Source organism: Corvus cornix, chromosome 5 (assembly GCF_000738735.6).
Source record: "Corvus cornix cornix isolate S_Up_H32 chromosome 5, ASM73873v5, whole genome shotgun sequence".
Taxonomy (NCBI): Eukaryota; Metazoa; Chordata; class Aves; order Passeriformes; family Corvidae; genus Corvus; species Corvus cornix.
Genome location: NC_046335.1, coordinates 31,359,548 through 31,431,636, shown reverse-complemented (window position 1 = coordinate 31,431,636; position 72,089 = coordinate 31,359,548). Strand labels below are relative to the sequence as shown.

The 72,089-nt window shown below is 38.5% G+C and overlaps 2 protein-coding genes across 5 annotated transcripts; one reads left to right on the top strand and one right to left on the bottom strand.

Moving 5' to 3' along the window:
• Positions 1 to 13,047: 13,047 nt before the first annotated feature.
• Positions 13,048 to 53,575, top strand: RASGRP1 (RAS guanyl releasing protein 1). Of its 4 annotated transcripts, XM_039552153.1 has the most exons (18): positions 13,048 to 13,455; positions 14,315 to 14,442; positions 15,729 to 15,898; positions 29,232 to 29,337; positions 31,394 to 31,456; positions 33,250 to 33,381; positions 34,440 to 34,593; positions 37,740 to 37,913; positions 38,666 to 38,782; positions 40,487 to 40,762; positions 41,959 to 42,039; positions 42,679 to 42,783; positions 43,799 to 43,908; positions 44,542 to 44,686; positions 45,407 to 45,443; positions 46,022 to 46,168; positions 48,730 to 49,103; positions 50,491 to 50,625. In XM_039552153.1, the coding sequence occupies exons 3-18, from the start codon at positions 15,823 to 15,825 to the stop codon at positions 50,623 to 50,625; spliced, it is 2,232 nt and encodes a 743-aa protein (XP_039408087.1). In that variant the 5' UTR covers positions 13,048 to 13,455; positions 14,315 to 14,442; positions 15,729 to 15,822. The 4 variants fall into 4 exon arrangements, with proteins under 4 accessions (XP_039408087.1, XP_039408086.1, XP_039408089.1 ...); XM_039552152.1 differs by lacking the exon at positions 14,315 to 14,442 and having other exon boundaries at positions 50,491 to 53,575; XM_039552155.1 differs by lacking the exons at positions 13,048 to 13,455; positions 14,315 to 14,442; positions 15,729 to 15,898; positions 29,232 to 29,337; positions 31,394 to 31,456 and adding exons at positions 29,352 to 29,368; positions 29,906 to 29,979 and having other exon boundaries at positions 50,491 to 53,575.
• A 932-nt stretch (positions 53,576 to 54,507) lies between these two features.
• FAM98B (family with sequence similarity 98 member B) lies at positions 54,508 to 71,714 on the bottom strand. The gene is made up of 8 exons (XM_039552156.1): positions 71,588 to 71,714; positions 70,691 to 70,839; positions 69,785 to 69,919; positions 68,899 to 69,077; positions 62,187 to 62,267; positions 61,689 to 61,805; positions 59,178 to 59,345; positions 54,508 to 57,733 (listed from the first exon to the last, which is right to left on the bottom strand). The coding sequence occupies exons 1-8, from the start codon at positions 71,650 to 71,652 to the stop codon at positions 57,374 to 57,376; spliced, it is 1,254 nt and encodes a 417-aa protein (XP_039408090.1). The 5' UTR covers positions 71,653 to 71,714; the 3' UTR covers positions 54,508 to 57,373.
• Between the last annotated feature and the right edge of the window lie 375 nt (positions 71,715 to 72,089).

The window sequence follows — 72,089 nt, the reverse complement described above, 5'->3', positions numbered from 1 at the left end:
TCTTTCTTGACCTTGGATGCCTAGAGCTATTGTAGATGAGATAGCTCCTGCCCATCAAATAACACAGCTGCTTTCCAACACTACTGCAGCCATCGTCACCTGGTACACCTGACCCTCCCACAGCCATATCACACCAGTGACTCATAAATCATTCTGTGATCAAACACTGTGTCCCCACCACAGCTGTTTCCAGTCAGTAAGCTCACAAATTAACAAACTCTCAGTAGTCCTGAAGAATACTTGTACTTGATACGAATTCATTTTGTCCCTTGTATATGATTCCAGTTCTTACAGTCACGCAGGTCTTCCTAGACATTGCAGCCACCTTCTGTGTTAGTGAGAGATGTGTTTTGCTGTCAGCAAGCTCCATTATCACACTCCCTAAGCTTTTTAATGAAATGACAAAACAAGTATTGTTTGAAGACCGACCCTCTAAGAGCTCCAGTAATAACACCACGTAACAGCACTTTCCATTTCAATGCCACTTTCCCCCCTCACAATATTGTGCTCTCAGTAATTAGTGAGCACTGATTATCATGTGCACTGAAGGTACAGTCATCATGAAGGAGTCCTGCAGAAATAATATGTTCTTATTAAGGTACACACTGTCTATTGATGCATGTTTACCTACAGACCAAAATAAGCATTTATATAAATCTAGGGGGGGGTTATTAATTAAAAATATCTTTTTCTACTGTACTAACACGAGTTGAATCTGAAAACGCTAAGAGGCAGAAGAATTAAAACCTCTTTTTTTGCTATTATTAGGGCAAAATATTTTGTTTCATAAATAATGAAATATTTTTTGAAGTTTCATTTTGAAAAATCAAGCTGGAACTAAATTTAAAAAAAATTGAAAAGACCAAATGTTTCCAATGCTACATGGAATAAATGAATAAAATCACAATGAGGTATTTTTTGTGAATCCAAACTAAGAAAATATACTTTGGCTAAAAAAAAAAAAAGTATTTTGCATTGACATAAAATGAATGTACTTTCTGATTGTTTTGATTTTGCAACAGAACTGAAAAAGATAATTCATTTAACCAACCTCTGGTTTTGAGAAAACATGAATTCTGGTGGTCTCATATACCAACCCCATAACTTTGCAGATTTGGTGTTCTTTTACCACAGGTTTTTCAGGACACAAATTAAAATTAAATAGTAGTGTGGCCAAGATAGCTCTGGTCCCACAGCTCAGATGTTGTCATGAGCATAAATTCTGGAGAAGGCTGGACTAACGGAGGAGTGACAGCACCAGGAAATCTCCCCAGTCTCTGCCAGGAAGCAGTTAATGCAGGAACAAACTCAGTGCCATGTGCATAAACAAGCCCGTAGCTCTGAGATGAAGACATAGAAGCACGTATCAAAACCCATATGCATATTGCGGTGATTTTTTTCACTGGTCCTCAGAAAAAGCTAGGAGGAGCTTGAAACAAATATAAAAACCAATTAGAGACAAGCAACAATGTTGACAGAGTTGGACAGTGGGGGAAAAATACAAGCCAAGGAAAATCACCCAGGAAACTACTGTTTCACATGTATATGGAAGAAATAAAAAGTTGTTTACTGAAATGGAAAAAAAAAGTCATGTGTCTGTTCGACATCGTGTGCAACACTACTAAATATTTATTTAAAGGCATAAAATGTCATGCTGTTTTGCATAATTAACTACTGCCAGAAATACTTCTTGAATAAAAATTCTACAGATTTGATCATTATATACTTAAAAAATCCATTTCTAACAGATACTTTATATGTCAGAGTGATCACATGTACCCTAGCAACCACGATGTTATTGAAATTCTACATACAAGTGGAGGAGTCATTTTTAGTTACAAAGTAAGTCTAAGATGAATGTTTAATAAATGGCAGAATCAGTAAGCTATGAGCTAGATTTTATAAATGTGCAAAGCTTGGTAAATTACACTTGTTCATAAACTTGCTGATAAGAAAGGATAAATATCTGTGCTTTTTTTTTTCAAAAGAATGTTAAGTAATACTTTCTGTGTTTTCAGGTTCTTTCCCATATTTATCATCTGAAGATTTTGACACATCAGCTTCACTTATCTCAGGTGTAAGGATTTGTCCTAAAAACATACATCATATCTCTCCTATCCTGCCCAAGACCTGAGAAAGAGTCTTCTCTGCTTCATGTTCAGATTTGTGGGTACAAGTGTCATGTATCTAAGTGACAGAAAACATCTGTGTGGGGTATTTTATATGCCTTTCCTGACACCAGTTGCCTGGTACTTCAGCTCTTTGGTATAGAGGCATTATCCATTTTTTAAGAACAAACTCTTCTGTAGTTAGTGCACAAAATTCGCACAATGTGCTGCTTCGAAGGTCACAAAACACTTGAAAAGAAAAAAAAAGTGGAAATAGAATTAAGCCCCAAAGTGATTATTTTTCCATTTAGGAGATCAAAAGTTTCATGATAGTACTGTTGCATTCATCACAAGGTTGGACTCCAGCTTCTTGGGATTCTTTCCTAAGCAGCAGTCTAAGTACAAAATAGCCTATAATAAAACCTTCAAGTACTTATGATGAAAATACAAGATTTGAGGTTGAAAGGAAAGAGCATTGATGCATTCTAGAATGCCAGTTCTCACATTCCTAGCACATACAACATATTTGCTTCTCATTATTCCAGGCCTTAATCCTCAGTTTAACCGTATTTGTTGCTACTCTCTTTCGTGCTGATTTGCATGCAGCATCAGTTAATGCTGGCTTAGAAGAATTGTTTAGTAATTGGCTGTTAATTCATGTGGTGTATGCTAGTCGTATCTCGCAGTCAAAGCTTTTTTCCTTAATTCCGATTATGAATCAGAAACAAATTTTGATTAGCTATCAATCAGATAGGAAAAATTATCAGAAGTTTTTGAACATTGGAAGTTCCTAAAATAGTGCATGAAAGAGAAATAGACCTTTGTAAACCCTGTATGGAAGAAAGAGACCTTAAAGTAATTGGAGGAAGAAGGTGGCTCTGTCAATATAAAACTTGTTGCTGGTTTAACATGAACTGAAAATGATGGACATCTAATCCAAACTAAGATAAAGTTTCACTGACTGTCCCTCATAACTTGCACAGCTTTGTGGGATCACTGCTGTATTAGTCCAAAGCACAGTGCACATTTTTCATGCAAAATGAGACTACATCAATTATGGTGAAACCAAGAACGGTTTCTTAATAGTTCAGAACCCTTATTTATGGATGTTAAACCTAAGGCACAAATCCATAGTTTTAGTCTGTGCTGAAGGAAAAGCAGAAGTAAACAGCATGTCAGAGAAGCAGTGTGAATGAAAACCTGTCCCTTTTTCTGACATAACTGGGTGTAGGGTGTGGGGTACCCTCACTACTTTATCATAGAACCCATCCCTTGATCTGCTTATAGTAAGGTACTGAGTAAGATAGGCTTATATAGTTCTTCTGAACTTAAAAAATTCTACTTCAGTTACCAGCCCTTGCACCACCAGCAACCAGACAGAATTTCTAAATGCAGTTTTTATCTCAAATTAGAAAAAAAAAAAAAAGTACTTCCTTCCAAGGATCCTTGCAATTTTTAAATAGTCAAATAAATGATTGCTTAAGAAAAGAATCCTTAGGAAGGGTGCTTAAGAGCAGAAGAAACTAGTAATTTAGATTAATTCTTCATAAGAAGAAGCTTATTTAATTTTTTTTTCATTTAAATGATCCAGAAAAAGTGGTACCAGTTTAAATTTGGCCAGTCAATAAACAAATCCCCTCTAATCTGTAGGAATATTTCAAAAAGTTAACTGTGAACAGCTCTGGTTTTTGGTGTTTTGGTGACTGAAGTCCTCAGATGTTGTTTCTGTTTTGATTAATTATACAATAATGAACAAAAGGAATGTTGCTGTATTAATTGGTTTTTGGAGTGTTTCACGGGCATCAGCATGCTAAGCACTGTCAAGACATGGACAAAGTGCTTGTTCCTCCTTGACCATACTGTTTCTAAACAGGCAAAAGGGGAAATGAGTTGAGGGAGAAGAGAATTTGACCAAAATTACCCAACTCACAAATAGCAAACGAAGGATTTCCTGCATTTAAGCCCGATAAGCAGTGAACGAAGCTGTTTTTACATGTAGGACTTACAGGGGAAAGGAAATACTCCATTTTTTTTTTTTTTTCCACTTGCTAGAATGTGGATATTGTATTGGATTAGGAGAAACAGTTTTGAGTTCTCTGGTTTTGTATCTTGTTTTCAGTCTGGTTTGCTAAGGAAATGAAACTCGTGCAATCACAGTGGGTGTGTATGGGTAGGTGCACACATGTCCTGGTAGCAGCTTTTGAATGCGTTGGCAAACTGTAGCAAGTTGGACACAAAGTATTGGTCTCACAGATAACGTAATTCAAAAGTCTTGGTCTCAAAGGTAATGTAATACAAATGTTGTGAAAACAGGGGGACAGTTGTAGGTGCCAGGCTGTAGCCTGATAACATGAAATTCATGTGATAGAAATCATACTACTTTAGTTTTGATGTTAACAGAACCATGCACCTTCTTCAGTCATGTTTTAGAGGTATCCTCTGTATTAAGAAATTAATTAATTAAAAACCCAACAACAAAATGAAACCTCATAAAACAATGCAAAATTAGGAACTGAGGCTTAAAGGAAGAAAGACAAATAGTCTTATTCATAATAAAATAATGAACTAGAATAATGCTCATGGATGGATGGTACCAGATTTCCAAATTTTCCTTCAGAGAGTAGAGCTGGTGGCAGCAGAAAGCTCCGCTGCTGTACTTAAAGGAAGAAGGAGGAAACAGAGATGAAAACAGGGATGAAGCTATGTTCATGATGGAGAATATTTATCTTAGTGATCTCAGATGTCATAATGAGGCAAGATCTAACCAAAAATATCAGCATAGACAAGGCCTTGCTTGGGGCTCAAGGAAGGCAATGATTCAAGTTCTAGCACTAGAATATGCCGTTTGAGCATGTGTCTCATGTTAGAACTTCCTTGCTTCTTCACAAGCACTGCTCCCTGTCCTGCTGGTGAGATACCCTGCCAAGAGGGTGTGATGGAAGCTGGAGAGCAGGTACATATATTTATTTGAGTACTCCTGAGCAAGTCAGAAATTTTATTTCCCCTTTTAAAACAAGTGTTCCAGTATAATTCAGTTCCCCCTGCCTCACCAATGTGAGCAGACTTCAACCAAACCAAGGCACACAATTTCCATTGTGTCATTCACATTCATTTACCATAAGAATAAAATGCAGTGAGAGAAGCTAAGACCTTTTTACATGGGATGGACTAGGGAACATTTTTATTCTTGTTGCTATAGTAATGACTACAGCTAATTGTGCAATCACTGCGATTACACATTTAAAAAGGATGGTACTTTCAAACAGTAGCAATACAACTGCAATGTGAAAAAGTGATGTAATCAAGGAAAGATGGAAGCATAAGTCAACAGAATGCTTAAGACATGCTTATTGGATTATGATGAAATATTTAAAGGAAGTCTGACTTAGTTAAGATCTATCATCAGCTTCTTACATTTAAAATCAGCATTTTGCTCTTCCACAGCTTTCTTTTGTGACCTTAACCATGAAACACTGAGTTGACTAACAGCTACGAGCCATTTTAGGGGCTTGGCCATGGAACAGAATCCAAAACCTAAAGTTACTCAGATTGACCACAGACTGCATTCTGAGCTGAGAGCAAATGAACATAGTTACTGGTCATTCTTTCTGATAGATTATATCATAAAACATCATTTGAGGTGTGGAAGAGGTCTTCGTTGAAAGGAGGCACTTCCTTTAATTTGAGATTACAGAATTTGTTCTGAAGACAGATTCCCTTCAAAGGGAAAGGAAGTTAACAGTCTGGTTTTGTAATGTTTTTAAATTCAAGGGCTCAGGTACTAGGACCCCTAAGAGAGATGCTCTCACTCATAATGTTCTGACACTCATGATTCTATTATTATATGCTACTGAACATTGACAGTGGTATATTAACCATTACATTTTGTTCAGTACTGCTACAGCTACTCTCCCTGATTAAAACTGAAGCCAGCTATAGATAGGGCTTCTAATCCAGAAAAGTGACAGTAATACTTGACAAAATTGCTATTCTGAGTGGTCCTTAAAACAGGAAACAATACACATTGCTTTAAAGTTGAAAAGGTAAGGAGATATAAAACTGGGGAAAGGAAAGGATCTTAGGAGTTCAGGAAAATTTACATAATTTTAGGTCTAAGTAATTGACATTGCCCTCTATTCATTTTGCATCTAGCTACAATGGACCACCAATGTCCACTTGCTCTCTGCTTACTTAAAATTTTCTTTATTGCATCAATTTTCCTGATTGTGTTTCTAACAGCATTTATTTCAAGGTATCTATTAAATCTAAGGAACTGAGGAGCGGGTTTTACATTCCCTTCCTCTAAGTCTCATGGTATCAGCAGAGGAGTGTTAAGTATTCTCCTTCAAAGGGTCTGAGAACAGTTTTGCTCCCTCCTCAAGGTATGTTCACCATTCACCCATCATAACCGTAAGGCCTATAGAGACTGACCAACGTATCCTGATGATATTCTTCAGGGACAAAGTAGAAGTTCAACAAAGTACTGTGATGTGTAAAAAATTTTGTAAAAAGCTTTGAAAAAAAACCAGGATTTTTTCTAATTAGCTGCAAATATATGATGAAATATCACTTCTCTTCAGCTGAAAAGGAATCAATTAAATTACTCAGTCTACCGCCCTTCCTCCTGGACAAGTGGAACAAAGAGCCTTCAGGTCTAGCCATACACAGACAGACTAACTGAGAACAAAAGAGCACATGAGAGAAAAATGGAGTCATAGAGAGCTTAATCTTTCCCTTCATTCACACACATGGCTGGTAAATTTACCTTTTGCAGCCCACACAAAGACTATTTTTTTCCTTTTAAATAACGGTCAGCTCATTCTTGTACCAATAACAGCAGAAGAGAGGCAGCCCTTGGCAGCCACTATCACCTGTAGCCACACTTTCTTAGCCTGGTTCTGCTTCCTTCTGATGCTCCAGAACCATGGGCTCGATGAGTTGCTGGAATGGGTTTGAAGGAAGATGCTCTTCTTTCCCTATCCTCTACCTTTCTTCTCCATATGACTCACATAATGAGCATATCAGAGAAGCAGAAAGAACAGCAAGCAAAACCTCATGAGAAGAGCAAAGAACCTTTCCCTTAAAGCAATGGAGCAGGACAGTCCCTCAATATAGAAGAATGGGGCTTGTCTGTGTGGCATATCATGTCCACTTATATTTGCAGCCTTCAATTCAGTGATCAGTTCAAATCAGCACAACCTTGCATTTCAGGGTGAACTCCCCTTGGAAAAGGTTCCTGCCCTGCAGATGAGATCAGAAAGGGTAGAGAAACACCACTTACCACACCCACATTCTGTGAAACCCCTATGACTACTCCTCATTTCTTCTCACCCCACATTCAGCAGGAGCTGTCACTCCTACTTGTTCACACAATCCCTGCCACTGACTGTGTCACTGCAAATAACAAGGGCAAAATTATTATCTCTGACCTTGAACACTGCAGCAGCAAAATTAAATTTTGTCCACTCAGTTTGGAAATTTGAAGCAGCTCTGCCAGAAACAAAGCACATGGAAATCATGTCTGCATTTCCTTCCATCTTGAAGGAGCAGTGTAATTTTAGAAAAAAAATAAGTAAACATCACATTAAAAAAAACAAACCCCAACACTTCTGTGAGACCAACTTTCATCCTGTTATCCTTTCAAAGGGACTGTTATATCCACAGCAATTTAACTGTGAAACCAATTTTAAAATATTTAAACAATACACTTAGTATATTTCTAGAGAGTGATGTCTGGCCTCTTGCTGCTGACCAAGAGATATCCTGTAAAGGAAGTAGCTAATCACTGTCTCCTTGGAAAATGTTTACAAAGGGAGTTTGGGATGATGTTATCTACATCCTGTTTAAGTAGCTATTTTGTTCTTTTAAATCAGATGGTGAACCAAAAAGAAGCATTCTTAGCAGTATTGTTATGCTTTTCCTTTCTGTATCTTGAGTTTCTAGATAGTTATTTCAAGGGTACCAGCTGTTTTTCACCTTGTCTATCCATACTTTATACACACACGTTTTAAGAAATAAGGTGTTTTGTGCTATTCTTATCAAAATCAGTTGGTAAACTGTATGTACACGTAAGCAAGTGAATAAAAACTGATCAAATATGTTAATTCTGAAAGACCAAAAAGGAAAGAAAGCTACCTTGCTATGGACTACTGGAGGGAAATAAAAGTTATGATGACAACACTGTTGTACTCAGTTATACTAAATAAAAAACTTGTCTTTCCCTCATATCAGAATTAAATGTGATTTTGGTTTCATTGATGCAGAATACAGATTTCAGTTTGCTATATCATGACCTTTCACTGCATATTGCCCCACTGTGTGCTGCTTTTGAAATTCATGAAGGAAATCATATCTTGTTTTATGGTCAAAGGCAATATTGACACCCACAGACATGAGACATGAATTTTGAAGTTCACAAATCTTCAAGGGACCTCTCTGCATGGTTACACTGTCATAACTGCAGTGGCTTAAAGACACAGTCAAGACAAGATTTTTAGGTATAGATAATTCCTTTTATTAGACCAGGTAGTATAATATAGGAAAAAGTACACAGATTTCCAGATGTTGCGGTTTTTAAAGTTTAGTAAATTTTAGCTTTCAACATGATTTCCTATAATACTACTGCATTCTGTTTGGGAGGTCTGGATGGATGGGCAGCTAGATACACACCTGGTGAAGAGCAGTTTGAATGGTCAGGCTCGTGGGGTAGATGTTGTACTGTAACTGGAGACCAGCAGTGAGTTGCACAGGGGTCTATGCTGTGACCTGTCCAGTTTAACAGTTACCAGCAGTGCTGGGGGAGCTGGTGCAGTGCTCTCCCCTCAAGCTGATGCAGGCAGCATCAAATTGGGATGACAATTCAATACACTCGAGGCCAGGGCAGCCACCCAGAGAGACCTAGACAGGCTGGAGAAATGGACTGATCAAGGACAAATGCACAGTTCTGCACCTAGGAAGGAAGAGACCTTTGCAACCAATATAGGCTGGGTACTGGTGAGCAGGGAAGCAGCACCGCTGGAAAGGAGGTGGAAGCAGGCAGAGGCTGCACACGAGCCAGCAGTGTGCCCTGACAGCAGAGAGGGCCAACAGCACCCCAGGCTGTGCTCACAGGCACAGAGCCAGCACACAGAGAGAAGTGATTACACCACCTCTAGATGGATCCAGTTATGGGTGCCCCAGCGCAAGAACGACATTGAGAAACTGGACTGCCTTCACCAGAGGGCTACTGAGATTGTTGGAGGCCAGAGCACTTGTCCTGAGAGGACAGGCTGAAGGAACTGGGCCTTTTCAGCTTGGAGAAGAGATGGCCTTCAGGAGAGATGCAAGAGCAGATTGACTACTTCTGAGAATACTATTGAGAGGGAGCCAGGTTTTTCACAGCAGCGCACAGCAGGAATATGAGAGACAACAAATAAAGCAAAACAAGCAAAGACAGTAATTAGATTTTTTTTTTTAATTTTCAAGGGTTTTTTTTAACCATGAGATCAGTCAGATATTCTAACAGGTTGGTCAGAGAAGCTGTGCAGCCTTCAGACTTGGAGGCTTTCAAGATCCAGCTAAATAAAGCCCTGAGCAACCAGGCTTCATCCCACAGCTGGCCATGCTTTGAGCAGAAGGCTGGGCCTGAGGTCCCTTCCAAACTCAGACATTGTGTGATTCTGAGATTCTCTACAGAAACCCTTAAGTCTACTCAAAATCTTGTAGCTTTTTAACTGTGCCAGTTGGTCTGATAAAAGTTACTGCCTTTACCCACAAGCTATGTCTTGCCTATAATTTCCAAGACTAAAACCCACAGATATTCCATAAAGTGGCAGCATGTTTACACTTACATGGGTCATTACTAGGACTGGACTCATTCAATCTATCCCACAGACCTTTGGCATTTGAAGTGGACAAACTTACTCACCGTAGCTGTAACAATCAGCCTGAGTGTTCACTGAGAATGGTGGTGAATCCATGGCTGGCAAGTAACCCAAAAAATGCTATGGCAAAATCAAAATCCAGCAAGTCCAAGTATCCAATGTTCTACTCTAGGTCCTGGCAGTTTTTCTAAGCTTATCCTTTTCTGCTTTCATGAATTCTAGTCGTGGCTCTCTTTCACCTTGTTTAACTAAAGGCTGACTGGGGGATGCTAATGTTTAACTGAAGCAACCCTTACAGAAGAAATGCAAGTATAGAGTAGCGAGAGAATTACTCGAGGTCTGATAACCTCAATGGGGTTATCAGACCAAAACCTTCACAAACTCTGCTACTTTCTAAAAATGAAAATGTCTGATAAATTGGTGAATGTACCCAAAGCCTAGATCATCCTGATCAAAAGGGATGACCCAGGCTTGGAAGAGACACAAGAACCTCTCCACTAGCTCTAACAGAAATCAACACACCAGCAAACTGTTTTAAGAGTTTTAAGGGCTACAAACTTCAATTATAACAGAGAAGTACATTTAGATGATACCTTAAATAGGGCTGACAATACGGGACAGAAAAACTTCAGATGAAGTTTTACATGTGCAATTGCTAGCAGGCTCTCACTGAGGACAATTTGTAAAATCCAATGACTCTGATTACTACCTCGTTTGCGTAAGATTTTGCAAAGGTGTTGACTTTTCATACAGTGACTCTTCTTAGGTTTCTATTTGCTATTCTTCTTCCCAATTATGTTAGCAAGCTTTTCTCCTTTTGTGGAATTGCTTCATATACTATATTACCTGGCTTGCCTCTCTAATGTTGTCGACTCACCCTGCCACATATCAGATGCTCTGTCAGTGCCAAGGAACCTCCTCATTCATGATCCCCCACCACAAGGACACAGAAAAGCTTTCAGAATGAGGCTGTGCTTTTACAATGATCTATGTTAAACAGATCTAAGTGAACGCTACTGGAAAAATGTGTGGTCTTGCTCTCTTGCCACTGTTTGGTTGTGGCAGCAGTTGAGCTAATGTGAGTGGGTGGTGAAATGAATTAAATAATTAGTACTGTATGGCAGAACAGGTACAATTTTTATTTAGGTTATGTGAGTTTATTTTTTTGCTTGGATTAATTTTTGTGTTCAACCCACTGTTTGGTAGTACATGCTCTACTAGTTGACCCATTGTAAGGAGCAGGTATGGACCCAGAAAAAATAGCAAATTGAATGAGCTTAAAATAAGATTTGAAAGCATAACTTTAAGAAAACTATTTTTACTCTGATTCAAGGCCAAGCCATGTTTGTGGACTTGCAGTAACTTGGAGGGAAAAACTTGTATCTTGAAGTACAGCTGAACTCCAAAGATCCAGCTTGACCTGAGGCAGTAAGTTGGTTCTTTCACTTGGTTCTAACGGTAAAATCCAATTTATAAGTTACTATTGTTGCAAAATCTTTCAGGAATCTGAGCACAAGTGTACAAAAATGCCTAGCTGGTCATGTTCCCTTGGGAGCACTATGGTCCATCCTAGCCATTGTCATCTTGCAACTGTTAGTGTGGCTCCTTTGGATCATAAGTTATACTTTACAGCAATTAACTACTGATTGAAGCTCTGAGAATAGAAGAAATGTCTTGCCTTTCCACAGAGCAAACCTCTGATCCTCTGAGAACACAAACCAAGCATGAATCTACACTAGGAGATCATTTCAACTGGAGAATGTCACATTCAAGGATCAATATGTCAGACTGCTGTCTGGGCATGTAATTTACAACTGAATATTTGTATGAGATTGTGTACTGTAAGATTTACTTATGGATTACCTTCAGGCCACAAAGCTGGAAAGCACTTGTTCTTTCAAACCTCCATTTATTTGTGTATGCATGCATGCATGTGAACTTCTCAAGGAAAAAGTGTTAAAGAAAAAGGCAAGATGGCTGGGATGTAGTTCTCTGAAGTACAATTCAGTCAGGAGATTGGCTTAACAATACGGCTGCCACAGAGCACAACATACGTGATCTTGGATATATATTACTGTATTTGTGTTTCTTAAACGACAGTGACCTTCAAGCTCTATGCTAGGAATGAGCTTACAACTCACTAAAAAGAATGTCACCTACTGAATGTGATTGCCAGGAATATGTAGGGTGTTTCCTTTTACCTGGAAGCAAAAGTCAGGTTGCCCCAGTCCCTGTTGTGATAATGGTATTTATCACTGCCTCTGAGAAAAGCCAGGGAGCAAAATTGATCATTTTGGAAACCTGAAGAGAAATGTGCCCTGGTTGTTGGCAGAAAATTACTTTGAATACCTGAACCTTGTCAGTTAGTCTTAAAGAATCAGTTCATGAAATCCGTGTGAATCTTGGTGTCAGGCACATTGGCATTATGATGACTAAGTAATGTTTAAAAACATAAACTGAGCTCTAAAACAAGATCTTGATAATGCAGCATCTCTGGGACCCTGTACTTTTGCACTGCTCCGTTGAGTGTATTTCTCAACAAAAGACTATTTGGGCAGTTACAAGATACAGGGTAACTTTTCCCCTTCAGATTTCTTGCCTGGCCATTTCTTCTCAGAAGTGGAAAAGTTGATAACATCGAGTTGGAAGAGCTCTCAGAAACTCCTAATCGTGATACAAGAACCATGAAAAACACTGGGGCCTCTTTCCTTGCTCTTCAATTAAACTAGAGGGACACTGTAAGGTTAAGCCTTTAAAATGGCAATCGTCAACGTGGGCATCTCAGTTTAGTGCCTCCACCTCAGCATCGCACAGAGGCTCACTTGGTGAGCCAGCCGCGTGTCCCACGGGGAGAATGACCCGGGACCGCCCCGTCAGCCGGGCCCCGCCAGGCCCCGCCGGGCTGGGTGCGGAGGGGCCGTGCCGGCCGCTCGCCCCACGCTGCAGCCGCGGCCGGGCGAGCTCCGCTGGCGCGCCTCAACCACGCGTGAGCCCCGGCAGCTCGGCCCGCCGTGGGGAAGGAGCTTGCTCGGAGGGGCGGAGAGGGGAGGAGAGGAGAGAGGAGGGGAGGGCAGGACCTGCCCTGCCGGGCCGAGGAGGTACCGTGGAAAAAAAGTTGCGGCAGCTTTAGAGCCGGGCGGCGAGAGTCGGGAGCGCATGTGGGTACCTGGTAAAGCCGGCGGCTTCAGAGAAGAGCAGCCCCAGCTGAGTACTTCCTCCTGCCGATAAGATCTTCGCCAGCGCTCGTCACGGGTGGCGGCCGCCGCCGCCGTCGCTGCCCTACTTGAATCGGTTGCAGACTCCTCCCGAGACGGGAGCGGGAGAGCGGTGAGGCGGGAAGGAGGAGGCGATGCGCGGGGCCGCGCCGCTCCACCCGGCCTCCTCCGCCGCGAGCCCCTCTCCCTGCGCTGCTGGCAGAGCCGGCCGGCCGGCGGAGCCGCGGCTGGAACCGGCATGGGGACCTTAGGCAAAAGGAGAGAAAACCAGTGAGTTTGCCGTGCTGCTTCATGTCCCCGTCGCCCCCCGTCCCGCGGCGGCGGGTACCGGGGTCGGTGTCACCCCACCGCGCCTGAGAGCGTGCGGTGCCCGGTGGGGCGGGCGCGGCTCTCCCCGCGGCGGGGCTGGCGGGGTTTCCGTGGGGCTCGGGGGTGGTACTGGGGGGGCCCCGGGACAGGGAGAGGAAAGAAGCGCGGGAGGGGGTGTGTGGGGGAGGATTTTGTTTCACCCTTCGGGATGGCAGGGTGCGCCGGGCAGGCGGGTCAGCGCGGGATGGAAGAGCCTCACGTTACGGTGTCGGCTGAGCGGGAGCGGGCTCGGTTACCTGCGGCACGGCCGGGGGCCGCCGGGCCAGGGGCCGGCAACGCGGCTTTCACCGCCCTGCCGGGGAAGCGGCACCTGCTCCGGGGTCAGTCCGCGAGAGGACGGTCACTTATTGGTGATGTCCTCCCCACCGCCACAAGCGTAAAGTGGAAATGCAGGGTGGATGCCCCCCCACTGCCCCTCATCCCGCTTTCGTCTGTTTGTCGTGTCGGGTGACTGCTGCGAGAGGACCTGTTCTAAGCAACAGCCAGAGGTGCCACCGGTTGAGCTTTGCCTGTCCAGTGTGGCCATGTCGGCCACAGTATTACTGTAAACTTTTTACGGGTGTGGAAACTTCAGGTTTTCTCCAGCCCGTTGCCAAAGCCTGAAATATCTTCGGCCTTAACTCCTGCTTTGTTACTACTTGTTAGGATCCTCTGTCCTGTGTTGAAGAGTCACTGGAATAAAGCTAGGAGAGGGGCTTAAGCTTGTAAAAAGAAAACACTGAAAGTTAATCAGGCCCTTTTTCTTTTTATATGAGAACAGGAAGTCAGATCACAAAGCTAAGAGGGAAATTGAGAGAAAGGGGGAAGGGAAGAGAACATTTGCGTGTCGGGCACCGTCAGCCTAACTACGGCGGAGCTCAGTGATGGTTACTGCCTCTGAAGGGTCAGGTGTGTATTTTCCTGAATTTGAAACTATGGAGGCCTGGGATCAGTGTTGGGTTGTAAATGACACAATGGTCAGTTTTGAGGCTTTTCCAGGATTCAAATGAGACAGAAAGGTAAGGATAAGGCTGTGCATTCACGGGGATGAGGTAGGGTCCAGATTGTCTTAATAAGGCATGCGTATGTTTAACTTCATGCAGGAGTGCCTGTTCGGGGATGTTTGTGAATTTACTTCTACTCTCTGTATGTAATACGCACACTGGATGAATTTCTGTGCCTTTTCTTCCCGGGGCTGTCAGCTGATTAATAGTCTTGCATAGTGTTCCAAGAAAAGTTGTGTGAAAGCTTAAGATAGCAGCTTAAGGATGCTGGAGTCACTTGTTTAGGAAGACTGTGGAGTGTCTGAAATAAACCCAAAGAATCCCTGAAATTTCGGGAGTCCCTGAAATAAACCCAGGTTTTATTGAAATGGCAGTACTTGTTGTTCTTTTGTGAACTGTATGGTTACACTCTCAAGTCAGATTTTGTAGTGGTTCCTGTTATTTGCAGGCAAATCTGTTTCATCACTTTTCATCAATACAATATTGTTCCTATTTACTATTTCATAGAGATATATGAACACGTATGCAAGCAACATGCATTTAATATTATCCATAAACAAACACACTCTTGAAATATAAGATATTATATGATCAAAACACAAGCCTAAAATTAGATATGTCCTTTATTTTGGTCTCATCTACGGTTGTTATTAAATATGTTTATTTGCTCATCTATACTATTTTAAAACAACTTAATAGGAAAGAGTAATACAGGATAGATGCAAATTAATGTATTTGTTTTGACTGTGAAATACTCCACTATGAGGTTGTGCTGATATTTTGTTTACTTAATAGTGATTTTCCAAATTAAATTAATAAAGCTAGTCTGGTGTTTTCTGATGTGTCTAAGAGTTACATTTTCTTCTCCTTTACTTTTGGTGGCCACACAAACAGATGGTGGTAGGTTATTGCATACTCTTTGACAAAGAGACAAGACTTCTGATAATCTTGACAGATCATTCAGGGAGCTCTATAACCATGTGCTCTGCAACTGACATTTAGCAGAAAATTAAAAAAAAGTCACTTACTGAGCAGTCCCTTTGGTGTACATATTAGGTGGGAGGGTTATGTCTTTCAGCACCCTAACTAGAAGGAGTTAATTGTCCTTTAAATCTCTCCTCCTTTCCCATGCAGTGTAAAATTTGCCACTCTATCTTCTTGTATTTATTTCACTATTGTGCTTTCTTTTAGACAACCTGCCCAAGCATGCAGCACTGCCCCTGAATCAGCACTGGAGCTGCAGCAAACCAGCCCCTGCCCCAGCCTCTCAAATCATACTCAGGTCATGATGGTGCCACTGGGGCACCTAGCCAAAGGAGCCACTTTGGAAGACCTTCTGGAAACCTGCATTCAGTCTTTTGGTGAGTGCCTGGAGGTTTTTAGAGTCATATTAATTTGTTTCTGTCCTGGCTATGTTTAAATCCCTTACTAGTGAATTAAAAGGATTTATTGGTGGAGAAGAAAGGCGTTAACTGAGAATTGTCTATGCTACAGGTGATTGTATTTTTGGTTGATGGATGTGTTTATGCATATGTGTGTAATATATGCTAAGAGATTAGTGTAACTACTGCTTTTTCTTGAGGCAAACAGACAAATTTCAATCATCTATACATCTGAGACTAGTTTTGTTGTTCCTTCAAGTACTAATTTTGTAAGTTTTAGAAAGTAATCATTATATTTTTGCATATTGAAATAACATTCTCGTAATGCGTGTAAGCAACATGTTCATATTAAACCTTTTTAAACGAGAAGGGCTGTTTTTAAACTAGGTGAGATAACACTGGATTGCTTTTTGCATTATCAGTATAGAGTTAAAGTTGCTTCTCTATAAAAGAGAAAGAATCCAAACAGAAATCACAACTGTATTTTTTTATTTGAGCCTATCGGTTATCCATTCATCTTTTTACAATAAGAATTGAAATATGGATAAACATAACCATTGCCTAAGCTATGTATCCCTAGTTTTCTTTTCCAACTTTTTCATTAGTAAACGTGTTTATTATTAAAATATGTTATTACCGAAGACTCTTAAAGTGATTCTGAATAATTTGCTTGTAAGTAGCACATCTGTTTGTTAATGCTGAGTCTTTCAGTGCTATGAGCTACTCCCAAAGTATATGTGGCAAAGTCTTAGTTTCAGAAGTAGTCCTTAGAAAATAAATGTACTTGAACACCCACTCAGCTGTAAAATAATTATCTATATAGTTAAATAGTAACACATCGTGCTGATCTACTGGTACAGCGCATAAATACTGTGTAAACAATGACTAATCTTTCACATTTGTTTGAAATGATTTTTTTTAAACTTTAAAGCCTTCTAATCAGAATGTGCAGAGAAATGCATGTCTGTGAAAAGCTGGTGAAACATGTAATCGTCAGTAATGTCTTGTTTCTTTTTTGCTTCTTTTCTTCCTCAATTCATTACTGTGAAGACACTGAACTGCCATAAAGCCCTAATTCCTTAACAAATGTTGATTGATATTTTTATGAATTTCAGTTCAATAGAAGGGGGATAAGATATCTAAAACATAAGACCTTTAGGCAGTTTTAATATTGTGACTACTTGACCAATATTAATGTTTCCACATTTTAATGAAAAAACAGTAATATAAATGTAACATTATAAAAATCTAGTAAAATTATTAAGGTGATTGTTTTTAAGTAGTGTAGGTGAAACCCTGGGTAGGAGATTATTTTTGGCTAACACTCTGTATAGCAATATAGACGTGCTTAGGTGTTCTCAGATTCCTGTGCATCAGTTTATTAAAAGGACTAAGGTAATGAAGAAAAGCAAGTGTACCTGTGCAGTTCAGCTACACATGCACGTGAATCTTTCTTAAGTGTTTCATACTTCAGCTAGAAAACTTACTGCAGTCCATTAGATAGGGTTTTCTTGACCTTTGACAAGCTGTACATAGGTTGAGCAAGGTTGTAGTGCGTCAGCAAACATCATTGTAACTCACTAAGGACTGCTAAAATCATGTTGTGTGCTGCAGAGCTTTAGACTCTTCATTGGGCAATCCATGATAGTGTCTGTATTTATGCATCTTCTGTGACATTATGGATGTTCTTATGCTATGTTGGAACTTCCCATTAAGGTATTCAAATAAAAATACAGCTTTTAAAACTCTGGATAACCTGCATAATGAAGTTCATTAAAGAAGGCTCTTGTAGCTTTGTATCAACAAAAACAGTGCAAAAATCATTCTCATTATTGTGCCAATAAATGAAGAGGTGAAAAAAACTTTAATTTGGCATTTTGAAGAGGAGTGGGGTTAGGGAGCAAAATGGGGAGAAAAAAGCATAGTTGCAGAATGATTACAAGCAATATGAATGGTTGAGCAAGTTTCTTCCCATGCATAGTGCTGAACTAAATCTTCTACCCTGTATGCTAATAGTTCTGCTTAGACTGAGATTATATCTTCAGTTTTGGATATGCTGACCTATAATATTTTGTATATTATTATATAAAGTCATTACTGTGATTCAAGCAAGTTTTATTTAAAAGTTTAAAGTACAGAATCTCCCCAAGACATTGTACATTTGAAGTTTACTTCCTGGGAAAAGCCCTTGATTCATTTGCTGTCTCATCTTAAGGAGGACAAGAGGCAGTAGATAGAGATGGTGATGTGTCATATTTCAGAATATATACCGCATGAGGTTAACATTATACTGCACTTGCTGCTGTTATGTGTACAAATACAATTTCTCTGTAATGGATGCAGCTGAGTTTATGTTCCTGGACTCAATTATACAGGCTTGGAAAAAGCAAATAGTGTGTAAGAGAGGCTGCTGTCAACAATGGTATGTGAGGAGAAGTTGGCAGTCTTTTGCCGTATAGGCGGAGAATATCACAAGAAGGTCTAGCAAAGAAGGTATTAAGAATTAATACACGCTTACAGCTGTGAAGAACACAAGCATAAATAGCTTGTCTTACAACATGGATTAGGAGAAGAAAGGAGGCAGGGGATATGCTAAATTGAAATTAAGAGTGAGACAACTAAACTTTGCTGCAGTATTGTAAACAGATTCCAAGATATTTCGTAGAAAGACTTTGTCCAGAGAGCCAAGTTAATCTAAAAGCTTAGTCAGTGCAGTTAACTTAAATTCCTACTTTGGGGTGATTAGTGTGTGCTCTTTCACCTCTCAAATTTGGTCTTCTTTAGCTTGGACTGCTGAAGGACAGTCCATGTGCCTTAGCGACAGAAACAGTGAGGGTCATATGAGGTAGTCTGAAGTCATGTAGGTGGTCACTACATCTGAGAGAGTAGCATTATACCAGTGTTTATTCAATAGCATGATGTGGAGATGCTAAAAGTAGAGGTTTCTTCAAGTCCCATGAAAGTTTGAATCAGAGTGACTGAGATGAATCATCCTGCAAATGAGTTGCCAAAAGTAAAGGCAACAAAAAAGCAAGGATGTAAGTGAAGGCAAGAGTATGGGGAAAAAAATAACGTGGTAAGAGTTTCAAGGTAGGAAGTGTCTTAGAAAGGAGTATTGGTCCTCTCTTAGGAGAAGATCTGTAGACACTTGAAACCAGTCTCATCAGTTTTAAGAGAAGAGATCTAGTTATACAGGACAGTGATTCAAAACACGTTCCATGTCTATTGGAAGGCCTCCCAACATTATAAGTAGCTAGAGGATGGTGTTAGTGCTGTGATCTGGATTGACAAGAAAAATTGTAGAGCACAAGTAAATGCATCCTGTGTGATTGCCTTAGAAAAGAAGGTGAAAAAAAGAGAAAGAAGGAAGGGAGAAAGAGCAGGAGGTAGGGTAAAATGATTAAAAAAACTAGAAAATACAGTAACTGCAAAAAGATTAGATTCAGTGCAACCTCTACATCAGAGATAATAACTCTGAACAAAACAGTCATAAATAGATAATTAGAAGTAGTTTTTCCATTGGCAACAAGAGGGCTGTAATTTCAGGGAAGCAGAGAAGTAGTTGAGAGATCTTGGCCTGGAATATGACAGCTTCAGGAGGGAGATAATTTATTCTGCAGGAAATCTTCATTAGTTACTGTGTTTCTGGAGTGGAATTTTACATAGGACAGTGACTTTAACCCCCTACATCCATTTTTTTCCATTATGTAGTACATAAAATGCCTGGAAAAAATGTACTTTTCACTGGCAGACAGTTCTCTGAAAGTTGATATGGCTTTGTTTCCTATTTTGTTGCTAGTTTTAAAGTCACTTCTCTATCAGCTTTGTTGTTGAAACCAGCATAATAGGGTCTTGTTTGCTTGCAGGTCAGTAGAATACAGGAAGCATATGCTTAGTAACACAGCCTTACTTTTATGCCTAGTTCTTAGAGTAATCTTTGTGAGACTGCATAAATGCATAGCATATATTTAGTTCAGAAAGTGTTACAGATCAGAGAGGAAAAATGTATTGGCAGTGTTCACTGGGTACCTTAATTTGTTAACTTTATATCTGCTAAATGTTCATCACGTTTATCACCCTAGAGCATCCTCATGCTACTGTGAACTTGAAGTTCTAATTGTGTGTTGTGAAGTCAGTTTCTGATCTAGACAAATTTTTTTTTGGTAACTTTGCAGTATGTTAGTGCATGGCAAGAGGCCCCTGTTTTCTTTCCTTTGACTGTCTGTTTTTATCTTATAAATGTACCTTTTATAATCTAGGGTAAGGTTTAAGGGTGCTTATTTTTTTAAACAAGCTTACCTTTCAAAGATCCACTGAGCTATTTTAACATGCATTCAAGCTTATAAACTGTGTAGGGTCAGGGGGCCTTTTCCTTGCCCATGCAAAATGTTTGTTTAAATTGTTTTTACAAGTGTTCAAAGACTCTTATGCAATCAGTACATGTGTCTTCAACATAGTGTCAATTTGATATCTCCTTGTTTTGTCTGCAGTAAAATCCTGAAATGTTACTTAGAATTACCTAACAAACAATTCCAAGAGTGCACTTGAAAGCCATTATTTATTCAAACACTAAAAAAATCTGAGGATCATTTAAAAGCTGAGAAGTCCCTAAGAGCTCAAAATATTATTGTTATGAAGGTATTTCTGTCCTTAACCTATGAGTGCAAGATCTTACTCTTTGCCTCTTACATTTGAGTGCTGGAAGTGTTTTCCGTAGCATATGGATGACCTATGCCTATCCTACTATTCAGACACTTTAGTTAAAAAGAAATCAAGAAATACAATCTTCAAATGCATGTCACATGCATTGTCCCCGTACAGTGTCCTCGTGTTTGGTTTCTTTAAAGAGATGTAAGTAAAGGGCTTTAGGAAAGCAACCAAAATATTTCTGAGACCATGTAGTGTAATTCCATGTGAAATCTCATCCACAATAAACTGTTCGCAGTGGAGCTAGTTGTTTATACATATATGTCAGTTTTAACCCATGGATGGCTTAAAGGAAGTTGGAAATTATAATTTCAAAAATTAGCAGTGTTCTTAATAGAATTTATGTGAAACTAATGCAATTTGCAACTTCTAATAGTTGCAATAGTCATAGACAGCTAGGTCTAAGAGCAGGTTGTGATGTTAAGTTGTTCTGCAGTGTTTGATCCATGCTAACTAGCCTGTTGTCTCAATGTGTGTAAAGTGAGATGTTTGTAAACAAACCTTAGAAACTCTGGAAGCTACATCCAGACTAATCTGGATGAAAGATGCCATGGAATTGTTTTCATCGAAATCAAAAATCTCACAAAGGTGCTGATGCTGGTGGCCTCTTATGTGTAATCTGCCTAAAATGATCCAAGTTAATCATAGTTCACATTTTCTGGTATAAAAAATAACTACATTATTGAGTTGTCTAGTTATGTGAACAGATAATGTTTTTATATTGCTCATGTCAATACCATGCAAAAACATATTGAGTCTTAGGAATTCTTTGAGAGCCAGCTACATATTGCATCCATCTCACAAACAACAACACAAGCAAGTTAGAGTTCACTCTTTAGGGCTGTAGACATCTTCTCCTCTAAATACAGAAAAAATGAAAACTATCCAGTTTTTCCCATTTCAGTTATCTGGAAAAACCCATTCTACTTGTAACATAAATACATTCTTCCAGTCTAGTTCAAACATACAATTAACTACTAAAACAATCACAGTTCAGTTAATGAGTTTATCCTTTTATCAAATTTACTATATAATGAATTCTAATACAGAATTCTTTTTCAAAGGCAATAAATTCTTTCAAGGCATATGCACACCCACAGAATGCGACTGTGACCATTTGCTTTATTTCCTCTTAGGTTTGCCTGAAAAATCATTTGTTTTTGTCTCATGCTGCACAGACTTGCAGGGTTCCATCCTTTGCTCTTGAAGCCTGGGCTGAATGTTGAGGTCTCCAATTCCCCCCCAGAGTAGTTAAATTTTATTCATGATGCTGTTCTGTATGAAAATGCTCTTGATCATTGTGTGTTAAGTAATCTGAGTGCTATTTGGTCAAATACAGTGCAGAAACCTTACTATTGCTTGGCAACAGAAACTATGTTAATGATCATTTAATGACATTGTGGGAACAGAGGAGTCATTACTGCTCTGTAGAATGTATGACATTGTGGGAACAGAAAAGTAGTTACTGCTCTGGAGAATTCTAAGTGCTGTTTAGCTAACTATTAAAGTTAATTGTGGTTGTACTAAAATGAATATGATTTCTTTTTTAACCTGATGTCTGTGAAAAAAATTTCCCAAAGAAAAGGAACTTTAGATATGTTTATATATATTTTTTAAAGTTCTCTTTAGCTAATTTGACTTCAGTTTTTTCAATATAATTTTCCAAAGCCAAGAAGTAAGTAAAAAAAACAAAATAAAACTTAGACTTTTTTCTTTATAAAGCAGTCTCCTATTTACTTATATTTACCACAGGGATACGACTGAAAATTCTATCTCCAGGCCTCTAAATATAACTTCAGGAAAAATCAGTATAACTTTTATTTAGCAATGCAAAATACTCTAATTGCCCATCACCAGCCAGCTGATACCCAGACAGTTCCCAAGCAACAGCAGCCCTGACAAACTTGCAGCCTGTTTTTAAATGCTAAGCATTACATGATATGACATGAAATATCCCATTGGTCAGTTGGGGTCAGCTGTTTTGGCTGTGTCTCTCCAGGCTCCTCACTGGTGGGGCAGTGTGAGAAGGCATCCCCAGCTGCTGGGTTAGGAGCTAATTTGCCATAGAGAGTAAACACCAGTTCCAGAAATACACCTACAAGTTAAAGCAAAGACTAGAAAGGTAAGTCAGGAATACTAGAACAGGATTAGAGCTGCAGCATGCACCAGTAATGAAAATCAAGGTCAGGAACTGGTACCCAAGCGATGTAAAACTTCTTCAAGCCCTTGAGAGGCAAGCAGCTTGGTGTCTACCAGTGTGTTCCAGTTTGAACCTTTGGATGGGACAGGCTTCATGCTTCCTTGGATGTGATGATCAGCTGCCCCTGGATCAATCACGCAGTTAGAGGGAAGCATGTTGTAAAACACTGTGGTTGTGGGATGTGAAGGGGTTAAGTACACATCTGGGTTCAATGGTCAGATAGTGACACTGCCCTCAGAAGTTTCTGGTTCTCTTCTGGGTGTCTGTTTGGTCCTATCCCTCAGTGCTTATGCTAGAACAGCTGTGTTGCCAAGCATTGCACTTGAATTATTCAAGAAGTTGTCTGCAGCTCAAAAAATGCACATGGCTCCAGTATCATGATTTAAAGCTTTGGAAAAAGTTTTGAATGCTCAAATTATGTTTTGTAGGCTTTGGAGAAAAGACTGATTAAAAAGTTTGCATCTAAATTTGCTAAAATCAATATTTTAAATATGCTGTAGAATGATGTGTGGTGTGCGTCCGTGTGTGCAAACTTTTTATCTTCTTACATGTACCTCATCTGAATATCCAAGGCTAATGGAATGCTTTCCACCCACATTGCATTTGGTTTCTCTTAAAGTACACTTTAGTTTCTGAAAATCATCCCATTTCCCTTTGACAAGAGCTTGTATCTCCTTGTTTTCATTTCAAAGAATTACCCACCTAGAGCTCTTTCTGCAAGATGTAGCTTTCCAAAAGAGGGTAATGGTAATGTAGCTTTCTGAGTGAGGGTAATGGTTTTCCCTGGAGACTTTTCTCCCCTAATGTTCCCTACCCTGACACAGAACAGTCTTAATTCTTTTTGGATGCATATTATGCTCTCTTTTGTCTTGGATATATCTGCATTGTTTATGAGTATTTGGAGGAGCAGGAGTGGGTTCCTCCTCCTCTATTCTGTACGGAGTTTAAAGGGAGTAGACTTGATGAAACACCAAGTTTAGGGGGTTTCTTCTAACATCTGTGTTTACTTGGCTTGTTTAGAGAGCTGTTGGTGCAGGATTAATCACAAAATAGTGCAGTTCTTTCCTCTCAGGAAAATACTGATTTCTTCTAAGCTTAGTTTTGGAGTTTTTCTTCCTAAGATCAATTACTTGTGTAAATAAATTATGTATAACTCAATGGTTGCAAGCATGTATGGACAATAATCCAATTTAAAAAGACACAAACAGACCAAACCAAAACTTTAGTGCAATTTGCTAAGTTTTTTGGTGCTGTCTGCTAAACATCATGTCACTCTTGTTGAGGGGGAGCACCATCATCCTGTACAGAACTAAATGTAAGCTGGAGAGCTCAAGATTCCACCTGCTTTCTGCTGCAGCTAAAACTAAAAAAAGTGTTCTATTACTTCATTACTGTGTCATCTTTTTAAGTTATTACTAATTATTATTAAGTTATATTCTTTCTGAAAGATATTAAGCACTTAAGATAATGATTTGAAATAAAGAAAAATTCGCTAAGGATGAGTACAAAGTTCTACTTAATCAGTTGTAAAAACAGTATGATAAAATCCTTAATATGCAGCATTTCTGCAGGAAAGGATCTCGTTGTGAAGATGGACTTTAAAGCTGGAAATGGTTTAATGATACCATATCACTGCAGAAACTCTTAAGTGCGTGCATAGATGGACGTGTGTGCTTTCCTATTTTCTGTATATGCATTGTATGTGTACATTTACTTACATTAAAATGTATGTGTATATAAAGGTATTATGTAAAGGATATAAAAAATAATATTCTAACTCTGGAGCTAAGATCTCCTCTGTAGTACTGTATTCAGGTTTGCTTCGTAATGGCGTGAGCTACAAAGGGTTCAGAAAACAACATCAAAGTTGACCAGAGAGCTAGAAAACCTGGCCTCTGAGGAATAAAAAAATCATAGATTTGGTGTTTCTTAGCTGAGAAAGTAGATGAGGAAAGCAGCCCTTAAACAGAGAAAATATACTGATAAGGGAAATTTTTTTTGTGTCTGCTGGAATCTGGGCTTTAGCAGCCCAGGTTGCCTGAAATATTTGATTGGACAGAAAGGAGCACTCTTAAATGATGAGGAAGCTCAAGTGTTGCAGTAAGTCACCTACAAAAGCTGTGAAGTCCTCATCACTGTAGAATTTTAAAACCAAATTAAACTGGTTCTGAAGCATGATTTTGAGAAAGCTGATCCTGCACTGGAGCAGCAAAATACAATATATTAGCTCCTAGCCCTGATTTCTGCCATCAACTGAGCTTTCAGCTGTCATTAAAAAATTAGTTTAAGTTAAATCTGCTTGCTGACCCTCCATAATGGTGTCATAACTGATAAGGAGAATGATGGCTTCTTACAAATCTGATTCTGACCAAATGTATTCAATTTAATGAAGAGAGTTAAATGACTAGCTCTGTTAGAGGATATCAAATACCAGAGCAAAAGTAATAAGCCTGGAGTAAGAAGGCTACTATGGGTTGCGTAAGTTTTAAGCTAAAGAGGAACAGTGTTTCCTGTCCGTAAAGGGAATTTCCGGAGAGTATCTACAAAATACTCATGAAATATTTTATTTAGTTTTGGTTGCTTCCAGCCATTTTTAAGTTATCTTGCAGTACTGCACCTTGCGTGTGGGGCAGATGCATTGACTTATGGCTGTTTCAGTTCAGTCACTAAACCCTACCATGTGCTCCCACATGTATCTGCATATTTCATACATGTCTGTGTGTTTCATCAAGGTCTTTGAGACCTTGAGATCTTAAGAACGTAAGTTCCCTCAATTTTCAGGTCACACGTTGATTTAATAATCTTTGCAGACATTTATAGCACCATCCCCGCACCATCTTCTTTAAACTACCAGAAAAAAAAAATTGCAGAAGTCTTGAAGAATTCTATGTAGCACATCAGAATAGCAAACCACGACTTTCAGCTTTGCACTGAACTTCTGGCAATTGCTTGATGCTTTCCTGCACTAGATTGTTTTTGGTGCCACTTTTTGATAACCACTGGAAGTCTTAAGGGAGTTTACAAGAAGTTGTTCGTGTTCTTAGTAGCTTAGTTACTGATCATGTGATGTCAGTGCTCTGTGATTCACTTCTGATTCATTTCAAATTGTACTCTAGGTGATACAGTTGGAACCTGCTTATGAAATACATACAGTGCTTATGAAATAAAGGCCTTTTAGACCTAGAAAAGCTAACTTCTCTTTCCTGCAAAATTCAGTTTGGTTAAGACATCCTTGGCATTATTAATTGCCTTATCAATTGCATTCGTGAGTGGGAGGGAAGGTCTCAGTACAGCGATCTTGTCTACTGAACATATTCTTTTTGTTAAGTATATTTACCACAGACTCTTGGCCACCGGGACCTGGTGAAAAGCAGATAGTTTGCTCTTAAGGCCCTACTTACTGACTTTTGAGTAATTTGTTACTCTAAAGCATTCAAGGAACAAGCAATATTTAAGCTGTTTCTAAATCATGGATTACGAGAAGTCACTCACTGGATCATGCAGTAGAGTGGCTGATGGGCCTAGATTAGAATGTTCTTACCCTTGTGTGTTCTGAGTCTCACATAAGAAATGGGACTTTTGTAATTGTAGTCTTTAGTGGCTTTGTGCTGCTATGTAGATCATAAAATACTTATCATTAACTGTCACTGTGCTTTCACTCACGGAATTAAATGCTGGAAAAGTTTATTCAACTTCTGCTTTCTTGTTTGTTTCAGAGTACATTTATTAAAAATCTCAGTACAATAAGGGAATTTACAGGAGAAAAGCATTCAACCAGTTGGTTGTTTGTATTTTGCTGCAGCGAGACAAAGCTAAGGCTTACAGAGTAATTTGCAGTTTTCTTTAATGTAAATTGACTTAACTGAAACACACCCATCCCACTTTGGTTAGTGTTCACTCAGTGGTTTTGCTCAGTAGGCTGTGTGGTTAGAAGCAGGTATACAAACGGAAATGAAAAGGAGTCTCAGAATTTTGAAACAAACTGCTGGGGGTTCAAGAGAATGCTGCAGAGGCATTCAGAGGCACGCTTGCAGCACAGTCAGGAAAGCCCTCTGCCTGGCTCCACCATTTGCACAAAGATGCTTTACCATAAAATTGTGTGCTGCTCCAGTTCCATGCAGTCTTGCTGTTCAGTGCTCAGCTGTACTGGGAACCTTTAGATTTCTTTTTGCAGAGTGTTTGTTTTGTTTTTTAAGCCATCATTAATACAATGTTTTCTTTGTGAAGGTGAACCTTTTAGTTAGATGAGAGAACAGATAGCCCAAAACCTAGTATTGCTTTAATGTGTGCAAAATAATTGCATGTCATTGTAATAAAGGGTATCTCAGTTGCAAGATAATTTGGTCTGGATGTGGTGAAGCATAAATACACTTTTATTATGAAGGAAAATACCATAAATGTGTTGACCTAATCACTAATAGTAGGCAGAACATACTGTTTTTCTCTGCACCTTTGTGACATGAAAAAGATAAAATGGAAGATAGACCTTCTAGACGACAAAAAGTCAGTTGGGAACCTGGGGCCAACCTCGGTACATGTGTTATGTCATAGCAGAGGATTTTGGAATACACACAATGAAAATGCTAAGAGAGAAAGAGTGTTATTTTTTGCCTTTGTCTGGAAATGATCTATATTGAGCATTTTTGAGAAGCTGTATATTCTTAATAGTATGTGTGCACATATCTATTGGGCTTCCAAATTAAGCATAAACTGAACTGCTTTCCTGCTTAAACAGGAGCTGGTGGATGGAGCTTCTGGCAGAACACCAAGTTTTGTCAAAGGATGAAAATTGATACAGGCCTCTGTGTGCAAGGCCTAAAATAATTTTACTCTTCCTGAAGACACTCAAAGAGTACAAAATGCCAGATACTAAAGGCCTGAATAAGTATTTATTCTTGATGTCCTAGCCTTCCTCTGCAAATTTCCCACTTCTCTAGCTGAATAACTTGCTGGTTTGCCCTCAGTGCTCATTCTGTAATACCTAGGCAGTTTATATCTCCAAAGGATTCTTTCACTAAAGGAGTGAAATTATGTGTGAATGCAAACAAGGAACACATAAACTTTGGTTCATGCTGTAAAACTGAGAACTTGTAACATAAGCCAAAAGGCAGATCAAGAACTTCCTGTTACTTGGGGTCTGTACTGCTCTCCTATATGGGGCTGTAGGACAGGCAGACTTTCCCCTTGCCCATATCACTGAAGGGGGATACATTTGATATCTTCCTGTATAAGGGCATGGAAATTCTCGCCTAGTAACTGCTGTGGGTTATCTTGTTTTGCAAATGGGCTAAGTTTAACGTTGGTGATGTGCAAGTTAAAGTGCCTTCTCCCTGCCTTCTCTAGCAATAAATGCCATTTCTTATGCTGCAAATCTCCTGTTTCACATCCCTCTTCCATTTTGCTGTATTGTGCTTTGCTTCTGTATCTTGTTCCTGCTATTGCTTTTTAAAGAGATAACTACATTTATCCCCTTAGAGGTTAATCTATTAAAAATTATTCAAAAAAGATACATTTTCTTTTGTGTTTGAAAGAGTGTCAAAGTCCAATTCAAGCTACGTAGGTTTTCTTATGACAGGCTGTGGGAGAACATCGTCAGTTAATATTTACAAACACTTTCACTACTGTTTGTTGCAGGAATGGAAGCTTTTTAAAGTGTTCTGCTACATTTCATTTCCTTGATCTTTTTGGAATATAGGAAAAAACCCCACAAGACCAAGAAGAGACATGTAGTCTAAAGACCTTCTTCAGCTGAAATCCTTGTAATGCATAGTTCAGGCCATTTAGGTCCACCACTGGGGGTATGCACAGATTAACCTCTGGGTTTCCAGCATATGTTGTGTCTCATTCCATGTGCATCTATGTATAAATGCTATCCTGTGTGTGTACTTTGGTGTTATATATGTCATCTGTACAAAAAGCCTCACAAACACTTGAGAATATTGCTTGAGAATACTGCTTGAGAATATTTAGTCATACCAGTAACTGCCTGACATGGCTCAGTAGCTGAATTCTTTTGCTTTGCAGTTCAGTGATTTGTTTCCAAGTTTATATTCGTATGCCTAAAGCATTTAAGTGCCTTGCTGGGCTTAGATCATTGTGTATAATTATCTGGGTATTCTGAGTGCTTTTGACACACAGTTGCTTTTTTGCTTTCCTTTTTCTTTTCTTTCCTTTTTTCTGTTTTAATTTTTTAAGGGTCTTCCAAACATGGTAGTGAAATATAGTAGTTGTTATATGGCTCTCACCAGAGAAATGATGCGCTTCCTAAATTAGTAAGTTACTGCTATCTTTGAAATAGCATACATGAACAGACCTGACTGGAATTAGGATTCTGAAAAAGCCTGTTTCAAATTGTTTATGAAGGTATAGCAAGATTTCAATATGAATAATCCTTTTTGTTTTCAGATTTAGAAGGAAATGCATGTCAAAACAACCAGCTGCTGAAAATAATTCTGGCCATGCATCAGTTTATCATCTCCTCTGCAGACATGCTTCAGAAACTCGTTGATCTATATCCTTTGTAATTTTCACCTGCTTTTAAGGTAACTTGACAAGTTTGAGATGGGTAAGTAGAGGATATTTAATCTATGGGTGTATTAGTATGCCACTAATTAAATTGTATACTTGTTCTTTACAGTTTTTTGGTTGTATGGTGTGCTTTTGTTTGGTTTAGGGTTGGAGTTTTTTGTTTGTCTGGTTTAGTTTGTTATACACAGAGCAAAAGATGACACTGCAGTTCAGGCTTTAATTAGGATCAATCACCCTCTGTTGGCTGTGGAGAGAATACCTATCAGGTGTCCACCATCAAGTCGAAGAGGAAAGAACAAAACTGTATCATTTGGATATGAAAATTTTCAACAAAAATTATTTCTCTCACACACACTCAAAATTGCTGAAATAAATCATAAGCTTTTCCTTTCTATTTGTTCCCATTTTGAGTTGTCTGCCTGGATTCATATATGTGTGTTTCTGGCTCATTAGATTTTTCGCAATGTAGCTACTAGATCATATTCACAGTACTAGCCTTTCTTTGCAATTTTTAATTGTGGAATATGTTACCTGTCTTCTTATCTTTACAGAATGCTTAGTCCTAATTAGATGAGCACAGTACAGGAAGGACACCGGTCATGCTGAGAATCTCCATCCAGTTTTGGTACAATTCAATTTAATAATCCTTTCTTTCCTCAAACTCTGTGTCTTACAGGCATTTACAAGCAGCATCCTTGACAACAGAGCTTTACTGCAGCTTTGACTGTCTGTCTGTAGCAGGACTGTCCATCCTGCTGCTTCTCTAATCACAGGTGTTGGATCAAATGTGCAAAGCTGCAGCTGTGGTGTAGTGTTGCATTTAACTTAGGCTTGTGGGCTCTTGGAAAATGAAGCAAAGTCAGTGCTTGCATCTTTCTGAGATGGAACATATTCTGCAATCAGAAAAGCAGTTCAAACTTTTATCAGACTTCCATATTTTGCAAGCTTGGTTTTTAACTCTGTGTATAGCTCCTTGTAAAGACATTGAAAGTTAAAGACAATTTTGAATGGATCAAGTAGTCTGAGCTCTTGTGTTTTGCAAAACCTTGCAAATTTTCCAGTTTCACCCTTTCCCATCCCCTAAATTACATGGGTGATTTTAGGTGGTTACAAGTTCTTTGTAAGTCATCTAATTTTTTAGACATTCAGAGAAGAGCCTTTAAAGATATTTGAGAACTTACTTAGACTTCACCAGTTCTATAGTCAGCCTAATGTTAAAGGGCAGATGGCTTGGGCCCTCAGCTGTGGTAGATTTAGGCTGCAGTTAGTTTCAGTCAGAGTTTGAGTGGATCCACAAGGTATTTTCATTAAATTATGTTTTTCAGGCCTGCAAATGTATGTGTCATCTCCATTACAGAATCAAGACATGCATAATACATTTTCAAAATAGGTTTTTCGTGTCTTCAACAGATAATGCAGTACTGCTGGGTCACTGCAACAAACAGACATTGGCTACAATATCAGAACATGTTTTAAAGAGCTAATAGACTAAGAATATGGGTGTTTCTTTCAGTTGTCAGAGCAAATCAAATGAAAACTGTTGCATAGCTAGGAAGGTGAGGTTACTATGGAGAGGCATGTTACATTTTGCTCTACCATTGTCTACAACTAGTTATGTTTAACAGAAAATAGAAGATAATAGCTTTTTTTTTTTTTTAAGCTCCAATGAATTAGCTGAAAAGGATTTCTTCATAAACGCAGTGATTGATAAATTTGGTATTACTATTTCAATGATCATGAGATGTGTCAGTGTGAGTTTTATGAGAGGCATGCTGTAAAGAAACATGTGAAAAACAGAATTGCTGCACTACTTAACACTGCTCAGTACTCTGGCAACTGCATCAATGTTGCTCATGGTCATAGCTGCAATAAACTTCGGTAACAACCTTGGGGTATACTTTGTATATACTTATGTAAACCTTAATCTGATATAATATTTGCCATCAGCAGGATGATTCTTACTGCTTACAGGAAGCATCAAGCATGTTACATTTTACATCTTATGTGAATGGATGTGGTTTTCCTTAACAGTTTTCTACCTATCTTAATGCTTTAGAAAATAACTCTTCCATGCAATGTGTAAAGATATGCTATTTTGTGAGGTAAGTATATTCTTGGTAGCTATTAGTCATTTGTCTGCAGTCACCCGTGTGATATATATAAGTATGTTTTTGCACATCTGAAATTGACATTAGAAAGAGAAACAGGTGTTCAGCTTTTCAAGGTTCACTTTAGCAGCTTTACACACGAAGGTCCAACTGGCTTTGAGCAGACCTGTCTAAGTCAGTGCATGAGTTGTCGGGTCACAGTTTTGAACTGAATCTATATGAATCTGTATCTTAAACATCTGTGAAAATTGACAGTGCTCAGGGAATGATAGAAGCGTGTCTAATATTATTATATAGGTCTATTAAAAATGAGGTGGGATATTGCAGATATTTTCATACTAAGCAAAGCTCTATTGCATTTGGTAGGTAATTCTCCTCAGTAATTCTACTTAGTCACTTGCAGTGATGCTGGGACACTTTTTTTCCACCTATTAAGTATAATAAAGTTTGATACCTCAGTTTAGAGAAAACAGGAAAGAAAATATTCAGCTCTAGTAGATTGATGATACACAAAGGGGGAAATTATTAGTAACAGGAGAGTAGAATTTGTTTTCAGTTGTGATGATTGTATTACCTCAGAGCAGATTATTATTGGTTATGTCAGAATGCTTTAGTATTGTGTGAAATCTGGTAACATTTTTGCTTCCAGGCAAATTTATACATACGTGCATCCGTAAGAACGTGCAGTCCCATTTTTCCAACAAGCACAGATTTTTACATGTATAATGCTGGGTACTGGGTCTGGCTGGGATGGAGTTAACTTTCTTCATAGCAGCTGCTGTAATGCTGTGCTTTGAATCTGTGAGTGAAACACAGAAGTATTTTACCTATTGCTGAACAGTGACTGCACAGCATCAAGGCCTTTTGTTTCTCACTCTGCCCTGCCACAGTGTGGCCTTGGGGTGAGCTTGAAGCTGGGAGGGGACACAGCTGACCTGAACTGACCAAAGGAACATTCCAAGCCATACAGGGTCATACTCAGAAATAAAAACTTAGGGGGTAGTCCAGAGTTGCTGGGCATCTTGTGTGAGATGGTGCTTGCCTTTACATCTTTTTTTTTTTTTTTTTAAGCTTTTCTATTTCCTTTAGTTATTAAACTGTCTTTATCTTGGCCCATGCATTTTTCTCACTTTGCCCTTTCTGTTCTCTCCCCCATTTCGCTGCAGGGGGAGAGGAGGGAGTGAACACCTGAGTGGGTACCTATGTGCTGGCCAGGGTCAACCTGCCACAATTAGTGACAAGTCACATGCAGGAGTTGAAATATAAAATACATGACTGAAAAGATTTGAATGCCCCACAACGAAAACCGTAATTCTCTGAAAAGATTTTGTGCATGTGGGACAGAATCAGCTGTAAACTATTAAATATATTTAGTTAGTAAATTTTTGTGACTATCAAAGTGTATTTTTTTGATGTCCAGACCAAATAATTTCAAGTTTTAAGGAAGTTTATAAAACCTGAAATTTCATTAAGAATACGTCAGGATGCATAATGTCTAGATTTATTGTGAAGCAAGAAATTTTGATACCAAATTTACTGCAAGCTGTATGCGTAGCGTAGTTCTTTACAGCCTTAAGCCAGGTATCTTCTAATTTGTTTTTAGTCTTGAACTTTTGCTTTGTGATAAAATTAAGGTAGCCTGGCGAAAACATCTAAAAGCAAGATTTATCCTCCAAAGTTGTTCAAAAGTAATACAACTTGTAAACAGGAGCAGATACCTAAATTTCAGCCTAACTGATGTTAGATCAAAACGGGTTTTTTTTGTGTGTGTGTTTTAATTTTAATAGGTACTGGATTACAGAATTCTGGATTATGTTCAAAATGGACTCTAAACTATCCACAGCTATGGAGGAATTTCAAGAAGTAGTTAGAGCTAATGGTGAGGAGTTACATTGTCGTCTAATTGACACATCTCAAATGTGAGTGTCAAAGTCTCAATATACTCAGAAAACAATCTTTTGCTCTGAATTTCCTTTATTCAAATATAATGTCTCTCACAAGTTTTATGTTATGTACCCTTAGAAGAATTTATACTTCATTACAGATGAAATATACATTATGTAGTGGAACAGAATGCCTTTCAGGAATGGCTTAGGTTGAATTTAGCTGCAGTGTAGACTTTGGGCTGATTGTCCATGACAGCTAAGTTTTACTCTATCCAGGGAACTTAGAAAATTTGTAGGTGCCTAACGGTTTTGCAAGATCACGTGAAATCAATGAAAAAGCAGAATACAATTTGACTGGGTAAGAGATGAGGTAAAAAAAGTGTGTTTATATTTTAGCAACAAAGGTAAGTGAGGATATGGTTTATTACATTGTCAGACTCTTGATATAGTTTAGATGATTTTGGTTATAAAATACTTGTTGTGGCAAGAATAAGTCCTACATCTATACATCATGCAAGTTCTTTCTTGGGAAGACATCTTTCCTTGTTATATGAGAGTAAGATAGTTCTGTGGAAAGTTCAACTGACACAAGTGTCAGTTCCTACTTTGGAAATGCACAGGCTAAACAGAGCAGAATTTGGCATACATTTTGTATCTGATTATGAGGGAGGATATTTAGTTTTTCAAATTAAAATAAATTGTATTACTCTGTGGGTCAATAGCAAAAGGAGACAGTTCATACTCAGAGGCTGGTCAAGGAAATCTAAGAATTATTAAACGGAGGAGCGCTGGGTGTGTTCAGTGGAGATGAAGTTACAGACAACTATTCTGAAAATGCAGAAATTACGTAGAATCTCCTGCTGTTTAGTAAGACAGTTGTATTGTACTTAACATGCTACATCAATACAATAAAGACTAACAATAATGTTTTGTCATATAATCTCTAATGCATGAAAGGAGTTTTCTGTTTAGAAGTTCAAATAATTCACTTTTTATTGCAGTAAGGCATGAAAACAATGTTACCTCTGACTTGGGGAAAGAGAAAAATGTTGCTCTTCAGTAAATAACTTGGAGTAATTGTGTTTTGAAAGAAATTCTAGGGATTGGTCTAGAAAGCTGACACAGCGTGTAAAGGCCAACACCAGTAAGAAACGGAAAGTCTCACTTCTTTTTGATCACCTTGAGCCAGAGGAGCTGTCAGACCACCTTACCTATCTTGAATTTAAGTCTTTCAGAAGAATATCAGTAAGTTATTTTTATTTATTTATTTATTTATATTAAGCAAAGATGGGAAGGACATAGAAAATATGGCTGAGAGGTAGTATTACAAGATTAACTCTGCCATACGAGATGTTGGACAATCTGTTTCCAGACTCTTTTTTATTTTACTCATGTTGAAGGTGGCCAGTGGAACTTACTCTGAGTAAAAACCCTTCTGCAACAACCATATGAGAGAGGGAGAAGGAACCTCAGCTGTTGAACAGTTGAGGCAAGATCAGTTGGATGGAAGAGGAGCAAACCTTCTTCCAAATCCAAGATCTTCTTCCCAAGAAGCTCTTTTTGTTAGAACAAGGGATGTCATTGGGCACAGGAGCAAGCAGCGTCCTTTGACTTAAATCAGTAATCAGGCTGAAATGGAATGAAGGAAACCTGGAATATTCTCCTAGAATGCTCACCTTCTGTGGCTGTGGTGAACAGTACAGCAATTCTGAGCAGTGATTAATGGACTGCATTGAAGATGTCCACTGGACTCTGCTTGCCTTTTTTGATTGTGCATAGCAAAATAAAGACTAGAGATAAGAAAGCATTTTAGAAAATGCCATTTTTAATGTAAGGGGGGATAAACATATTTTATTATACCAGCTTTCATGTACACAAACAATTCTTAGGGATTTATCTAATTTTTCTTTCATTTGTTTTGTTTTCTCCGTAATGTTTGTAGCTGCTAAGATGCAAACTTCCCTATGCACCTTGGCTTCACTTGCATCATTGTATGCTACAACATTACCTCTATTAAAACCTGATACAGTTTACACATGGAAAAGTGAATGTTAGAGACCAAAATCTAGGAGGGTTGCAAAGCCTGTGTGATAATAAGAGTGAAAGCAAAGTGGTTTTTTCAGTGTGTTTTTTTTTCTGTTGCTGTTATTTAGCTGGTTTTGGCAGGTTTTTTTGCAGCACTACAATATGAAGCTGAACCTATACAAGAAAAGGGGCTCTCACTAGATGGTGGAAGATTTCACAGTCGTGTTTTAATGTACTTTATTTTGAGCTGACAGTACGTGACTCTGTGTTTTGTGTTAAACTCAATAAGCTGTAGAACCGAAGTCATGCACAGATTGCTGCCTGTAGGCAGTAATAATATGCAAAGCTTATATAACTTATCATTTTCAGAACCTCTGTGTAGATATAAGGTAATTAACGGGTGCAACAAGTATGGTTTTAGTTTGTGTCAGATGTGTCATGGAGTTCCAACAGCTACATACATATATACATTTTATATGCAGGGTACCTGTGTATGTTTTTTGTATAAATGAGTTTACCAAGACTTTGGGTCAGAAAATGTGTAATTAATAATTAGCTATATTAATGAAATCTTTGCAGAATCTGTTCATGATGTGCTAAGCCATAGAATCCTTTCGTTATTCTAATACGGCATCATATACCAGGAAAAAGACTGAAGATGACTGGCTGTGTTATTGGGCACTGAAATAACTATTTAAAGGTTTGGGCATTTGAAAGTCAGGAGGGAATATTTGATCACGTACACAGCGCACAGCAAAATCTTCCATGAGATACCGCCCATCTTGTAGCAAATTAAAATGCTGGGAGTGGTGTTCACAGAGTAATGACTGCAGGCATTCTGGTGCTTGGAAAGTATTTTAATTTATAGTCATAAAGTACAGGGAGGCCACAGTCTTTTGTAAGAATCTGGATTCCTGTTGAGGCTCTTAAGTTAGTCACCACAGTAACAGGCTCCTGCATTATTTAAGTACCTAAACTTCTTTACCATATCTGCCACTAACACGCTTGTTACAGCTGACCTCATTAATAAATTTGTGCACTACAGTTAATTAAAAACTTTTAAGTAACATTTTAGGGATTAATTTTTTCAGCATTTAAAAAAAAATCTTTTCCGAAGGAGATGCTGAGAACAAAACATAAAACTGATTCATAGTTGTACTGAAACTTCTATGAAGTCCATAATTATGTAGTCAGATACTGAAAAATTACCTATCTATCTATATAGAGTAGTTGCTTAAATTTCAAGATCCACCCAAACCTGGCTGGGGTTCAAAATTCAAAGAGTAATTGTAAAGTAAGTACTATGTAATCTCAGAGACAGCTGTACTTATTACTAACATTTCTTCCATTTTTAATTTAATGAGAGGAGAAATCTAGAGGTGTCTGCTGTCAGTTTTGCTTTTAAAGTGCTGATAGTTCTTACTAAACAGATGGAAAAAATTTATAAAGTTGTGAGAAGGTGAGAGAGGGAGAGTAAGAAACAAACAACAGCCTGACAATTTATGGCCTTTGCTTAAAGATCAGTGCTATTCCACATATTCCTGTGGAAAGGAATATATGCCTCCTATGGCTCTGAGTGTTTTTGGTAAGATGTTAGTATTAGTGGTCATAGTAAAGAATGGACGTAAAAATTGTGTGTCACATTTTCTGATGATCAAATTCTTCTGCATTTTTGTTAACGGATAAATCAACAGAACGGATAAAAATTGCATCAACAGAAGCAAATGATTGCTTCTCTTTAATCTTAATGGAAGAATGGCTTTTAAAAAAAAATCTGTGTCACAGGTGTCTACCAAACAATTTTAGATTGCCTTGATTAAATAAGAGAATCTCACAAGCTGTATTGAAAGTATTAAGGAATCTGTAGCCCTCATTCTTAATGGTCTTATCTCAGTTTCGTATTAATCTCATTGAACTTGCTTTTTGTATTAGTATAGCTTAATTCAGAAGTGTGCCCCAGCTACAGAATGCATAAACTGAACACTGAACTCCCTTAAACTATTACTGAGTTACTAGATTACAATTTAAATTCTGTTTAACCTTCCCTATAGAAGTCTAGACTCAATGAATCTATGAAGCCACTGAGGCTGGGAGGAAAGCCCTAGTTCTGCTCATCCTGGGGTTTATAAGAGCCAAGGCCCCTGAGATACAGGAAAAAGATGCTTTCAGTTAATTCAATTAGTCGAAGCCCCTGCTTTTGAACTTAACAAAGCTTTTACAAAGGAAAGATTTCAGTCTTACGGATATTTAAGGTATAAAATATATCTTTTATATTTAATTTGAAAAGCAGACCTCTGTCTGCACACAGATCATGAGGTATATGAAACTACATGAATTTTCATTTATGTTTCTTTTGTTTGTTTAAGTTCTCAGACTATCAGAACTACATTGTGAATAGTTGCGTGAAAGAGAACCCAACAATGGAAAGATCGATTTCTCTTTGCAATGGTATCTCTCAGTGGGTGCAGCTAATGGTTCTCAGCAGACCAACACCACAGCTTCGGGCTGAAGTGTTCATTAAGTTTATTCATGTTGCACAGGTCAGTTAAAATCTGGCATGTTTGGTGTTTATTTTGTCTTTCTCTGATACAGCCCTTTTTTTTTTGCTCTTCCTATGCTACTACTGTAGGGTGAGCTGGTAGTGTTGGCACTGGTCTCCTGCTTCATACACAGCACATGTGTATTTGTGTGTGTGTGCTGCCTTACCAAGTGCTCAGATATTACAGTGCCATGGCACCAGGTCTTTCTCATGTTCATTCTGAAGAAATTGTTTTTACTGAAAAACTGGACTTGCTTTTGAATCAGCATGTGAGATTCCCAGCTGTGGCTGTGAAGCTTTCCAGAGCATGAGCCACTTGCATGCCTTTGGCTGTAGTTAGAAGCATTCCACCAGAAACACCTTTCTGGATAAAAGCAGAGCTACGGTCATATTCGTATTCTTTGCGTAGTAATGCGAAGTTGTATGGTTGGCATACAACTGCACTCATAACCAGGATAATAGGCAGTGTTTCCTAGTTGTGGTAGACTGTGGGAAGAGGGGGAACTACTGAGGGGGTACTTTGAAGACTTACTGTATCTGAAAATCTAATATTTGATTTAGTAACAGTAGAATAAGTTCGTGTTACACCCAGTAAAATCACAACTCATTACCAAAATACATGAAGTCAAGTGTCACAAGACTTGTAAGACTTCAGAGCAATACCAAAGAGGAAATTAAAATTTGGGTGTGCACGCTGAACAACCTGAACCTTTAAATTATAAATGCTGATTTTTTTTTTTTATGTCACCATAGAAGCTCCACCAGCTGCAGAATTTCAACACATTAATGGCAGTGATAGGAGGCCTCTGTCACAGCTCCATTTCCAGGCTCAAGGAAACAAGCTCATGTGTTCCTCATGATGTAATTAAGGTTAGTATTGCTTCTCTAAGTTTTACAAATAAGGTAACCTTTAACTTTTTTTTCACTGCACACACTAAAAGCAACCTTACTTCATTGGATGAGATGGAAAGGCAGAACAAAAATTCTTTGGTTTTGAAGGGTTTTTATTTGTCATTTCATCTCTACATCACCAGTTACTCCTACACTTTTTGCAACCCCAAGACTTTCTTCAAGACTTGTATACATTCTCTAAGGTTTTTTGTTTAATGTCAGATGTGATGAGCTGCATTTTCATTTACATGCAGTAGTACAGAATAATATTCAAGCATGAAAACAGAGAATTGGATCCTGGAACGTTTGAAAACAAAACTATTGTCATCCGTAGCAACACTGACCATCCTGAGTCTGTAAAATCTAGTACAGAGCTCTGCACTTTGAGTGAAAGGACTGGTTTTGTTCATCTGATCTTTCCCTATGACAGGTTTTATTTAATTCAGACTTTAACAAGTTTAGCCCTAATGCACACATAGTATGGTTGAATGTTAGAAATCTATTTTATTTTCCAGTTAAATTCTTGTGAAATTCACATGAAAGCTATTAAATGGGTAAGAAGGCATATTTTTTAGCAATGCTTCTTAAGAAGCCTTCATGTGGCTTCTTAGGAGACTTCTTAAGAGAATAAGATACTTTATTCTTTTTGGGGCCTGAAATATTTCGTAAAGGTATCTCATGAGCCTGTTTTGATCACAGTATGATCAGCTTAAATGAACAATGCATACCTGACCTTCCACTGGAAATGCTTACAGCTCTCAGAATCTATAAAATCAGTTAGAAAGCTTATTTCAGAAACGTGTTGTTTTTCAAATTTTGTCATTTTAAGGACTGCATGTGTGTACATCATTTGAATAACTTTTTGTATCAAGAAATCATATACTGGTGCTAATAGAAAGCAGGTAAAAAAAGGCTGGTAATTAGTGACTTGAAAACACACTTTGAGGTTTAACTACATCAAACAGTTTGTAAAGGTTACAAATCGAGAACTTTGACAGGAACTTCCCAGAGAAAACATTGGTCCATTGATTTTGCAGTGTTATGAGTCAACTTTGTACCTGTATAATTTTAAACAAGGGAAGATATTTATCCTGGTAGACTGAAGATTATTGTGGCCTTTATAAAAAACCCAAGATATTGTTTCTAATTCATTTCCATGGAAAAAGTTTTCTTAAAAAACAGATATGAGACCTTGAACCATAGTATGACTTCTGATCACACTGCAGTGGGATCACGGCACAGTACAGGGTTTCTCTGCCAGGACCTCTCCAGCAGTTCCAGTTGGTGACCTGGAAGTCAGATAATGCATTCCACATTTTAGGGTGAAGATGACTGCGTTTATGAATGTCAGAGAGCTTGTGCTGTGCTTACACATTGACTGCATACAGATCCCTCTGATTTGAGAGAATCCTATCTCCTTCTTTTCATTTGACTAAATGGGGAGTGTAAGGAGACCAGCATTACAGATTAGACTACAGATTAACTATCTGTAGTTGCATATTAGTATGTGATTTATGGGTGTAGGAAATCTAGAATACCTAGATTTCATTTGAAGTTTTATAATCTTTTTCAAGAGCCATTGTGAGTAAATTCCTTAACAATAACATGGGAAGTTCTTGTGCTGTATGACAAAAACAGAAACAGTAACTAGCATTGATTTTTTTGTTTTCTTTTTATTTTTAGGTGTTTAATGAAATGACAGAATTGCTTTCGTCTTACAGAAATTATGATAGTTACCGACGTGCCTATAATGAGTGCAGTAACTTTAAGATCCCAATCCTTGGGGTCCACCTGAAAGACTTGATATCCCTTTATGAGGGCATGCCAGACTACTTGGAAGACAAAAAAATTAATGTATACAAACTATATTCTCTGTATAACCACATAGATGAGCTGATACAACTCCAGGAAATGCCACTTCCCCTGGAGGCTAATATGGACCTTGTTCACCTGCTTACAGTAAGTCTGTGAGATAAGATAAATACATCCAATTAAAAATTTCATTTACCTATCAAACAACTAAATAGAGAATTCCATTAATTAATTAATTATGAATTCATAAGAGTGTAAGATTTCTTTTAATCTAAGGGGAAATGTACAGGAATAGAAGAGAAAAAATTGGTGACACTGATTTATCTGGCAGCAAGGGTAGAGGTGCCAGTTCAGCAGTATGCTTCCAATTATTTCTACAAGGGAAGGAAATGTTTATTTCTGCTTCACTATAGTAGCATGCACTCTCTGTACTTTCAATAAGGAGGATTCCTTGTGTTAAAAACAAAATCACACAGAAGTTCAGTCCCTCAAGATACTGCATTTCTAGCCAAGTTTCTTCTGGTGCTAAAGAAACTGTCTGACATAAACATTAGTCAAATGTAGTCAAATTAGTCAAATATGACTCTCCCAGTCATATCCAGTCAGTGCCATGCTACTAAAAAAATTGATACTACCTGGGACTTCGTTAAAACAATAATTATTTTAGCTTCTCCTAGTAAGTTAAGCTACTCCCTTCTATTAGAATACTACATCTTCCTTTCTTGTTTCTCAGTTTTGTTTGGCCCTAACAAGTATCTCATCTTGGAAAAACTAGTTAGCCTGCTTCCACTTTCTGGTGATAAGCCCTGTTTCAGTAAAAAACTAAGAGATAAAAATGCTTATGTGCCTGAGGTTATTTGTTCTCTCTGGGAGCACTCTTGTGTGAAATAAAGCACAGAGGCCCATGGCCTGAAATAAAGCTGTATGAAGTGGTGAACTTCTTACTTCTTCCTGCTATTTGTTCTAAATTATTCTAAGTATTTCTTTCTTCTAAATAATGTTTTATAAAAATGGCTATTACAACTGTGTAGAACTTTGTCCATAATTTCATGCAGCAATATATGACAGGACATAAATGAGAAGAAACATTTTATTTCAATGCAAGAGCTTCTGAACTCCCAGTAATGTTACAGTTTTCCAGATAATGGCAATAACAGTCTGGAATGTAGAATTGGACACATTTCAAATCACTGTGAACACCTGTGCAGCTCAAGGTCATTTTTTTCTAGGTGTAATTGAAATAAAAAAATAATGCACCAAAAAATATGAATGCATTCCAGCAACAAGTTTATAAAGTAGTAGTGGTGACTGTTCTGGGATTAAACTAATGTGTTTGTTTTCAGCTGTCCCTTGATCTTTACTACACAGAAGATGAAATTTATGAACTTTCATATGCACGAGAGCCACGAAGTCACCGAGCTGCTGTAAGGGCCTTTACAGATTCTTTACAAAAGGAGGGGTTTTATGAGTGATTTTAATTTAAAAAGAAGAATTTTTTTTAAAGAAAGTTTTATCTCTTGCATTAAATTTATTATTTTATTTTATTGTATGTGAAATTGAAAACATTGTAGCTTTGTGGACTGAGGTAAATCTATTAAAGCACAAATTGTTTGGTTGGTGATGAAGCCTAAGTTAGAATATGTGGCAGAGTTGACACCATATCAGGTTTTATAATATGAACACAAAGACAAATGAAGTTGTTGCATAGAGACATGACATCAGTCTCAATCTTGGTAGTTGATACTATTTTTTTCAAATGGAGAATTCTTACATGATTCAAATGATGAAACCCATGAGTGTCATGTGGTAGTTTTGTTCCTGTTTTATAAATATGGAAAAGATGGTGATTTTACAGGGTTGTCAGCAAACTGTGACAGTTCAAGGCATGACTGCTGTTTTGAACAGTTCAAGGAAGAGCTTAAGCACCATGTAATTATCAAAAGAACGATCTCGGGTCCTAGAGGTCATTTCTGCAGTCCTGTGCCACAGAGTCCACTGTCACAAATGGAAGAAGTGTAATCTTTCCATGTGGTACTAATGAAGTTCCTTTCAATTTATTTCAGCCTATGACACCTTCCAAACCACCAGTAGTTGCAGACTGGGCCTCAGGAGTGGCCCCAAAACCTGATCCAAAAACCATCAGCAAACATGTTCAGAGGATGGTAGATGTAAGTAAGGTTGGCCAGTGTACTTTACATCATTGTAAATCTTTGTAGTCTTAATCTCAAGGTATGAGAGAATACAGGGATGGGACTTCTGTCCTCACGATCAGATATTTTTGCTTACCTGTATATAGCAGCAGCAGCCGTGAGGCATGGATGGAAATTCCTTCAGTGGCTGAAGAGCCAGTAGGAAGTGTGAATGCTGGTTTGTGTACTTCCAGAGTCACTCTTTCAAGGAGCCAGGGAGTCCATTTCTACCAGGGACTCCCAACGTCATGCAGTCTGACAGGAGGCCTCTCAGTGGCTTTGTTACAAGCAGCCGTTGCTTTTTCTCTTTCTTTTGAGTCCCCTGCTTTATGGGAAACTACTAGTTAAGGTGATTGATTCCAAAACTGGTGGGGGTAGAGAGGTAGTTTGTCTTTGCTTGCCTGCTTCATCTCTTCTTTCTAAGCACTTCTAATATTGTGAGGCATCCTTTGATACACGCTGTTTTGGAATATATTTCTAAATTTGATCTAGGTGTGCTCCTTGCCTTGTGGCCAGAGACAAACAGTAATGCATTCTGCAAGTGGAAACAGGTGTCTGCCCTGAAAATTCTGTCATATTACTGATTTTCTCATTACACTGACCTGATAAAATAAGCTAGGCAGTTACACTGATTTGGCTGCAGAAACCATCATTGAGAACACTAATTGAGAGCATTAGTTCAAGTTGTACATGTGAGTCTGGGCAGAATGTTCTTAAAGCAGAAGTAAAAAACAGCTGTCATTGTGTTGTGAAACTTTTAGTCCAGCCTGTGTGGACTTTGTCTCAAACCAGTACACTATGTTTTGCTGCAAATCAAGAAATCATAATGCTTTTTTAGTCTCAAGCAAAAAAACCAATTAGACTGTTGCACTGTTTAATAAACACTGGGAGAAGATGGGAGAGGAAATCCATAACTATTACTAATGTGGAGGCTTTCTAAAGTGGTAATTCAGACCATCCTCATTATAAACTATTCTGCTATTACCTCGCGCAGTCTGTCTTCAAAAATTACGACCATGATCAGGATGGATACATTTCCCAGGAAGAATTTGAAAAGATTGCTGCCAGCTTTCCATTTTCATTTTGTGTAATGGCTAAGGACTGGTGAGTACCTGCTTATCAACTTTGCAGCATATGTTTTGGGAGGGATTTAGGGGTTTTTGTGTTTAAATTGTATTTTATCATTAGGGTGGTAAAAGCGTCCTTTTCAGGCACAGACAGAAGTGAAAATGTAACTGACAAAAGCATCTTCTAAATGTGTTGTGAATGACATGGGCTTACAGCAATGGTGACCAAGCTGATTTAGAAGGAAAAACAGACAATTGAAAAAGAAGTATTTTTCAAATTATAGTCAGTATTTACTGCTAAAGAATTTTCCTGTGATAAAGCTGTCCCTTAAAGAATTGGCAAATGAATACTTTGATAAAATCAGGAACATTTTCATAATATATTAGAGCATGGAAAAATACAACAGTGATTATTCAGAGGTTTACTATGAAGTAGTTTTGAGGTTGCATTGCATTTGCAGATATTTCATTTATCCTGACAGTTTGCAGTTTAAATGTGTAGATAAGCTTCTGTGTATTTTGGAAACAATTGGCAAGATTACTGAGATCACTTTAGTTTTTTGCACATGAAACTATCGCTATTATATAATGCAAGAAAAATATGTTTCATTCTCCTTATGCATTTAACAAAATATATGTCTCACAAACAACTTTTCTTGTTTATTTCCAGGGAAGGTCTGATTAGCAGGGATGAAATAACAGCTTACTTTATGAGAGCTAGCTCAATCTATTCCAAATTAGGACTTGGCTTTGCTCACAACTTCCAAGAGACCACTTACTTAAGGCCCACTTTCTGCGACAACTGTGCTGGATTTGTAAGCTTACTTTTTAGCAAATTATGTTAACATCCTTTGGAATTATGCCTTTTTTATCTCATAATTGCCTTATGTCATATACAGAAAAGGATCTATATAAAACATCAGTGAAGTTATATAGAACACCAGGCTTCTGCCTCTGTAGCCTTCTAAGGTATCCTTTACTCCCCTCTTGGCAGGGCCAGTATGTTTAAACATGGTTCATACCTTGTGGAGTTTGGCTGTGTCACCAAAAACAGTCTCAGGCAAGACTTCCAAATCCAGAGACTTCCACTCCACAGGGCTGATAGAACTCATGTCCTGATACAGACATGACATGCCACTGCCTATGGCACGGAAGATTTTGTAAAATTGTCCTACTAATCTTCATTCAGCTGAGATCATACAAGGCTGCTGAGGCAGAATTCTCCATCTACTCCAGCTCCACAACTCCTCGAGGGGCTGTCAGACCTGCTGATGTATTCAGTAGACTAGCTCAAGATACTTTGTATGTCATTGATGAACACATGTAAAATATTCTGTTTACCTTATGCTAAAGAGGTAAAAAGTTCCATTTTGACCTTATGATTAGAAGTGTAGGAGAACAAGATATTCTGCAAGTGCTCAGATCTTAGAAAAGAGTGGAGCTTTTAGTGTTTGTTGTTTTTTTTTTAACCTGGAGGTATCAAACATGCAGAGAAATATATTAATACATAGGCTTTCTGTTTGTTTGAATTTCAGCTATGGGGAGTCATTAAACAAGGATACAGATGCAAAGGTAAAGTACTTTATACTTTGTTAATTTTAATCCATAATTGATAGTGAATGGCAAAAACCCGTGATCATCATGAGATCCATTGCTACAGAGATCCATCTATGGACCCATTTAATCTGACCTCCCAGGGAGGAGAAAACTGATTCAGGAATAGTATGACAGGCAGAAGAAATGCAGAGATGAAGGAACTTGTAACTGACAGCTCTAATGCTTTGCAAGACATTACTGAATTCAGAGGGTTTGGGAACAGACCCTTGGACACAAACAGCACCACTCTGTGAATATTGTGCAGCACATTCCCAACATCTGTTTCGCAGTTTTCTTCCTGCTGGTATCAGCTTTCTCTGCAGCCCCTACAGTCACTGTTGTGACTGAATGTTGCCATTTTGTACTTTCATAATGAAAAGGAGTTTTAGCCATACATAGCAAAGGGATGTCATTCTACAGATGTGTGTTGTTACAGGTAGTCGTGTAGAGAACACCAAAGAAGGCTTCTTGCTTCCCAGGAAGGCACAGTGTGAGAGCTACCTTAGATGCTACACCAGAGCCACTGAATCATGTAAACGTTGTTTTGTTTACAGACTGTGGAATGAACTGTCACAAGCAATGCAAAGACCTGGTTGTGATAGAGTGCAAGAGAAGACCCAAAACTGCAGTTGCAGACAGCAGCCCAACATCTGCCCTTGCTTCAAGCCTCTGCCCAGTAGGAGTCAAAGAACAATTCCATGGTGAGAAAAGATCACATTAAAAATACCAAAATATGTAGATAATCTTTCCTTTGCTCCTTTTTCTTTTAAAGCTGAGTTGTACAGCATCTTTTTAAGTCTTGTTAGTTAACTGCAGTGTTTTATCAACATAGAAACTAGAACCAGGTGTATTTTAGCTTGTATCAAGTAACACCATTCTTGCTCTAGACTGAGTAAGGATGGCCTCCCTTTCTGGGAGATCTCGTCACACTACACAATGTATGGTGCACAAATGCCACCAAAAAATGAGTAAATCTTCTGCCAGACTCTCATGAGAACTATATGCCATGAGATGAAAGAGCTGACAGGAGTTTCCTTAACTCTCTCACCTTGTGAGGAGCAAGTCTTGCTTTTTTAGCAAGTTGTAACATTGACTACTGCACTGTTACAATTCTGACTCAAATTTCAATGTGGAGTTTATAAAGTCAGTTTTCCTACATATCTGTCTGCTAGGAAAACCAACAGCTAATTGTCCTTATATTTTCCACTTCAGTAGCAGAATCTGTAACTCCTCCCCATCTGTCCATCTTTCACAGAATCGGAAAAGAAAAATGTACAGCTCTCTGTTCTTTTCTCCTTCTATCAAACAAGCTGTATACAATTTTCTTACTGTGTATTACTGTGTAGGCTTCCAAAGAAGGAATGTTGTCCTTGAAAAACACCAGGCTACTTCTGGTTTTGATTTTGATGTTCCAACTCTCTGAATATTCACTTTCTTTGAATTTCTTTCCTGCTTTTTGCCTGTATTTCATATGTTCTTCAAATCTGCTTCCTGCCACTTTGATTATCAGTCTTTTGTGTTGTATTTAACACTCATACTGCTGGGTTCCACCTTAGGCTTCCTGTTAGCACTTACACAGAGCTCAGTGCAGCCCATTTCTCTTGATACTGACTATGTGCATGTCGCGGGTTCGGTTTGTAACCGGGCAGAAACACCAATTTAGTGTAGTGGTTTGGTCCAAAATACTCATTACTGTTTATCTGCTGTGAGATAAGAATTAGGAGAAACGCAAAGCAGGCACCAAACTTGAAAGAATATAAAGAAGTTTATTAACAGACCTAAAAGAAGGAAAAAAAATTATACCACCTTCAGAACTCTCCTCCTCCCCCCACCTTCCTCCCTTCTTCCACTGACAATGTTCAAAGACAACCCTTAAGATGTTCAGTCCGTTTACCACTTCCATAATAACCTTGTTCAGTCCATTTAGAAAGAGAAGTCTCTTCTTGCTCATGCTATGAAAACATTATCACAACGAGACAGCCGCCCACTTCCAAATATTGTTCAGTCCATTTAGGAAGAGGAGTCTCTCTGCCTGCATGTGAGTCCCTTCCCCCGACTTGCAGCTTTTCCCGCAACTGCTTTCGAGGGTCCACTCTTGAAGTTTTTTGGGGTACAATTTTAAGGTTGAGCCGTTCAGAAACAAAACAGAGGCCCTTCTCCTTCCCTGGGAGCAAAGGGTCTTCATCATCTTCATCTTTAGGACTATCTCTGGGAGCATCTCTAGGGACTGAGGTTTTTTCCTTTCCCATTTGGAGCAAAAGTCCTCATCTGGTTCATCTCTCCCTGTCCAAACTTCTCATGAAATTACAGCTGCGTCAGCATCTGCCTATCTCAGCGCAGGTGCTTTTGCTCACGAGTTGAACACTCTACCCCCATATCTTCATGGAATTACAACGGGATACTCTGATATATCATAGCTTCACAACAGAATTTCAGCTTTAAGCATCTCCTCTCTCTCTTCCCTCAGGTTTTTCAGCTCTTCACAGCAATAAAAAGGGTTAATCTCACCTCGGCCTTGCAGCTTTGCAGCTGGAATGTTGAATTTTCTTATCGCAGTGGAGATGGGGGGAGCCAAGCCGCTCCGGCTGCCCACGGCAAGGCAGTGGGGGGGGTTCCATGGCTGGAACAGGTCCATGGCTTCAGGATGGCCGTGGCCCGGCCCGGCCTGGCCCAAGCAGGGCCTGGCCGGGCCCGCTGGCCCCCACACGGGCCCCGCAGCCACCTGTCCCAGCAGCGGAAATGAGAGAGAGCTTGGAGGGGGAGTTTGCCTATTCTTAAATGTGGATCACAGAGGTGATCACAACTTTAAGTGGCTTAGAGAATTGTCCATATTCAAACTGGCCAGCTGATAGGTTCTATCAGTTCCCAGAGGAAACTGTAAGCACCCCTTAGCAAGGACGTCCCTTCCGGGACTATGCTTGCTAACCTATGACAGTGCATCTCTGTGACTGTGTCTGAAATGGCTGCAGCACTACGTCATAACCACCTCTTACCCATAATAAAGGTTTTCTCTAGCTGACCTTGGTGCCACACCTGTTTTCTTCTTACTGATCCATATTTATGTTACTGAGACAGGGCAAAGAGTTGTTTCAAGACACAACCTTGAGAAACTTCTAATGACACCTATTTTGGTGAGCAATGAATGTAAAAGTCAGGAAGGAATACATGTTTTCTTTATTAAAATCATGTTTAATTACCATGCCTCCTTTTTCTCCTTTTCTGGGAGAAGATCTTGCCTCAACTTACCGTATCTATTTTAAAGGACAAGAAGAAGGATCATTCACCTTTCCTAATGGAGAAGTAGTGGAGCACAGTGAAGACAGCAAGGACCGAACCATTATGCTCATGGGTTCCTCAGCTCAGAAGATCTCAGTGAGACTGAAACCAGCTGTGATTCATAAAAGTACACAGACTGATCCTGTACTGCTGGCTGGTGATGTATCTCGTAAGCGGAGAGAGAAGAAAGAACACAGGATGCCAGAAAATCCTTATCTCCAGGCAGCTCCAGCATCCACATTTCCAAGCCCAATTCTAGGCCGCAGAAAGGCATTTGTTAAATGGGAAAACAAGGACTCCAGCCAGAAAATAAAGGAGGAGCATCACAGCTGTAAACCCTCATACCAGGAACTTGAGCAGGTACATACATGATGGAACAAATTCTGTTTTACACAACAGTATGGTCAAGTGGTTGATGTGTGAGGGCGTGGCTGGGTGGGAAGGTGTCACTTTACTCCAGTGTACTTAGTTGCCAATTTAATTGCAATTAAACGATCCATGAAGTCTTAGCCACTTCAACTTCCAGCAATGCTTCATTTCAATTATAAATTTTAGTGCTAGTATGGGCTTTGAAGCCATTGTTATGATCACACTGATCCCCTGTCAGTCCTAGAATGTGAACATAATCCACTCAGGACAGAATGTTACTCCATAAAATGAGGAACATAGTTCTGAATTTCCTCCTGATTTTGGTGGCCTCCCCTCCCATAAGTGACAGACTATATGGGGTTGGGAGGGTAGGGAGCTCTGCTTTTGTTCAACTGACAAGTGCAAGCACCACCACGAAATTTTGCTATGAACAGAGATGGTGCTTCTTGCTAGATTTCACCTGCATCAGCCCAGTTGTGTCTCACCTTACTCTAAAGTGTTCTGACAAAATAGCTATTCATGAGACTGCATCACCTCAAACATGGCCCAAATTCAGGTTTGTAGAAACACCTTTCCAGACAGATTAAAGAGACTATTACAATATCAACAGTGGAGCTAATGGATGGATCCAGCTATAATTATGAGGAACAAAGACTTATTTTCATACTTTTTACTCAATATTTACCACTATTCTTTGATGAACCAACATGAAACTGATGCCTTAGGTTTTACCAGACCACAGTCTGATCTTTGAATGATGACTATCACTTTCAAAATATCCCTTGCTGCTGATAAAGTGAACTCATGTTTTATGAAAGATGAATGGTTCATTAAGACAGAGATAAGACAATCTTCCAGTAACCACTTCCCTTTCAATCAACAGTATATTCAATGCAACAAGGATGTGAAGCATGGATGTAACTTGTAAAAATGCATTCTTTAAAATGCCCCATTCATGTGAGTCCCATAATTTACACTTGCCCTTGCTCCCTCATCAGATTCTGACCTCAGTTACTAAACAGCAGATGATGTTATAAATTAATGGCTTAGCTTCTGGTATATCAATTTCTGCAGCAGTAGAGTGGTAAAGTGTGACCTGTGTTGTTTCCCCAGACTACTGTTGTTGTGAAAGGTGCAGTGGAGGGTGGATAAATGCAGGTTGTGGACATGACTCAGATACCAGCTGCTGGAAAGTTGTGAGAGTATACACAAAGGGTAGAGCAGTGACTGTGGAAATGTTCACAGAAGTTACTGGTTCTAATAAGAGCTACACCAATTTATGTTTATGGCAGTCAAGCTAAATTTACAACCAGACAGTCCTCAAATAATTGCAGAATAAAATACAATTCTCTGTTTGTTTGTTTGTTTATTTGTTTAGGAAAGGAATATTCTAAAGGCAGACAATGAAGGTTTAAAGATCCAACTGGAACAGGCACATAAAACAATTGAATCTCTCACAATCCAGAAAAGAAACCATGTAGTTGACAGTCTACGACACAGAGACTGCTCCTAGCAGATGAGGAAAATCTCCTATGGAAGAATGTAAGACTGAAAGAGGGGCTGTGATAAAGCTGCTTTACCAAGTGAACTGGAGAGAGAATCTGAAGGATGTTACGCAGAAATGTTCTCTTAACACATTTCCCTTTTAAACATGCACTCCCAAATGTATAAAATCATTCCTTTGACCTTGTAAGGTAACTTAGCATTATCTGTGCAATGAAAATAGTATCTTCTGGGTTTGCTTTTAAAAGGAGTGAGAGTGTTGCTGAAGTCTCTGTTCATGTTGAAGACCATATTGATTCCCCAGTGACTTCCTTGGCTGCCAGCAGCACACCTTACTGCACAAGTGTTCTGACAAAGTCGCTATTCGTAAGACTGTGTCACCTCAAACTTGGCCCAAACTCAGTTTTGCAGAAACAAATGTTTGATAACTCTTGAGTAAGTAAAACTGTAGGAATACTAAATTAAGAAAAACAGTTCCTTCTTGGAGCTGAAACCAATTAAAACCATGAAGTGAACTGTCACGTTTAATTCCAAAAATTAACCAGAATATTAAAATAAGTAGTTAAGCTGATGATATTTGATTGATCCTTACACTTTTAAGATAAACTGACAATTTTTTAAAACATCTTTCAGAGCTTTAGAAGTTCTGCTGCTTGAATGCTTACCTATATTAAGGTAACAGAGGTGAGACTATAGAGACTTGACATTGAATACTGCTTCCATTTTTGTGCTCCATGCCATGACTTGGAACATGTATTCTACTTAGTTGGTTTAAGGGGTAACTTGTTGTCCCCATACAGTAAATATGGGACAAGGTTAATCATAATTCTCTCACATCAAAGTAGATAACACTGTTGAGTAGAACCTTTAGAGCCACATTATGAGGGAACCTGTACAGCAATCCCTGTGCAAAGCTACTTATTTCAGAGCTCCTAACAAGGCTTCTCCATTTTCTCTCTCCTAGATTTCACATGCACTTTACGTAAAGAGTCAAGATGAGTGTGCTCCTATGTCTGTAAATTTTGTATAGTAAAAGGTGTGAAGGAGGTAACTTAAAGACACAAAGTGTACATATTGTTAAGAGACAATAAAACAGTCTTTCAAGTTACTGATAAATCTACTTGTCAGAATAGCCGATTTGAAAACTGCATTTGCATTCCAAGAGAATCTGTACACTTAAGAGTTGTACAAAACTTTCTTGTATTTATCAGGTATTTGTCATCACATATACAAACATCAGAAACAACCACTTAATGCTCAACGCTTCTAAGTTACCAGGTCCATTATAGATTGAAATTTAGTCAATGACAATACCATCTGTGCTTTGTGTTCAAAGTGGCATAAATATACATTTTACAGTCACTATCAGGTATATGAATGCTTTATTTGTAAAGTTAATTTGAAACTACTTGCCAGTTTAGTGATTCTAAATTCTTGTTTTGAAATTGGGTTGTGCTTGCAACTCCATATCTAAGTAAAAATAAATGGAGGGAAAGAGTAGTAGTAGTAGATTTTCTGTTACATTACTGTAAATAACTGAAATGCATAGGAAAAACCCAGCACCTCTGAAGACTGCACAGCTTTTTTTAACTCATACACTAAACCTGAATTATTAACAAGTAACATGGAACTGCACTTTGATCAGTGAAGCAATCAGAATGGCTGTCAGGTCATGTCTGCAAACTTGGTTTGCCCATTTTCTGTGAGCTTCTTGATTTTGTCCTCTATTCAGGGAACTACAGCAAGGCATATTTCTAATAGGCATTTAGCGAGTAAAAGTCTGTTTCTACAACTGTTAAACAAGATAAAAGTTGAATATATTTTCACTTATTTAAAAAATACCCCAAAGGAGCAGCTGACTCATAAATCTTGTTGTACAGCCAAGGTAACTGCTCACTGGTGGTCTAAACTCTGGATTCTAATACAATTTGTGGGTATACATATAATTCATCTGTGATGGAGTGTGGAGATCATGAACAAAACCTCAGTTAAAAGGAAAATTTCCTAACATCAGCTGGCCAAAAGGCTACTGCGTAACTAGGTTAAGTACTTAATACTCAAAATTGAGTTATGACCACAGATTTGTACAGTCCTAAGTGTTTCTGTGTGATGTCTGCTTGTTCAATCTGAAAGACTTAAAAGGGATCTGTTTGCAGGAGTGTCTTACAGAACGAGTGTGCAGTGCTTCATGTGTGCTGAAAACTTCCTGCTTCAAAGAGGTCAGCTGATACCTGGGTAACTTCAGAGCTCTCTAAGTAACCTCCAGGTTCTCTGTTTGCTGAAAGCCACTAACAGTTATTCCCTCCACCTCACCCCCCTTTTTTTTTTTAAGTGCTGTTAGTCCCTTCTTTTCTTTTGGGACTTTCTTTTCCTGAAAGACTAACATGAAAGACTTAACAGCAGAACCTGATTACAGGGAAACTGTTAAAACTGACAAAAGAATCATTTGCCCCTGCGTTAATCTTCAAGCTGCTTTATGTTAGGAAAAAAAACCACAATTAAAAGTGCTGTTTAAAAGTCATGTTATCAAACAATGATACTGAAATTTATCTTGTCGTGGCTTAAGTTAAATGGAAACACTCACCTTTTCCTTCTCTAGGTTCAGCTGTACTTACAAGAAGACAGAAAGAAAAAGAGCCATCCCCTGTTTATTTTTTAAGTGTTAATTCTGATTGTTTAAAGATAAAAGTAAATAGATTGAGTAATATCATAATTAAAAAGGCAGGGCTACTGTTCATATTCAGGTTAAATACAACTGCTTTTAGATTAGCTTATATATGTTTTTGTTCTAGTAGCATGTTATTTTGTTGTAACTGATCTCTATGGCAACTTGAAAAAGTTCTAATGCTGTCTGAGAAGACTGAAAAAGTGTACAGATTGTAAAGATTTTATATAAATTGTAAGATTTTGGTTTAGTATTTATAATAGAAAAATATTAAAATTGCATTTTATGCCTCTGATTTTGTATCTCAGAGAAATCTGTACCATCTATATTCATCTTCCTTTACTGGCATCTGAGACCGTTAACCTAGTACTAATCTCTAGGCCTGCTTCACCTTCTCTGAGCCTTGGAACAATGCCTGGGAAAACTTAGGAAGCTAGGTATTTGCAGATTATTTGTTTGGTATTTTAGTGGTTGACACAGTACAGACATTGTTTTGCTACTCACTATTCCAAGTATTACAAAGCACCAGTCTTTACTATCATAGTCTCTCACTTTTGTTAAGAATGCTACGTTAGAAAAGATTCCACAGCACAATAGCCAAGTTCAAGCAAGGCTTCTGCTGCCTCTGCTAATGCTGCCTATTGCACAGGCAGCACTGTAGCACCCTGAACACTTGCTATTCTTCTTCACCTTATAGTAAACGTCAAAATACCATATCCTAAATTTGTTTTTATATGGGGAAATGGACATTTATTCAGTTATCTACAATCATGAGGGAAGACAAGAGGTGAAACTCCTCTTTATATGGCAAATCTGCTCTACAGTCTTACACAAAACAAGTTGTGGTTCTCTTTGTAATTACAGAAAGTAATAAAAAGAAAACTTGAGCAGTAATTGGAATATATTTCCTTAGTTTACATAAACACAAAAGCAGTGATCATATAGATCACTGTTTAATTTTTTTTTACTAAGATAAAATGTAACTGAGATTGCTTAGTAATCCCAAACAAACTCCTTAGACAAAATCCCAGACTTGTGACATATCTTGGCTGTTAAAATTTTCCTCTAGAATTATCTACAGCTTTCTCCATTTTAGTCAAAATATATGTTATTTTCATTACCATAAAAAGTAAGTTTCATCACTGTTGTAAATCACCAGCAGGAATTCTTTCTTACAAACAAAGGAGGAACATATGGTAGTGGATCCAAATCACAATACACAGATGATGCAATAATTTCAAATACAGTACTTTATTCCTCAGTGTTTACAGCTGTTAACAAAAGTATCTCTCTCAATACCTGAAAAAAATCCACAACCTTTTTTTCAGTTCTTCAACAAACAAAACAATATTAATTTAGGTATTCACTAAGTGTGAATAAACACAAAAATGTTCACAAACATATATATGAAAATCTTTTACTTACAACAGAATTTTTGAAAATATTTTTTTTTCAAGACAAAACTTGAGGTTTAAATCAATTACTCTCATGATGTTATTGCATTGTTTGAGAAATTAAAAGCATACATTCTGACAAGAGGACAGCAGAGGATACCTCCATGGAATATGGTGGTGCTTTAGTTTTCAACTACTGGCTTCACATTTTGAAATTACTTTAAAAAACCTGAAGTGGCCAGATTAAAAATCTCCAGCCTATTTATATTTCCATATTTTACATGGTCTACATACATATAATTGAAATATGATACTGAAATAATTTAACTGTTACAATTCAAGTGGGCATGTACCTGCTTCACTTGATGATTTACTTCATTCAGAACTGTCCTGCCTGCTACAAACAGGATGGACTGATGAGTGTAAAAACATCAAGGCACATCCACATCTGCAGTTAAAACCAAATTAAACCCGTGCAACCTTGCATCCTAAGACTAATGAAACCTTTAAGTGTAGGTAAGTAGTTTGTTTTTCAGAGTGTATTTCCTTGATGAAGTCACATGCTTGACTGCTGGTTTACTTGTAGCAAAAAATAACATTTGGATGAGCAAACAGAATTTAATCTTAAGGCTTTGGTTGTTAAAAAACTATTCTCTGTTCCTTTGCTGACCAACACTTCACTCAAGGCCAGCAGTCTCATTTGGTATGTCATCAGTTTGTGAGCTATCCCAGACCCTTAGGCAAAAACCAAGCTCAGAATCAAGACAACCAGTACTGTGCTCCCACGTGACCCATGAGGGTCTCTCCATAAAGATTGCAGAGGCTGCCAAGGGCTTAAGCCAGTAAGAAGCATAGAAAAAAAATTGGCAAAGGAACTATAGTGTTAGCAGTTGGGTGACATTAAGCCATTATTGCAAAAGTTCACATCCCGGCTAACAAATTCTAACAAGGAAAACTTCTGCCTCTTTTTGTCAGGCACCTGCTGGGACCCTAAAGCCTAGGTAAAGCCATATCTATCGCATCAGAAGCAGCATTCTCAAGCAAACTGATGAGAGAGGAAGTTAACAGGAGAAAAACTTTTGAAAGATAATAACTTGATTTGGAGCAGAGCTTTATATTCATGCACGAAGTTGCCAGTGAAACAGGACGTGATACGTATGTTTATGGAAGTAACAAAACACCAATGAACACCGATAGGAAATTTGTGCAGAAAGAACTTCTAACTGAGGACCATAAATCCGAAATCAAATCCTAAAGTTCAACCCGCAGTTGAGCCTACAGTTACAAGTGCTTCAAGTCTGCTGTGCTATTTAATCATCAGACACACCAGGTTAATCAGATGCCTTCCTGAATCTCTGCAGTAACCTGACCCTGATAAATGCTGTCATGAGTACATTCAGGCATCATCCCCTGTTCCACCTCTGTTCTTAGGAGTGGCCTTACAACATGGGAGATCTAAGAGATACTGGGCAGCACAAACTCACTTCTTTAAGTGACAGCTCTAAATTTAATTCCTGACTACATATATTTACACAGCCATGATGGTATGACAGCTGACTTCTGTCTCTAGTACTGTAGCCACTCCTTCTTCTAGAGTAACAGTGTGTGTAAGGGAGAAGGCACCTATACCATGTCAAGACAGGGCTTCTTTTAGGTTGGCAGAGTAAGAGAGAAAGAAATCACTGAGAAAAGGCAGCTGCTGTATGAGGTGTCTTACTAACTTATTAACTAGGCAGTTGGTGATTCCCAAACACAGAGCAGGCAGGGGAGAAGAGGAAAATTTAAAAAAAAAAAGAGGGAAGAAGAAAAGGCAAGAAGAAATGTCATGTTCTTTTTTACGAAGCTCAGCTTATTCAAACTTTGTGTCTCAAAGCTGATACACAAGGTTATACACATGAATTCTTATCAGACATGACAGCTGCAGGTTTTCTGCCCAATCTGATCTTAAATTTTTTTTTTGAAACACCAATAACGGAAAACAAGTAAAATGAAAATAAAACACTATCAAAACTCACTACGATTATGAGTTTACAGTACACGCTCCGACCTTTAATGAGTGTCTGATACATTATGAGCACAAAAAACAACCTGATTTGATTAACCTGTGTAAAGTACTAATTCACAGTGTTACTTTAATGTGAAGTTCTGCAAGAATAACCGAATCTAATTGAATAATTTTGACCAAAGCCTTAAGGATTTTAACATTTGAAATTAAAATTCATTTGTATGTCCCACATGAAAACTATGAATGAAGAACAAGCCTAAAAGCAGCATTCTTGAGTCTTTTAAAAGTGGTTTCATCTAGTTCTTAGGCCTACTTTGTTTTTTCTACACAACATTTTGGAGCAGGAGAGTAGATACGCAACATGCAATAATTAGAGAGGTCTGACCATTAATATATTTTTGTTTGTTTAGAAAGGGTTTTATTCCGTTTTCTGAGACTTACTTTAAATAACATGACAATAAAAAACACCATATAAGCAGTACGAAAACCAAGGACTTTAGTCATCAGATTTTAGTATAAAAGTTCTGTTCAGTTAACTAAAAGAACTCAGTGAGAACATCAGTTGGTCTAATGAAATGATTCATATGGTCATACTTAATTCTAGCCTAAACCCAAGTCAACATACCTAAATTCCTAATACCAGTAAATACCACCACTGTATCTTGCCAGTTACCCTGTCAAGATTTACAGTACTTTAGTATCTTCGGTATCCTCCCCCTCCTCTTCCACCATATGGATCACCATAGCCCCCCCTGCCACCATAACCTCCTCCCCTGCCACCTTGGAAGCCACCCCCACCCTGGAAACCACCACCACCCTGGAAGCCACCCCCACCCTGGAAGCCACCCCCACCTCTTCCACCACCTCTGAAACCTCCACCTCCTCCTCCTCTACCCCCTCCACCCCCCCAGTTACCCCTTCCACCACCACCACCACCTCCCCAGCCACCTCTTCCACCACCTTCCTGTCGTTTTTGCCATGGAGGCATTTCGGGAGGAGGTGGTTCAATCTCTGTTGGTCTGCCTCCACGGTCAGGGACTCTCCCCATCAGAACCTATATGGAAAAATTGGTGATTTTCAGAGTTAAACTTGAAGAGACACAGGATTTTCTCCTGTGGACAGAGAAATGCTGCCTGCTGTTTTCAGGAAATACAGCCCCTCAGTGCAGTGCGCGACAGCAGAATCACTATCTCCTGTCCTTGTAACACCACAACAGAGCTCTTGAAAGTGTTCTCATTTTTCACCTCTAAAACAGAAATAACTGCAGCTAGCTGACTCATATTACTTTTGTGAAATTTTTATGAAGAACACTGCACACCTGAAGTATTAGTATTGCAATAAGCAATATACATACTTCATATGTAATATATACAAATACATATTCATATAGAAAAGATTCCTTATGATGTGGCTCTTCTACTTAAATTTCAAAGTTCAAGTTCAAACCTCATCAGCTGGCAAAAAACAAACTGGCAAATTGATGTGCAATTCTCGAAGGAACACCAGTTTGCCTACCATCAGAAACTACTGACACTCAGTACAGAGCTGGAACGAACAAAATATGCAATAGGCTGCAGTAACACTTTCAAGAAAAGGAAAAAAAAAAAAAGAGCTCTTGACTATGGCAGGTATTACTCAGTGCACAAAAAGAGAAACTGTACTGGACAAAGTTACACAAAACATTAAGTTGAAGAACAAAGATGTACCCAAATAGGTCTTTTTGTTGTTGCTTTCAGATTTCCTAAACTTTGTGTGATCGTTGTTAACATTCCCTGATCAGTCCCAGGCACTCCAACTAAAGTTCTCTCAAGAAAAAAACCCCAACTTTCTCTGAGATCCTACAATAATTAAGAAATTTCAGAGTGTTCAGGATCAAAACATATTAAAGGGTATAAATGAGGCAAAAAACAATAGAAAAATCTGTAAATACAGGATCAATATAAAAGCAGGTTTAGTCACCATTTGAATGGTGAAACTCACGTCACTACTCGCAAGCATCAGCTTTTACCACACACAAGAAAGCAGCACAACGTTGTTTCATTACTGTAGCCAAACCAGATAATTTTACTTTGCAGCAAAATGACATTTCCACAGAAACTTTTGTGATTTGTAACACACAACTAGATGAACTAGAGATGGTGGTTTACAAACCTAGCAACACAATCCTGGAAAGTTAGCCCAGGAACTGATACCACAAATACTTTTATGTATCTTTGATGTGCACAGTTCCACTGAACTCAAGAGGTCATTTGCACACACATGTACACCCCCCACATTGTTCCCTCTCATCTACACTACTCTGTTTCATCCTGTTGCATGACTGACTGTCCAGCAAGATAAAAAAAAGAAGTTTCTGCAATGTTTACTGGAATACTGCAAACCTTCCTTTCTTAAATGGATGAAAGCACCAAGCAAAACCAGTGTAATTCCAGAATTACTTTTGGTAGGTCTGTAAATTCCCATGTCCCTTTATCACATGCCAGAAACAAAAACCATACCTTGTTGATAGCACAGGCGGTTTTCTCCCGTGTTGATCCACTACTTGTTCGTATGATCTTGGACAAATCCTCGCGAGCAGCAAGAAGGTGAGCTAATGTAATGGTGGACTTCGGAGACAACGCATAGCGCTTGGGCTGATAGATCCGTGCTATTTCATCTGTTTTTACCTAAAGGATAACATCAAACAACTTACTTGCCAGGCATCAAACACACCAACAGACTTCCAATAAACCACATACTGGTCTCAGTAAGTTTCACTTCTGAAAATACAGACTACCTTACAAAACATAGTGCCAGTTATCACCTATTCTCTTCCTGTTGGTGGCGCTATTATACAGAAAGTGCTGCTGATTATGTATAATTGATGCTGAAACTTAGCACCATTACAAAAGGAACTCCTCTATCCACTGGCATCAAACAGATTCCTTAATGTCTTCCAACATGTCTACAGACTAAAACCTAAGGAGTACATCCTGCTCTCTCAAGAGCTTTCCATAACCATATTCAACAGACCGCTTCTAAATGTAATGAAAACAGAGCAGCTTCAAAGTAAGGTAAATTTGTGGAAAAAACCTGAAAATATACCAATGCTGCAAAACACTTATGTAAGCCATGAAAAAGTGAGACTAAGAAGGAGAGAGTATGAGATTTTTTCCAAACATGCTTTGATGCTTCATTTGTTTAACAAAAAAAGAAAAATAAATATACTTTCTGGGAAAATTTGGAATGATCTTCAGAGTGAAATAAAACATCTGATATTGGCTAGATCAGACAATAGGTGCTGAACCTTTACAAGACTGTTTTCCTAGGCAATTACTCCATCCTTTGTGAACCCAATTCAGTCTGCAAACTTATCCCTCTTGGGGACTGAACAAGTTACACAAAACTGAAAAAACCCCCAAAAATGCCACACCATCAAAAGCAGAGAAACATATCAATACCTATTTAATGATGGGGAAAAAAAGGCAAGCTAACAAATCTTAAAAAGACAACAATTTGTTTCTTTCTCTAAATTACATCAATGCCAGAACATTTTCAATTCTCAAAACCTTCTCAAAGAAGTTATGAACATCCTTCAAGAGAAATAAGGGGAAAAAAAAGATTGAAAATAGTATGTAATTTTGAATTAGTATATAACTTGGTTATTTCTGTAACTGCATATATTTCACATCAACAGTCTTTAAAAGACAGGAAAATTAATCATCTGACTACTTTATCATCAAAAATCTCTTTAAACTATTGTTCTATTTCAAAAGGGCATTCATTGTTTTTCACATTGTTCGAATGGAACAATAGCAAGTGACAAAGTTTTAGTCTGCTTAAGTTAGTCATCAGTCACCTCAACTACATTTCAGAAGTATACTCTAAATCTGAAGACATATAATTGTATTGGTACAGCTGTAAGGAAGTTACACAAGTAGGGACATCTCCTGGCTTCTCTAAGCTAAATGCCCCCCTTTTCCTTTCTTGCAGCATAAAAACATTCACAACCCCTTCAAAAGTTAAACAGTGAGCCATTCCAACACAGCACAGCAGCACCCAGACTCATGTCTTGCACTGATATTTAGTGAACTTCATGAAGTTGATTCTGCATGTGTCAATGACAAATTGTGACACCGCAAAGACTGGTGACAAAGACAATCCATACTTTCAGTAAGCTTTACAAATTTTAAGATTTATCCATCTTAAGCTTTCTACAGAAACCTTTGGCAGGAAAGCTGATCTTACCGCCTCCAGCTTCTCACATGTGCCTTCATCAAATTACAAACTTCATGTATCTTCTCTCCCTACTCTGCTGGATACATACAAGATATATTTCCAGCTCAGAAATATCATGACTGTTTTTTAATATACAAAGTTCTAGGAAATAGTACAAATGAAATTATCAGAATTAAAGCAATACCTGCAGAGCAAATAGAGAGGAGTGCTTTGGAATTTTTAGTGACCTGAAGGGATTACAAGCAATTGTGTGATTTTCTCACACAAGTTACTATTCAAATAACCTGTTCAACTGCACGGCTGTTCATCCAGCAGCACTGAATCCAAGATAGGGGGCAGTCTCTGTAACCGCACAGACTTCATGAGCAGCCACGTTTTACACCCAATCTATGTTAAGGCCCAGTGTTTGTCTTACTTTTGCATCTGCATGAAAAGTGCTGAATTCCCTCCTAGTTTACTTCATTGGAGGGTGTTAGATACAGAAAACAGGGAGATGGGAACTTTAAATATAAAGTGAGAAACCCCAACAAAGGATGCTAGAATTTCTAATTGTGAAGCTATAGTCACAAAGGATAGGCTGTGCCACCTGGTTAAATCCATCCCCTTCCTCAATACCTAGGATTTGGATATTACAAATATTTGGATATTTGGGATGAGAAACAGGCTGGAAAAAAGATAACAGTGATAGAAGTTTATTTGTGTATTTACATGGTATGCATATTCTGTAGGAAGACTTGGAGAACTGTAGCAGACTCCCACCTACAGGAAGCAAAAAGTACATCAAGTTTTACCTTTGCTCTGTCAGACCAGCCAAAAGACTGTACAGTCACATCGAGCCTCTTCATTAACATCCGCCGTCGACACTCGTACTCACTGCAAAGAGCATCATTGATTTTTTCCAATCTTTCCTGCAGTGTTACAATAAAAAATTCAAACACTCAAATATATAAAGTTATAGAAGTCAATTCAAAGTTAATCCCATTTATCAACTAAGTTGTCTATCCCAAGGTGACTACTATAAACTACATAGCATCTATGTAATGCTACAGTAGTACATATATACAAAATGTTTTGAAACTGAACAACTAATGAATCAACACAAGGTCTGTTTTATAATGTCAATTCTGGAAGTATCTGATTATCATTGTTAGTATTTAGCAACTGAATTTTAGTATTAATATTCAGCAATAGAACAGTGACCTTAAAAATGCAAAGTTAAATGAAGCCATATGCATTTATTTTGACCATCCTGTTAAATGGAGAAAAGAAATGGAGAAACTTTTATTTACCACTTGGTCAGAGTTCAGAGGTTTTGTTAGCAGTGATTTCCCCACATGGTTATTTTTAACTTTTGAGAGAATGTCCTTTATCTGAAAAAAAACCATACATCTCAGAACACAAATATTTAGATTTATTTCAGCACAATTTGTTACAACCTCATTTTGTTACTTGGAAGATCAAACACAGCATGTTTGTTTCAGCAGACTCATGAAAACAGATACACATCTTCTGGCTTATGATCGACTTTAAAAAGATTTCCTGAATACTTTAAGAAGATGACCAGCCTCTATGCAAAAATATTTTATGGCACATCACTTCTCTTCCCATCAACAGAACAGTATCTATATAGCAAATTTATCAAGTGCAAACAGAAAGTAAGACTAGTTAAATTACTAATTTTACATATACCTAAGTGTTGTAACTACAACAGGAAGTTCAGAGTTCTGTTGCCAAATGCTACACTGGGCTACAAAAAATCTGGTGATGGGTGCTATGAAGAAAGGCAGGAGATATGATAGGTATGCAGTCATTGTTTCTCATTAACTTTATTCTAATCCTTTAAGTGGCTCCAGCTAACATTATGTTTAAAACTTCTACATTCACTCCAAATCAAACTTGCTTATACTTCTTCCGCTAGTTCTTGCTCTCAATAATCAGAAGTGAAATATGCTCTGTCTTCCAACCACCACCACATTCTCCTCTCTCATTACAAGAAACCTCTACCTCCTCTTCTTGAGTGAACTTCCTTTGGCAAAGGTCTTCTGAAACCATTACCAAAAATGCTCAAAACACTTGTGCATAACTTTCCAGCCAACTGGTTTTTCAGCTGGAGTTGACTGCATGCATATTATTGTTCCTTCAAGTTTTGTACCCAGTCTGAGTGAGTGAACTACATCTTCATTTCCTTTAGTAAATAACCATGGGGAACCAAGCAAAACAAGTAAAACTAGAGTTAATTTTCTTTTATATGTCAAAGGAAGGATTAAGGTGGTGCACAATCTACAGTAAAACCTGTAGCTGGGGACAGCCATTAGATACATTTGCAAGGATTGTAAGACTTCATGTGAGCACACAGGCATTCACACTACATTTGTTACAGAGGCATGGTTCAAAGCTCAGTTTTGAGTGTCACATATTACAGAAATATCATCTCTAGTGATTGCTATGAAAAAAAATCCCAGAAGTCAGAAATCAAATTCTAGAGCACTCAGTTCATTGTTAAAAGAAATACTCAGAAAATCAACTCTCAGGAGTGTATGTCAGGATTTTTGTAAGTATCTCGATTTTTTTTTATATATATATGAAGAAAAAAATCTGATCTCAAATTCTGTGTGAAAACCAAGATGTATGTATTTTGTTCTTTGTTTTTACATCACTGCTGGGCAGCACTATGGCAGGTTAAAAACACAATATCCCAGAAAAAGTCTCAGGTAAACATATTGTGCAGTGAACAAACTAAGGGAAAACTGTGTTTTGACTCTATCACAAAAGACAGCCTAGTAGTATCTGAAAGTGGCCATCTAATTACTGTAATATTCCCTGCTGTTATATTTCATTCATATCAAAAGAGGTTACAATAAGGGTGAAGTTCAGTTCCATGTACCGTACTGATCCCAACACTCCTCTTTCTCTGATAATTCTTGCTTCTCTACAACCTTTATTTTCTTTACAAAAAGCACTCCAGGGTTGTCTGTCTGTCTTCTGAATGTAGCCTTTTTTTTTACTGAAGCATGTACACGGTGCCTGTCATATTCTGCTCCAAAGTGCAAATGTACCTAAGCACAAACTATGTTTGAATTTAAATAAGTGCCTGAAGAATCAAAATCTAAAGTTAATAATCAGCAATAGAATAAGATCAGTATGACAGCAAGAGATGAACAGATCAGTAATTAGTATAGAAGAAGGAATGAACAGCAGACTAATTAAAAATTCTATTGGGCAAGAGGTGTCTATTCATATACCATTGAGGTCAGAAATATTACCTCAAAGGTTGAAAGGAAGAGAGTCTATCAAAATGAGACCAGCTGCTGAAACAAAAACCAGTACAACAAAATTAAAAATCTTCAATATAATTCACAGTTAGAGTGTGAAAGAAGATCTGAAAACCAGTGATGATGAATACTATCTAGAGGCTAGAATTATTTTAAGTTTGCAGCTGCAAGGACAACAAAGAGATAAATGCAACACTGGGCTCCACATACAAAAGCCACACATTCTGCCATCACAGGTCGATCAGCGCTGCATACTCCTGATTTCTATGAACTGAAAAGTGAAAGGAAGTTTAGAGAGAACAATTAAGGAAGATAATCAATGAAAATCAGAACTAGAAGAAACAAGAGCAGCTAAATGAAACAATCCTTTATTGACTGAGAAACCAGCCCCAAATTTCTGCAGCCTCTTCTTTCCAAGTTAAAAGAGAATACCAATGTAATTCTTATCCAGTACAGCCTTACTACTCAATAACAGTTAAGGAGGAATCTCTTCACTGATGAGCTGGTCTATGCTTATGACACACTGTAAAGTCATATTCAGAACACTGAATCTGCACTTGCTCCTCACTCCCATCAGCAGGGCTCATGGGGAAATTCTACTGCTATAATGGTGAAATAAGATGAGCTGCCTTACAGTTGCAGAATATGTTGTCCAGCTATGACTGATGACAGAGGTATGAACACAAGAACCCTGACACACAACAGTCTGCCAAAGGACAAGAATACAATGGATGTGAGAATCATCTATGTTATAACCCATATTCCCACACACAGCAGTTGCCCTGGATTGAGAAGGATAAGCAGGAGTCCAAAAAAACACCACAACCTAAAGAGAAGCCTGCACATATAAGTGGGAACAATACTAAAAGCAGTGCCCAGATAAAAGAGCACTGAAAACATACTCAAAGAAACATAAAACATATTCTAACAGCCAAATCATCCTAAAGATTTTACACAGTCAGGTGTAAAAAGCAAACCAAATAATTAGAACTAGATGTAGACAAGAATATTTGACTATTTGACATACTGTGTAATCAATGACCTTGGTAACACTAGAAATTTATGGGATTGCTTCGAAAGTTCACACACTCTCTAAATATAAAATGAAATAAAACGTGAGACAAAAATACCAACTTCAAAATCTGTTCATAAAAATACACAGTTATTCTACTGTTACCAAATGAAGTGTACCTTTATGTATTGAACATGACATTTCTCATTTGTTTTGTAATTTTGTACGACTGAAAAAAAAATTTAGCTCACACTTCATTATCATGTTCAATATATTTATTAAATATCCTCATCTGTCAAAACAGTAATTTTTACGTTTAATACCTCTTGCACAGAAAAACATCACGTATGAATGCACCTCCAGGGTTTTTTGAGATTTTGAAAAAACCTGACCTGGGGACAGGTGTCATTTTATTAAGTCAAAATATCAACACTTTGAGGAAAGAACATTACCCTGATTAGTCATCAGGTGTACTGTACAACTGTACAGTTGCAGAGAGATCACCTAAAATCTTAAGCACAAAATATTTTTAAGCCTCTCTTTCATATACCTGCAGATAAATTCAGTATTTATCTAACTCTAAATACATTTTTGTTTGACCCTGATGTCTGGTGAACAGGACAACTCTTTTGTCTTGTTCCCTGCAGTTACATTAATACTTACTGTCCAGGCACCATTACATCCATAAAATTGCCACAGATCAACAGTTAAATGTAATACATTAATTAAAATATTAATAAATTCTAGGATGTATACCCAAATATGTAAAAAAAAAAAATTCTTCTAGCATTTCACTTAAGTGTTATGTTAGCTTAATTTTGACTTAGTTTGTTTGGTAGCCCTTTATAGTTTCTTTTCATTCTACTGATATGTGAAAAGTAGCAGAGTACTTTTCATAACGCGGGCAAAAATGTTCAGAAGTCTTTTAAATAATATCACATTAAGAGTTTTTTCAGATAAACAGTATTAGAATGTCACTTTGTAATTAGGTGTGAAATTCACACTACCTGGATTGGAAAACAGCCAGATGTAAGCACTAGTTACAAAGCACAACAGTGGCATAAACTTTTCTGAATCTTTCATCAATGTTCATTTAGAATTTATGGAGGTTTTGGCACTACGTTTCAGAATGACTCCTAGATTCCTGCTTTGTAAATATACTTTACAAGGGAACAGCATCTTAAACAACTGAAAAATTACTATCAGTTTTTCAGTATTATACAATAGAATAAAATACACTTAGAGGTAGAAGGCGGTTCTCTCACATTTTCACAGTGGCTATGTTGATAACCACTACCCTAGGTAATTACAGAAGATGGAAAAGATACTTGCTATGATCGTATATTCAAAGTTTGAGCTACTATAAAACTCATTTTGAATGAAGAAAGGAATCCTGATTTTATACTAGTCTCTTAAATAAACTGGAAAATTACTTAAAACAATAAATGTTTTAATGTTCCATACCAAAATACAGTGTGTGATCTCTCCCTTTGGTAGGTTGCTGCTGCACAGCCAAACTATTCTCAGAACTACTCCCACAGCTACTGACAATGCTGAAGATGCTGGACAGAGACAAAGAGTAGACATGTTGAAATGCTGCAGATACATGTGCAGATACACTAAATAAAAATACTAGATCAGTATGTAAGCCTGTATTATGAATGACATAAATGACATTATGAATGACTAAACATCAACAGTGCAATTTTATGCAGAACCTAACTAAATCAAAAGCCAAAAAATATTTGGAAAAATAAATGGATCATTTCAAGTGAATTTCTGTGAGCATATAAAAAAAGTAACAAAATGGTGCTCTTAAAAAAATGTTTACAAAGCCAATGAACTTTAATTGGTGGCACCACCTTTCTAATGCAGCTATACCTATAAATGTAGGTCTCTAACTCTTGCTCCCTGCAAATATAACTCGAAACTTGTCCTATATTAAAGTAATGAAGGACAAGTAAACAAAAAGCAGAAATGCTACAAAATCTCCTGCAAGGCAGGGAAAAAATCCTTTGTTTATAAGGGATGAAACGCACAGAGAACAAATTACTCTATTAATTTGGAGTCACAGAAGATGAACGAACTAGTTTTGCCACCTTTCTACACTTTGAAGTGAGTAAAAGTGGTATAACCACTGTGGAACTGACAGACCTGAGAACTATTGGAAAATAGTCCAGGCAGCATTATTAATAAAAACCCAACCAAAAGCAAAGATAAAATGCTTTTAAGATTCTGCTCATTTTAGTACTTCTGAAAGTTTAACAGTTTATACAAACTGGAACGCCAACACTATGCACAATTCAAGCCTGTGATCCTATCGGATAGGAAATCTTGGACTTTGCAAAAGGCAGCAGATACCAGCTGTCTAATAATTCAAAGGAAATGCTCTACTATCACTATGTGTGTATGAAGGAACTGGTGCTCCAGGTCTGGTCTTGCTGTCCCACAACTGCAGAACTGGAATCCTATCCCTATAATGGGATGAAACTAAATCTGTACCTGAGAAGTGAAGCAAAGAACTGAGCAAGGAAGGCCACCAGCCATGGTTGCAGCCTATAAACACACATGGATGTAAACACAGCTAACACTCATAGAGGGAGAGCAGCACAATCAGGCCAGTTTCAAACCATTAGTTACTAGCTGTAACTCTGACATTTTCATTCTCAGAACATTGCTTTTTGAAAACAATTTTTGAAAACTGTTTTTTCATCCCTTCAAAAATATTTACCGGATGTAAAGATTTCCTTAGAACTAAATGTATCAGGCACAGTTAATAGTGTAGGAATAGTCATGTCTGTTTGCCCCTGGGTGATGCCTTTTATAAATGAACCTATTAAAGGTTTTGTCTTGTCATGCTGAAGAGAGATGTAAGAAAACCATGCAAGTAACAGGCCCCCTACCCAAACTCTCTGAATGTTCAACTGCCCACTGGCTGATGAAGAAGAAGAAAAAAAAGAAGCACAATCATGTAAAATTATTAAACTCAAAGACCCAGAAGCAGAGGGAGTTTTTATTCTACCCTTAAGGGGGGATTGGTCACTCTCTCCCCAGATACCAGAGAGAGATGAAGAGCAAAACTTTTATCTGTCTGACAAAGAAGGTAACTTCCACCTCAAGAGCCTATTTACATTCTGCAGCAAGGAAATCAGACTAAGGATCACATCAGTGAAATGAGTTAGAACCTAGAGGGACACCATGGAAAGAACTATCTTGCTGAATAAGGTTTAACAGGGCTTATTCACTGAATACTGGCAATTCAGGCATTTTCATCCTCTTTGCAACTAAGGCAATAGCACCAACAAAACCATACTTGCAATTAAGAAATTAATAAACTAAAAAGAATTTAAGTTTTGGATATTAAATTTAAATACATCCCAGAAATTACTACAGGTATATAAAGGCACAATCAGTTATTACCCAAAGTCTTCTGCTTGCTGCAGCACATTTGAATGGGTAAGAGGAAAACTTATAATTGAAACTTGCATGGCAAAGTACGTCTTACCAGGTACATTGCAACCTCAGGGAAATGCTGAAATACTTCAACTCAAAACAGTTTAACTTAAAACACTAAGCTGGCTTTCAGAATTAAAATTCTTTTGCACTTGTCAGATAGGGCTTTTATGGGTGAGACTGCTAGGCCTCAACTCTAGGATCAATGCTTACAGAGATAGTGCTTACAGTTTAGCAACAGAGAGAAGACGTAAAAGCCCATACCTTTTGTTCCACGCTGGTTAACAAGGGAGGAATACCAGAAGATGGGGAGTTTGGCAGACCCAGTGCATCGCAAATAGCTTGCACTTCCTGAATAATTTCATTGTGCTTTTCCAAATGAGAGCCCTTACTTTTCTTGCTGTGCAGTATCTTTAAAGCCTGAAGTTCTGTACTTAGAAATACTAGAGAGAAAAGCACCATAATGGCAGATTTAGAGACGCTTAAGTATTTCTGCATCCACATTCTCAGTACAGCTACAATATATACATTTGTAAGATAACCATGATAAAACGGAGACTTTCTCAGTTCTCTTCTGAACAGGTCAGTATCAGTTTCCTACTCTTTACCTCAATTTCCTCTCACCTGACTTCCTACCTTCAGTCTACACACTGCATTTAACTGTTCAACTCCCTTCTGCCACTAGACCCCAAATTCCTTGGCTAGTTTCATGTTATCACACTGGTTCCTGCTGCCACTCCTTTGTCCAAGTCCAACTTAAACTTAGACGTTGTTTCTCTCAATTCTGCTTTCAGCATGTTCAAACTGTGCAGCCTTTCTGTTCAAGCTGCCCTGAGATCCCTCACAAACACAGGAAACAAGGTCTCAGTTTAGGTGAGCTGGAACAATTGGATCAAGAGAGGGATCAGGAGGCCTCAGTAGGTTGCACCATACTTTTAAAAGAAATTTTAGTTTCTGCTAAAACAGGTTTCTAATGCTGCTCTATTTTTCACTTTGCACAAGTGAGTTGATGCATGCTGAGCTAGGATGTAACAACTGTACACATCAACTTAAAAACACATAAAGAACTCCTCAATGTAAATTGTACAGTAATAATAAAGCATGCACCTAAAATACTGTATTATAAATGGGAAAAATTATTATTACTTACATAGGAGTTTAAGACAATCTTCTTTCTCTCTTAATCTATCTTTGATGTCTCCAGATATCAATGATGAATACGGACAAGCCATTTCTCTCAGAAAGCCACTAATTTCAAGCTGGAAGCTCTCTATATCTTTCACACCTATGGAAATAAATGCACAATTAATGGCTTTTTACAGAAACATCAAACGGCAATCTAATTTTTTTAACTTATACACTTCAATTGCAGATTTCAACAGTCCAAAGATCAACCACCTACCACCCCAGTAACATTCTTCTTTAAAAAGTCCTACATACAAGCAGACATGGCTTCTAATAGTATATTGTACTCGTGCTTTGAATGAGGTAATGCTACAGAAGTCTGTGAAGACATGAATGCAAATGAACATCAGCAGGAAGTGAACAGTTTATGTTACTAAATAGCGTGATTTTCTGATGAAGAAGTCACAGGAGTCATGAACTCATTATTTTCAGTGATTGTTTTTAGTTCCACTACTTTTCTGGTGAAAACAAAAGTAGTATAAAAACCCATCCAAATTCCAGCACTAGACAGAAATAATCAGGCAACGCTACCTAGCACCTCGCGTGCCGACACATGGTGCTGACTGGAATATTGCATTGGATCAACAGCCCGAAAATACCCAGCACTGCAATTTATGCCATCAAAATATGATTGCAGGTGCAAATGTACTTTTTACATTTACGTATATATATCTAAAGCCACCTCAAATCACCTTCTTTCTCCCTTTTGAAACAGTCTTTACAACACAAGTCCTTAATCTAAGAGCTGCTTATACACAAAAGCAGCCTGGGTTTGGCTACCTTTCAGCTTTCTTGTAAACTTCAACACTGTAATTTCACTATTAGCTGAACAATATGGGTCTAAATCCACTGTAAATTAACGTTCATATACCATCTGTTGCAGTGATGCTTTCTTCCATATTACAAAGTGACTTTATCTGGGAACCTAACCAAACGCAAAGCTCAAAAAATTCTGGTGAAGACAATCCATTTTCTGCTGCTTTATTCAGGGCTTCCTCCTCCAACAGGGCACCCGTGTACCTGTACAGGCAGATAAGCATTAGTAATAAGTAAGCATAACATAAAATATACATATTTTCCAATTATTTTACTCTAAGCTGGTTAGTAACTATAGTTAAAGGAATTAGTCTTTCTACATTACTTTTGTTAACCAAAAAATTATTGGTCCTTTACAAACAAAATAGTTTGTCAGAAAATACAAGGCGGGCGTTTTCACATGTCTATATGAAAACAGACTTTGATCTCTCAAAACACACCAGCCAGAGAAGAACTCTAGTACTAATTCAAGTGTTTAGTCAAATTGCCTCCTAACATTAACAATTCACTGCCCTGGAGTACTGGGAATAATGTAACTGAAAATTCAATTTTGCACAGATTTTGTCCCGTAATATCCGAAGCACATCGTGGGAGGTGGGCAGGCACCACAGAACGAGGTGCTGCCCCGCCAGCCTCCAGCGGCCGCCCCAGTGCTGACCACCGCTGCTGCACCCCTGCACCCCACGGAGCGCCCGGGCTCCTCTGCCCTCCCTGCACTACACCCGGGGCGAGCCCACCGCCCACGCCGTGACCCCGCTCCCGGCCGAGGCCCGGCCCCGCCGAGCCCCCAGCACCCGCCGAAACGCAGGGCCCGTCCCTCCGCCGATCCCGCGCTCCCCTTCACTCCCGCCTCCGGCCCGGCCTCTCGCCCTCGGCTGCGGTGGCGCGTTCCACGCCCAGCCGGGCTGCCCTCAGCCCCTCGCCGGGGGAGCCGCCGCTGCTCCCCGGTTACCCCAAGGCCTCCAGCGCGTCCAAGATGTCGCTCTCCATCCCCGGGCCCGGCGGCAGCTCCCTCATGCCGGCGCCGCGCCGCGCAGTGCCCGCCTCAAACCGGCCCTCCGCAACCCGCGCCCGCCGCCGCGTTCCGCTGCCGCCACACGGGAGCCCCGGCCGGGGGGAGGCCCCGGGCTGCCCCCGCCCCTCTCTCGGCGGCCGCCCCCGCCCGTATCTCGGAAAGACCCTTCCACACAGCCCTGCTCTGCCTTTCCGCCCGTGATGGGGAGCGCCTGGGTTCCCTCACCCTTCCGCGGCGGGGCTCGTCTCCTGGGCCTGCGGCTGTGGTCCGGATTTGGCCCCAAACCCCTGCACGCTCCAGTCGGCTACCCTGCTCCATCGGATACCAGCCACCTGGAGACATACAGGGCCAGGAGAGACCACAGCCACCCTTTTGGGCTCCGGACATGGCTCATACCCAGGGCAGCCAGCTCTGCCACTCTTATCCCAAGCTGCCTCTG

What these genes read in the sequence shown, in the direction of transcription:
- RASGRP1 (XM_039552152.1), top strand. Translation starts at nt 13,424, where the DNA reads ATGGGGACCTTAGGCAAAAGGAGAGAAAACCA. An exon ending in TGTGTAATGGCTAAGGACTG is followed by an intron (nt 43,909 to 44,541) that starts GTGAGTACCTGC and finishes GTTTATTTCCAG; the next exon opens with GGAAGGTCTGATTAGCAGGG. An exon ending in AGTCAAAGAACAATTCCATG is followed by an intron (nt 46,169 to 48,729) that starts GTGAGAAAAGAT and finishes TCTATTTTAAAG; the next exon opens with GACAAGAAGAAGGATCATTC.
- FAM98B (XM_039552156.1), bottom strand. Translation starts at nt 71,652, where the DNA reads ATGAGGGAGCTGCCGCCGGGCCCGGGGATGGAGAGCGACATCTTGGAC. An exon ending in TAACCAGCGTGGAACAAAAG is followed by an intron (nt 62,268 to 68,898) that starts GTATGGGCTTTT and finishes GTTTTTTTTCAG; the next exon opens with ATAAAGGACATTCTCTCAAA. An exon ending in GCTGGTCTGACAGAGCAAAG is followed by an intron (nt 59,346 to 61,688) that starts GTAAAACTTGAT and finishes GTTATCCTTTAG; the next exon opens with GTAAAAACAGATGAAATAGC.